General features: G+C 38.7%; 1 protein-coding gene across 1 annotated transcript; it reads right to left on the bottom strand.

The window, feature by feature from the left end:
- Nucleotides 1-18,983: 18,983 nt before the first annotated feature.
- Nucleotides 18,984-48,166, bottom strand: LOC108777713 (homeobox protein BarH2). Its single transcript, XM_018544669.1, has 3 exons — nt 47,719-48,166; nt 33,582-33,804; nt 18,984-19,848 (listed from the first exon to the last, which is right to left on the bottom strand). Exons 1-3 carry the CDS (start codon nt 48,164-48,166, stop codon nt 18,984-18,986), a joined length of 1,536 nt encoding a protein of 511 aa, XP_018400171.1.
- Nucleotides 48,167-72,089: the final 23,923 nt, after the last annotated feature.

The raw sequence follows: 72,089 nt of genomic DNA, 5'->3' as shown, positions 1-72,089 counted from the left end.
ATAGGAAAAAATATATAATATATATCTATACTTATAAATACCCTTTAAAAGATATCTCAAAAAATATTTGCATATGTTAATCTTAAATTTAAGACTTTGTAACAAAAAAATTGGTTCTTGATAAATATCACTCGTTTTCATCATCCTTACAAGAAGCCGTTACTGTGTATAAAATTAAAACGTCCATCCTGAGGTTTCAAAGTGGTGTTACGAGTTGAATATAATTGATGCAGCTGCTGGCGCATCTTATCAGCGAGCAAATGCACTCCTGCTGATAAATGCGACGAATTCGATGCTTCCGCGATTTTTCAATGAGAGGGGAGATTGTGATGGACTCGTAAAAAATGTAGATAATCCCGTCAATTAGCGGCGAATTATCACTGTATCAGCTTATTGGTATTCTGGAATTAATTAAATTGATCATCGGCTACGCTAAACTTTATGATACGAAAAAAAGAATTAGTGTCGACAGAAGTAGTTTGCATCGCGTGATATGCATCAGTGAATGAACAAAATAATATCTAATAACGCCTACTTTCGAAAACTTTTAGAGTGAATCTTGTTCTAAAGAATGAAGTCTTCTTCTTAAAAATTGAAAACTGATCCACTCTTTTTTAGATTATTAAAAAAAGTTTCAATCTTTACTTTGTAGAATAAGATTCCACTCCAAAAAATTTAGGAGAGAGAGTAAATTTTATTAATTCTAATATCCATGTTCGAAAAAAATTCTTCATTCTTTCTAATTTCTTATATATATGTATAAATAATGTATATTATAATTATATTTTTTTTTCATAATCTAACTCTAATTGATATTTGACGGGATCAGTGAACCCGGACACTTTTTTTAATTATGCGTTAAATATTGTGAAAAATTATTTATAACAAATGTTTTTCACAAACTTATTTTATTATAAGTTACACAACTTAATTTTTTGGATTTTTCTTTTTTAAAATAAACAAAACCTTCAAGTGTGTATTAAATTTAAACAAAGATATATATATTAATTTAAAGTTTTGTGTCAAATACGCTGAACTCGTGAATATTAATTATGAAAGTTTTAGAGAGAATGCCAATTAGGGTTAATCACATTTTATGGTGCCCTTGAATTTTCTCACATTAATGAGGAGCATTAATTAAACGGCCGACTCGTGCGGTGTTCTTGATGCGAATTTAATGGACTGACGTCCGCAAGGAATTTACATGCTGCTCCAGATCTGAACAGAATCTAAGAGGAACTCATTTCTTGCGAGGAAGAAGGCGACGATCGTTGCGTTCAGGAGCGAATCGAGAGCGCCGTATTAGCGACGCTGTCCGCAGGACCCGACGAGCTCGATCTTCGTAGACGATCGTTGAAATGATTCCACTTATCCGCTACGGGGAGTCTCCGAAGAATCCGACGTCGGTACAAAAGCCGGTGGAAGCGAACTCGATCGCCGCGGGACGCCCAGCTACCGAAGATATTTCATTTACCGGACAAAAACTGCCCCTCTCCTGCGCCTCTCTCCTCCGTCTCTTCTACTCACCTGGTCCGGTCACGGCAGTCCGGAGGCCGAGACAGGAATTCGAATTAATATTCGGCGCTGACGTACAAAATTACAGGCAGTCTTGTCGGCCGCTGGTGTACGCTGCCCGTCCATCCGTCCGTCCGTCCATCGCGTTGTTGTTGCTGCTGCTGCTGCTGCTGCTGCCGTTGTTGCCGCGCGTCGAGACGCGCCCCGCCAGGAAACAAATGAGCGACGATCATCTTGTCCACTCGGGGCACAATGGAAACGACGACCTGAAACCATCGCGGTCGCCGTCACGGCGTCCTGGATATTGGATAACTGGCCGTTACTCCACTCCTGTACCTGTATGCGTGCACATCCAATTTAGCTACCGAGTTTGGTGTAATTGACGTAATTGTGCATCGGCGCGTATTGTGCGCCTCCTGAAAATAGCGGGATGGTCGATGGACGCGAGAGACACGGTCCCGGTAATTGATTTTCGGAAGCTAAAAGACGTCGAAGTGAAGGAGAGAAACGAGATGTCGACGAATTAATTTTTTAGACGGTCACAATGGAACGAAATACGGTCATTTGGAAAAACAGCAGTATAAGAGCCAATAAAGATGAAATTTTGACGTGTAAAAGCCTGAGATACAATTGAAAAGTAATAGAAGCAGGTAGAAGCAGGGAATAACAGATTTCAATTTATCAAAAACCGTATAGTATCAAAATACACAATTTCTAATATAAATCTGTTTATTATTATCTGTTCCTATTATATGTGTTTTTCCATTGTGTTTCAGACTTTAACATTTTCTGTGCATAATTATTTTTGCGACTCTATTACAGAACTCTCTGAAACTCCTTTTAGATTAAATATCACTTTACGCTGGTTTAGTTCCGATTTCTTTTTAAATAAATTTTAAATTGAGTTTTTACAAGAATATTTTTCAAGACTGGCACAATTTTCACCTTTTATAATGAAATTATTTTATCCTATAAATTTAGAGAGAATCGTTTTAGATTCCTATTTTTTTTTTTTAAAGAAATTGTAAAATATGAACGCGCCAACAGAAATATTTAATATTTCAAGGAGAATATCGGAAAGTGACAAATTTACTGGTATAACCAGAGATCCTCCCTAATAGAGATTGGTCGTTCCGGGGCGGAAAATTCGCATTGTGTCGCGATTCCAAAGTTGATTTGCATTCTCTTTCTGCGACGCGTCACGAGAGGGCAACGATCTTCTTCCGAATCAGAAACACGAAGCAAAAGAAGACTTCTCACCTGTTGGGCCCATTGTTCGCGAGATAATTTGGTTAAAGTAACTAATCGCTCGCCCCTTTTCGGGGCCCCGCCGCTTATATGCTCGATGCCGAACCGCGGTCCCTTTTGTCATAATTAATAGTTCCTTCCCGCGCGCGGAGTCCTTACCACTCTTCTTTCCTAAATGATTCTTCATCCATCATCGTGGGTCCGAGTCTTCGAGGGACTTCTCTCTCTCTCTCTCTCTCTCTCTCTCTCTCTCTCTCTCTCTTCGGCGCTCGATTTCCTAGAATTCACTTCCCATCGCTCGGCGATACGTGGCCTCGTTGCGATCCCGGTCGGTCGAATCATCATCCATCTGGATGTAGTAGCAATTGTTCCGGATGGAAGAAATGATTTTTCCCGTGTCAATTTTCCATCTGAGTGAAATTTCAATTGTCCTTGCAGCGCTATTTTCGATCTGTTCTCGCTTTTCATCGAACATCCTTTTAAAACCGCCGACCTGATCGCGCCGCTGACGAAAGCTGTTTCGACGATTAGTACACGCACGTGATGCCCTCGGATTCGGATGCGCAGTCATCTCGCAACGAAGTTGACGGTAATTGTTAGTTAATTCGAATGGTAGCAGCGGCACCTTTCTTTCTATCGCATACAAAAGTGCGGAAATGGTATCACGATCTCTCGTAGCAGGTTTCGAAGCGCGCACACCTGCTAAGTTTCAAGATATCTTCTTTTTTTTTTTACAAGAAAGAGGAACTTTCCGTGTTGTTTTCATAACGAATTCGTTACATTGTTCTTGATATTACTTTTATAATTAAAATATATTGCTTGATCTTCTGATAATAGCACGGCGAATCTTCTTGTAATTGGAAAAATAATTTCACAGTCCCAAAGAGCGTCACGTGGCGCTTCAAAAACCCGCCACTGTCGTGAGATTCACGCGCCTAATCCTCGCAATCGTTTCCTCGGATCTTGTCAGAACTTCCGCTTCTTTTACGCGCACTGCTTACGTTCTGATGATCGAGATTAGGATCTGAATTCGTTGAGAACGACCGCGTGGTGAAAGAGAAAGTGCAGCGCGCGCGGCTGGTGTCAGAATTAGCGTAAGTTGTTGAACGTTGGGGAGGCTAGAAATGAATACGGTAGACCCTGTTTAGAGAGACTATACCACGCCAATTGCGACGTTCGCACCAGGAAGGCCACTATAAGTAAAACAATCCCCGAGTTCTCAGTGGCTCTCACCCAATTTCGACCTGCATTCACACACAACGCCCAATTTCTGTTTTCATGGGAACACGCATGGCGTATCGCGAGTCGTGTAAATGTAAAATTTTCATTCTTCCGCGCTTTTCCTTTTCCACGCCTTGAATGGAATCGGCGAGAGCAGCCCGGAAAATGTGCCACGAAAAATAAAGTAATCGTATTTCCGTGCAGAAAAGAAGCAATTTACAAAAATTAACGAATTAAAACCAATCGCATGACGTTATACTGACTTCGCGCCTCATTTCTGTGTAGGAGAGAACAATGCATGTGGGTTTAAGTTCGTTTCTTCCTCGTAATTTCATTCGAGTCTGAATCGCGAATTGTTACAACGGTAATAGAGTAACTTTTCCAAATAAATTAAGCACTAATTATTACCAAGAGCAACGGAATAAGAATTAATTGCGATATCTTTTTAATGTTCCCATTCCACATTTATCTGCCTGAACGGCTGACGAAATCTCATGTTTTTATCTTTTTACTTTTACTCCCCTCGCTCTTTCAGACACTCGCTCTCAGATTGTCGCGTACACGCGAAAGTGCCACTGCGCATGCAATCGCATCTCGATGACCGTTCCCGCAGGTGATTTAACGACTTGTCACTCACTTTATCAATTTGCCGCCGCTGGAAATCACGGTTTCACGTAGGTGCCAATGAGCGATACCTACCACATAGCATATCGAATTATAAATAATAAATCTGTTTTTGTATTCTGATGCATTCATCAAATGTACATGATTCTTCATTATCCGCTTTTGATACAAAAGATATTTTATATCTGAGATTTTTTTCATCGTTTTGTCGCGCATTTTATCTTACGTTGAAAGCGTTATTGATAAATCAGACGGCTGCGTTCAGCAAAGAAGGCAGCTTTGCAACTGTTGTAAAATTCTTTAATATGATTGGACTTGCCCTTACTTCCTTATTACATCTAAATGTATAAGCCAATCATATTCAAGAATTTTACAACAGTTGCAAAGCTGCTTTTTCTGTTGAGCGCAGCCATATGCGTAACTAAAAGACCCTGTAAAGACGATATTTTTTATATATACTGAAAATAATAAACAACAGTTCTCTGTATGTCTCAAAGTTTATATTGATCCGATTCATCATGTAATTTAGTTTCGTCTCTTGTATTCTAAGAAAATATCATAAGTAAAGATTTTTCGTAAAATGTCTACAAAAATATTATTAGGCACCAAGATTCGCCTCGATCTCGAATATGGCCTTCTTCACTGCCGTTTGTGTTGAAAAAGTACTAATTAAAATTTGTATTAATTAATTTCAGATCTTGAAAGAGAAATAAAATGTATCTTCTATTATTAATAATATATAAATTAAATTAGTAATTGCTAATTTTTTCGTAGTAAATACAGTTTATTGTCATCTTATTCCGATTTTACTTTTTATAGCAAGCTTCTGCTCGTTCGTGATTACAAGATATAATGTACGCACAGTGCCGTGCAACATCGCGATTTAGGGTTTCCGGGAGATACGTTACACGTAACAAAGGGCAAACGCGATGTCCTCAGCCTGACGACTTTTTCAACGGACGATGAGACCGAAAATGGCCGGGATCATGAACGCAGATAAGAGTCGTGCTTGCCCATGTCCCCCAGTGTTTTTCAGAGTTTCGCGCCGGTAATTGTCCGGCCATATGCTTGCCTCGGACTCGCCCACCGAAACACATCGGTAGTAAAACTTCTCGATGTTCGGCCCGTCTCATCCCGATCGCCCCGCGATTACGCGCTCTCGTTCTAATTACAATATTTAAATTCCACCCGACATGTGCTCAGCCAATTCGGCTGAACGCTGAATGGCCGCGTTATCGCCGTCGACACGCTCGCTTGCACGCGTGAACGTGACGTACGCGTGTGGTTTACACACGAGAGTTGTATCGGGGCCTCGCGGAAGAGACTGTTGGCTAAACATTCGACGGCTATCGCGATCGACCACGCCGATAATTCATTACTCGACCGGATCAGACACGCGTCAGTTGCGCGAGTACCGGACACCCCGGATCATTTCTGATCGCCAACGCGAGTTCAAGATCAGCTTTAAAGCTGATAAATTAAGGCGTAGGCGAGAACCGAGAAAGCAGTAAGCAGTAAGCGAACGTTGACGAGTCTATTTTTATGATCGTATTTTTGGCTGAATTTAAACCGCGTCAGATCAATTAAATATCGTCGAACAAATTATTTCAAATGCTTTGATCTCTTGAATACGATGAAATTATTGAAAAGTTCGTACCGTTTATATTACATGGACAATCTACTTCTTATCGAAATCAGTTGAAATAAGTATCGACATATTTTTACTTCGTAGAATATTCAAAAGTAACGAAATTAATTAAAAAGTTGACGGCGGCGTCCTGTATTGTCATTCGCCCGACGAGTCTCGAGCGGCACGCTCCGCGGCGTGTGTCATGTGTTATCCATCGAAACACGACCACGTCGTGTACTAGAAGATATCAAGCTCTATCGTACGATTATTACGATTAGCTCGCTCGATTAATTAACTATCGCGATTAACAACTGCGCGGCGTACACACATTGGCTGCTTATCAAAACGAGTATCTCGCGCGATTTGCTCATTCGCGCAGCGATGGAAACGAGCGAATGGAAATTATAAATTATTTCTTTATCGCGGTATTTACACGAGGGATAATGACTCTTTCAACACTTAGATTCGAAAGTATCTCTTACATCGCGCTTTGGATTCTTCGCTGTGTTAAACGTAACATGCTCGTTACTTTCAGATGGAGAGCGCGGAGTGATACATGAAGGGCTGGCGATCAGATGATTTAAAAAAATAGAGATTCATTGATCGGGGTTTACGAATAATATATGTGTATATACATGTATATATATATTTCATTAATACTTATTAATTAATTATTTATGTTTAAAGATCTTTACCGTTTGAAATTTTGTTTTATTAATTTGATTCGTCCAGTTGAACGAATAACAGAATTTCGTATTTTATGCCCTTTCATAATAGTAAAATTTGCGTCACGCGTATGATTAATGTCGGGAATGCCACATATGATTATTCTATTTTAATGATTAATATGCGCGATCGTAATTACCCGTGTTTTCGCGAACGTTGTGTTGGGCAAGTGCAATGAAGGAGTCGAAGAGGAGGAGGAGGCCTGGGAAGCGTTGAGAGCCAGCGAAACAATCATGAGATAAATAACATTATTTTATATTATTTTTATTTTATTTGTTACTTGCAAAAGTAATCATTTTATGTACAGGCTATAACTACTTTTTTATTTATTAATTATTATTTTTACTTAATATTACTGTAATTTACATGTATTTCAGTTTTATAGTTCAACATAGTTTTTTCGACATATAAATTACAACTCCGCTGCTGTGGATCGTATTGATGAATGATATACATATTAGGTTCTATTTTAATAAGATAATTGATCTACGTGAAAATTTTTTACAGAAAATGTACATACAGCAAAAAGTACTAATACAAATAAATCAGACAAAAGATTTTGTCTTAAAGATAAATTATTAAAGATAAAACTTAAAGATCTATTATCTTAATTAGAAAGAACAGGTGAGCAGATTATACTAATTCGCTTATCTGTTCTAATTAAATATTAAATCTTGGAATAACCGTTCAATTTATTTAACGTTTTGGACACATTGTGTCCAGTATAATTTGTTAAAAAATCAAAAACAAAACATAAGGACAATACAGCTATATTTATTACTTTTATGGTCAATTTTTGGAACTTTTAGATCAAATAAATTATAATAAATTAAATTTTTAAGTTTATAAAGATAATTACAAGTAACAAAAAAGAAATAAATAAAATAATAACTAAAGTATGACATAAGCATTAATATTTTCAGGGTGTACATTTTTTTTATAATTTCTTCTAATATTAATGTCAATGAAGATTAAAAAAAAATGTTTAAATACCTTTTGTGAAATAAAAATAAATTATTTATAGTATGTAGCAGGAAAAAAATTATTAGTCTAATATGTTAATTAAGTTTCTTCTTTTAAAATATTTTCTAAATAATAACATTTAAAATTTACATTTAGTCTTATTTATTTTCTAGATTAAATATACATATATACATATATGTATAATATAAGAAAAAAAACTATTTTAACATTTTTTTATGCGTTTTACAAACATAACTAAAATATTTTATTAATATATTAATATAAGGTGTAAGACCCAATAATTATTTTTTCGCGATATTGCAGTGTATTTCACATAATCGTACAATATTTTAATGACGTTGAGTTATACGAAAGTAATTGGTTCTCTTTTTATAATCAACTAAGTATATATTGTCGGTAAATTTCTAATCAAATGATCATTAATCTGGCAGTATCTTAAGAAATAAAACTTCATTTTACGTTTCTCATTTAATACGCTTTTTTTTTTATATATGATTCATATATAATAATAACTATAAATATGAGTTTAAATGATTAATCGAATTGCTTACAGCTTACATTGCTATTTAATTTTTTGCACGCCTCCGACTTTATTTCGGTATTCAAACGTTACAAAATAAGAAACATCGTTCAAAAATTAACTATATACAAAACATCTTACTCTTTTTAAAGAGTAAAGAAACACAATTTTAAATCAAGTAATACGTTGTAGCTGCAGAATGGATTTTTTTCATTACATTTTGTTTCTTGGAAGCCAAATTCATTTTTTATTAATTATTCCATGGGTCAATGTATTGCGCCGATGATTTAAACCTTCGTCCGTAATTGGAACAAGTTCTTCTGAAAGTCGGGTGATAAATTAGTTGAAAGAGCAGAATTGATTGGGCTGCAATGTTAATCGCGAAGTAAATCAAAGATTGTTAAGATTATCAGCTATAAAGCGCTCACTTTACGTGGGTCCTATAAATTTCATTTAAAGACATCTTGCTGATGCGGAGAGAGTGGATACATGTATCGAGCAATTGATCGATGTAAGTTTTACGGGCCAGAAGCGCACCCGTTAAAATGATGCCATTAACGCGGTCATATTGAAACGGTCCAGCCACGTCGATGATGATTTGTCGCCATGAGGGCAACCATGCGAGCGACAAATCTCGCTCGTGTGGCACATTGACGAGCATCGATAATACGATACTCGATAATGACGGAGCATCCCCGTCCCCGATTATATCGGCCTCGTTAACGCACCTGCGTAATTTCCCCCTCCCCCTGTAATTGATGCGCCAAGTAAGATGGTCGATTAATAACAAATTACGGATGATGTCATTTTAATGCTTGTCCGCAAAACTCTTCGCCTGCGGCCAGTCAGCCTGTCACATGTACACACGCGACACAACTGTACCTTTAACGAGACGTGTTGCGTGAGAAACGATATAAGGGAAGTTATCTCTGAAAGATGTCACGATAATTTTAAACAATTAACGGCAAAAAAGAAAATAATTACGTTAATTATTTGCTATGTAAAATGTCAATCAAAGATTCTCGCGATAATGAATAAATACAGAGATAAATACAGCGTAAAGGAATCTTTGATGCTGAAAACGCCGAGAGGAAATTGTTCATTCTCGTGTATATACCTAATTAAATAATGAGATGGTGTTAATTCTATTTCTATATAATTATTATTGCTGTAATATCAGTAATAAATTATATTTATACTCTACCAAAAATTATATATAGTTAAAATTATTATAACCATCTCTTTTTGCCACAGTGTTGAAGAAAAAAGTAACATTTGATATGACAAGCAAAATAAAAAAATGGCATGCGACATTATCCAGTCTCTTCCACGAGAGACTATCACTCGTGACAATCGTTTTATTATCTAAATAAAAAAAAATAGCGGGCACGAACCGAGGACTATACGCTCACGCATTTGCGTGTTTGCACCGTGAGCGCGATTATACTCGTGAAACCGAGCTACTCCTCACCTCTTCTCTCTTCTCTCTTTTCCACGTTCACTTTCCTGCTCCGCGAGTCGACGGACTGGTTTCGTCTTAATCTTCTTCGACAAATCTTTCTCGCTCTCCTTCTTCCTTCCTACGGGTAAAAAAAAAAAAAAATAAGGGACGCAGTACCTCGTAACAGTCGTAACTCGAGGAATGCCTCTAACACGCAATTTTAATGCACGACTTGCGTTTATGCATAGCGGAACACGTGCAGTCGTCATATGTGCAATTACTGTAATATTCTGAAATGAAATATACTGTAATGCTTTCAATATGATGGAACATATGTGGAGAATGTACCATTCTTTTTCGATGCTATTATACGAGTAAACTCCTTAAACTTTAAATTGGAATTTTAGAAAGTATCTTAAACGTTACGTTGTGCTTATACATTTTTAGAACACGTAATTTCAGAAAACGTATAATTTAATTCTAAATTGAATAATCAGGATATAATGTTATTTGTATGGATGGAAACGCTGTGCTACAAACGTGCTTTTTCATTTTCTCTCATTTGACACACGAACATATATAGGAAGCATAAAAAGATTATTTCAGATAACTGGACGATCGATAATTAGATTGGATTTCATTTCTTGTTCCGACGCCTAAGGTTGGGTCGATAAAATTAGCGATTTCCTTGCCGCGAGACGCGCTATTATTTTATCCTATGATTTCGCGTGTCGTGTTGATTGGGTGAATAATAATTTAACGTTTAAAAGAGTATACGCGTAATTATGATGTATGATATGCATGTTATTGCCACTTGTCATTCATAAAATTCATTTTATATTCTGTCACATGTCATCTATAAAATTTATGTCAGCGGTACGATATTGTATAATTAGCCATAATTACGTTATTACGCGTAATCCGCTGCATAATGGTATTAATAATATAATACTGCAAGATTACATTGTTAATGTAAATAATATTTTGAACTGCCTAATTATCTATGCAACACACCAAGCTAAATTTTTGTTCTTCGCGCCGACGCGACGTGGCACGACCCGCGTATGGATATTTCAATACAAAGCCCATAACTGCGGGGATTCGCGCCCGCGAGACGCCATCAGGCGATTAGGAGGCAATTTTCACGCTTCCGTCTTCGCGCTAAATTAAAAACATCAAGTTTGCCCCTAAACGAAGTACAATAACTGAGACGTCGGCCGTTTAAACACTGATGTTTGCTCTTCCTGGGCGTCCACTTAGGTGAGAGATCGCTTAAAAGGGCATAAAACTACCGCGCGCTCGCGAAAGTCGCCCCGGAGCGTAATGCGTGCTCTTTACACGCACACGTTACTCACCGGATGGTTACGGAGAGGCGGAGAAGAGAGGTGAGGCGAGACGAGGCGAGGCGCGGTAGACCGGAAGTGGGAGCAATTAACGATATAAGTGGTTCGCTGGTCTCGGCGCGAGATAAGATCGGCTAACTCGAGTCTAGCTGCTTTTCTTGCGACCGCTCGATGGGAAGATAACAAGCTCGAAAGAGGCAGGTGCCTTTTCGACACATTATACGTTCTTGCTCGTCCTGATCCTCCTTTTTCTTCCTCGTTGCCTTCACGTCGTTTCCTCGGTTCGCGCGTCCCGCTGCGCGCGCGTCCTTCCGCGCGGCCGGCTTTTCTGCGCGCGCGATCCGCGTGTATCTACGAAATAACTTTATTTGCCGCGGCGAACGTGAGGTGAGGCTCGTTTGCATTTTATCAAACAGCGTGATAATCATGCCCGAGGACCCGCGGCCATTTTTCGAGCGAACAGCCGGCTTTTAATATTAAGCAGGCGTCCACGTAATTGGGATCGCGTGTGGTCGTGCCGATGATCGATGCGCGCGAACACTCGATCCGATCGATCATATTTATTCATGCACGAATTATTTAGCGCGTTACAATATTCGTCCGCCGGCGTAATTTATAGGCATGTGATACAATCGTTTATCGACGCTGTTAACATCGTTAATTTCTTCATTATGAAAGCGATAATGGACATTTTCACGGAACTTTCTCTCGCGTTAAAATATAAGATTCTATCCAGTTTTTCAAACACGTTTCGTCGTAAAATGTGTAATATAATTGCTCACTCTTGTGAGAAACGTTCGTAAACTTTGTCCAAACTCGTTCTTTCTCGTTCCTATACGCACGATTATTTTCTCATTCATTCTAATTGTTAAAAGAGAGACAAGTATAGATAAACGGTTGTTCAATAATGTAGCGTGCGAAATTCTCCATTGGAAAAAGAAACAGAATTCTTTCGTTATGATTTTTAAAAATCGTATAAAGCCTTCAAGTTAAACACGAAAGTTCCTTTCTCGACCAAAATGTCTTTTTTGTCGATTTCTCTTGCTTATACTTGTAAGTTAAACGATGCATCATCGAACGGTCAAAGAAATAAAATCACAAAGCGGTGCGGCAACTGAAGAAGAAACAGCATGACTTGGACAAGATGCCCACGTACTTCTGTTCCGGCGATTCTCTTTTGTCGCCACATTTCAGGATGCAGAAACCCGGCAAAAGCTCGATTTGACCGTGGGGTTAACCACATCCTTTCACGCCGGGCCCTTCTTCCTTTCTTCTTCGGTTTCCATCGGGCCGCCACCTTCGGGAAGCGAGCCGCGTGGAACTTTAACGGACACTTGAGGGAAAAAAGGAGAATAATAAAACTGTGATTTCCTCCCGCTTTTAGCTAATAAGTGCATCCGCTGGTCGGTGCAACCTACAATTATACAAAGTGCGTCGATTGCCGCACCGAGGAAAGTCACCCTCATTTGTGACGTTATATATGTATTGGGGGAATATTGCCGTAATTTTGCACTTAGTGTCATCCGTTTAAGTACAGCTGTCTCTGGAATAAAGTTCAAGAGTAACGAAAAAATCTCGTGATAAAATGATACGATAATACTTATTATTACATACACCTTTTTCGATGACAAACGCGGCGACTACTTAGAATCTTCTCGTTTCCGGAGTTTATTATACGGAGTTTATTATTTTGCACACAAACGTGCAAAAATCGCGATTACATCGAAATATTTAAAAATCCTTGCGTGGCGCGAAGGTTAGGTATTTTAGCGATACGCTGCGTGCTTACTCACAATATAATATAACCTTTAACTTTCACGTTAATCACTTGACTCTTCCCGTAATAAATTTAAAAGGAGAGAACGTTTATCAAATTATAATTGGCCTTTGATTTAATTATGACTTAATTTATCACGAGCTTTGTTCACAATAGCGCAGCTCGCGTTGCATGGTGAAAAGAATATGTTAAGGGATGGATAATTTTTACAGAGCTTATACGTGTAAATTTGCATTAATCAAAAAGCAACAAGTACAGTTTATACTCGGTTAACTATAATTTATGGCCTCTTAAGGAAAATAATTGCACGCCTCGGCATTCATGATTGCGGCGACGAGCTGCGTAAGTAGCAGTAACATTAGTATCGCGGTGGATATCGTAACTTAACGACGTTGACGCGCGATTAAAGATTTCCATATGTCTCTCGTCCTGGGCAAAAAAAAAAAAAAAAAAAAATACGGCGCATACGCGTAACATATACGTGCTCGAATATGTACAATAGTATTTGCGACACCGCGCGTCTCGTTCGACCGTGTCCGCCGCTGGGGAAAATCGTTAGTGGCCGGCAGTGGCGCGGCCGACCGCTAATGGGGCCCAAATTAATTTCACGTAATTGTGGGTACACGGTAGTGTGCGTCCCGTCCGTCCCGGCTACCCGTTTTACCCTAATAGGAATAAAATAAGCCCTTATGCGCAGGGAGGCGAGAGTGCGAGAGCGTGCGCGCGCGTTCTCCACAACATAATTGCACCGTCCAACGGCGGAAATAAGCAAACGCGATTAAGCCCCGTGCACACTGTCACGCTCGCCGGGTTTCGCCTTCGACTACGACGACGACGACGATGTTATAAGGGTTTCGCCAAATTACACGTCGCTGAACCGCGCCGAAATTTCGACTTAATGGGACACGCGCGGGAAGAAGGACCGACCATAGTACGTCGCATAATGACGCCACATACGTTGGATTCTCTCGGCCTTCCGTGAAATTTGTCATTGGGATGTGATTCCGGAAATGAATACGCGAAAATATCCTTTCTCTCTCTCTTGTTGGCATTTCATCGCAGAATCGTGATATTTTAGAAAGTTTACTCGGAAATTGCTAGACAATCCGAGATTTATACACAATTCAAGAATATAATACATTTTTAACGATGTGTTTTCAAGCTCAAAAGATGATGACTGATGTTCGAATAAATATCTAAAAATCCGAAATTCATTGTTCACATCTCACATTATTTAGGCTAATTAACTTTAATATTACATTCATATAATGTAGTTCGATAATTAAATTTTGAAGTTAAGCGCGTACACACGTATCCTGAAAATTTCGTTTATCCTCTCTATAGCTATAAACTCTACCGTGTTTATGCTCGGCGGAAATTGTAAAGCGAGAATAACGATGTAGCAAAACGATACGCAAAACTCACCGAGGCCTGGCAGAGATATACGTAATGCCGTAGAAAGTAAAGCTTTAATTGCTTCGAAGTTTCTACTTCGTGGCGCAAAATCATCATCATGTCATTAATGAAATTAGCTGTTATTAAGAAATATTTCGAGTAATGACTGTTTTGAGTTCTCTGCTATCACCAAAAAGATCAGAAAAGGCGTGTGAAAAGTTACTGACTCGACTAATTAATCATGTTAATTGATGAGTCTAGATGATATGAAAGAATAAGAAAGATAAACTCTGCAATAAGTCAGATAATGATTTGATGTTTTATTCAAAAAAGACTTGAGATTATTTAATTATTATGCTTGACGGAGAAGAAAAAAAAAAGGTAAATTAGTAAAAACCACTTATTGCTCACGAGAAGTTCGAAATTATTTTTGAACGACGATTATGTGTTTAACCTCGGTTTTCAAGAATATATAACTTTCACTTTCGAATCTCCGAGCTTCTTGAATAAAATGCGAGTTGCGTAAAATAGTTTGATGAGTGCAATTTTATCCTAATAGTCGTAAAATGAGTGCATCAAGCGTGCATTTACTTAATCACGGATGTTACAATATGCATCATCGCGTGAAAATGTCCCGGGAGCCTCGGGCAGTTCGTCTAAACGCCAATCTAGGCAGCTTACATTATGCACAAAGTTGCAAATTGAACGTTAAACGAAAAGGGTCGGCGCTTTCGTGACAGCGATCTCGACTTCGACGGCCGGAACGTCCCTTCGGAAAGTTGGAACAAAACACTGGATTTTTTCTCACGTAAACTAATCCAATTGCCATTTTTTATTACGTCTTCATACACAAATCGCTCGATAAATCTATCATATAATTTTGTAATTTATTGTAATTAAAGAAGTTGAACACACATCTGATATTACATTGCAAATCCAAGTGTATACCTAAGAACGGTGTTACTTCTACGCGAAATCTAAATCACAAACGTATATAAAAGCTTTTATTACACACTTGAATTTATAGAAAAAAGAAATTCGAGGAGTTCAGATTTCGAATTGTGGAACAATTCATTAAATGCGAGACACGTTGAGATTTTGGAAAATTTCAGAGAAGATTCGTAAAACTGTAGACTGATACGAAGAATTGTTAACGTCAGTAAAAATAAATATAAAAAAAAAAGTAGAATTCGTTTACGGTGAATTGGGGTTATCACGAGGGAATGCATTCGGCGTGATGGCTCTGAAAGAAGAACGCAAAACGTGTTAAATTCAGTATAATATATTTTCCATATAATATAATAATTCTCGCTATACAGACATTATTTTACAAAGCATGGTTTTCATATACTAAGTACTTCTTGCTGCGTTACTTAACTACTAAACGCGTCGTGCGGGTCGACGTCCGCCGGCGTACCGCCCGACGACGCATCTGCAATTTCCGCACGGGAGACCCTCTCTCGCACGTTGTACAGCCTAATTTTATACATTCATAATACTGGTATGTTCTTATCGAACGCGCCGCGTGTCGCGTCGTCGAAATATCGAAACGCCGGTTTCTCGCTGGGGTGGAAGTTAAGAAAGGAAAACGTCGCGCGGCGCTCGATCTCTCGAGAACGCGACTCGCGTTCCGCTACGTATACTGAAATCTGAAAAATACTTTGAAATATCTCGTATCTCGTATATCTTGGCTCAAGTCCTACGGACTCGTTCCATCCTCTCGCGTGTCTTCAACGTCCTACAAGCCTCCATCTCCGTATATATATTTACAGCTTTCGTATATCTTCATCTACGCGCGGATGGTATTATCCGTTTTATTTACAAAGTGGATGGCGCAGCTCTCTCATCTTTGCGAGACCAAAGTTAGACAATCGTTCGTGTCGAACGAACCGACTCTATGGAAATTCTGCAGACGAAAACGCGTTCGAGCGTAAAGAAAAACAAAAGAACTAAAGTTTTCCGGTCATAAGAAATATTTATAGCGTTCTGTGAACGTTCTTTCTCTCTCTGTTAGAGAAAATCACTGGCCGATTTAATCTCTCGATCGTACCAACGCGAGAATTGTCATCTAATTGGGTAGACTGCTTCTCAAATACTGACTTTACCACTTATTAATGTATAATTCGTTCGTGTCAGTTTGCGTCCAGTCTCGTCATAGTTTCTAGAAAAATCTCAGCAATAATCAGCGCAAGATTTGATATAATTTCGGTCTTAAGAGAACGGAACACGTTTCGCGCGATTGTTTCGCGAGGAAACATGCAATCATCGTTTGAGGCAGACGTCGCATCGTCATCGTCGTTTATCGCGCGAATTGCGTATCACTGTATCGTTCAACGACAACAAGGACTCATACCGATGGTATGACGAGGATTCTCTATACCACACGTAATTCGCATTTAACTTTACTTTTACAACCACGGCACTTGTTTCCACGATCAAGAGAACTATCGATCTTATCTTTTTTTTTTCTTTTCTAGAAAAGAAGAAAATACGTGAATCCGCCCCCATTGTCGTTCGCAAATTACCGGTCGCCAATGTCGTGCAATTTTCGGGACCATCGCCGTCACTCGGAGATCTCGTCAATATTAATTAAGTCGACCGATTCGTTCGTCTTCTCGAGGAAGAACGGCAGGTAAAGTGCCGGTTTCGCTTCGCCGACACGAGAACGCAGTTATTTGAATAGTCGAGCCCCCTTCTTCACGTCCGATGCCCCGATGCCGCCCTCTCTCCCGCACGGTCCTTCTTTGTCGTTCGTGGTGACCACCACGTAATTTCGTGTCATTTTAGATTTCTTCCCCCGCGGCTAGGTCCCCTCTAATGTCATATTAATTGTACATCCACGTTCGTCCGCGATTGGCCCGTCTTCTGTTGGCGCGACTGTGGTAACCGTCCTCGACATACAAAACCGTCTATCCTAGCCGGGTTCCCTAATTTAGTACGATGGTGCCTCATACCGTTGCCATATACGAACGAATCGCGTTGGTTCGCGTGCTGCGATGAATTGAATGCATGTGATAAATTTTGAAAGCCAAAAATTGCTGCGGTCATGAATATTGATTGATTTCGTTGCAGATGAGCGAGTTCATTCATTCTCAGCGTCAGAGAGGCGAGAATTTATAAAATTTTATGTAAAATTGTAAGATTAAAAGAATTGAATATAAAACCTTTGGCACAGCGAAATAGTTACTCGTTGATGATGTAATATTATTCGCTCGTATAAACCTCTTGTATCATTCTGCAAGGAAATCACCTACCGATGTTTAAAAAATGTGCACGTATTATAGTTACTTCGCGCGGTGAAGGTATAATTTAATTTATAAATATTAAAGAGAGCAATAAAATTTCGCAATAAAATTAATCAATATTTAAATTTAAATTAAATAATTATCTCACAGTGTAATTACCGATAACTGTGATCAAAATAAAACTGGAACGTGAATAATTTTGCTTCCGTAAATTGTAAAAATATTGAAAAACAAGTACCTTTCAAGCGACGGACCAATCACATGCGGAGTAGTGGAAAATGAAATAATGAATGGACAATGAATGTGTAATAATGAGTCTCCGTTTGTCCGAGGGATAATGTTTCGGTGAGGCACGCGGGATTTTTACTTTCGTCCGCTCTCTACACGCCCGATCGTATCAACATTGAATATATTGTTTCACCGTAACCCGCCATTCACTGAACGCTCAAATCACGAAGTTCGGTTAACCGCACGATATTTCCTGTTCGCTCTCATTATCTACAAAATCCCGGACGTCCCGTGCTATGTCACTTCCTGTTCTACCTCACGAAATCGGCCGCCGTGCCGTTCCGTTCGCATCTCATTTCGCTGACTCCGCTTCAAACCTCGCGAATCTCTTCTCACTTTGCTCTCTCCACATTTTAAAATAACCGCGACAAAATAATCTCTACTTAGTCTCTCTCCTTGATGCTTGCGTATACACCTGGATATATAGCTTCTTTAAGCAGTCTCGTTATACATCAGCTGCGTTCGTTTCTTCGTTTGGATTCGTGATAGCTGCGTGGATCGATACAAGTTCTCAAGGATATATATATATATGTATATATACAGCGTTCCTTTTCAGGATTATATAAATTTTATCGATCAATCTCCCAACAAATTCTCCATATGGATATCGATTTGTTTATTTATGAACTGTTAATGCAATAGCTGCTGAAATTTGAGCGACTTCGTTATCTCGTTCGAAATTGCCTGATTAATGCTAGTTAAGTGAATTCGATTTTAATTATTCGTATCAGTGTCTCGTAATGAGTTATCGCATCAATCAGTATTCTCAAGCTTGCCCATATGTTTCAATAGCTGCTCGATTCACACGATACAATTTTCAAAAGGATCATCCATCCCTTGATAGTTGCCCTTATCTTCTGATGTTAACTCTTCGCGTTCGCCATTAGTTCATTTATTCCGAGGTGACGTGATGTCGTGAGGAAATTAATCCATTCCACACGTTTCCTAATTATCCTGCACGACATACTGGTCTTCCTCGTGCAATACACCCGACGTGCCACCGTCGGTACCGGGAATCTCCATGTCCTAGATATCGTGTATGCTTTCTTCATCGCTGTCAGCCCTTACACTTCGAGGACTGTCCTCTCTCTGCACAGGTGATCTGTCCCGGCTTTGACTTCTGTCACGTTGTCGCGTTCGGTTCATACCTTCTCGTCCATCCATTATCTCCGGACTGTCTCTGTAATAATTGTTCAGATTCGAGGTGGGTGCGAGGGGCCCGAGAGGATTGCTAGGACCTGCCTGAATCATCGTCGAGGGATATGATCTAACGTCTTTCCTCAAGGGTGATCTGTCCCTGGAGTCCGGACTCTTACTGCTCCTTTCTTGCTTCCTCGACCTGTCCATATTCTCCCTACCTTCCATCAACTCCGGACTACCTCTGTAATAGTTATTCATATTGGTGAGATTGGAGGTGGTCAGTGTGCCAAGAGGATTGCTAGGACCCGCCTGCATCATTTGCAGCGGGTACAGTCTTGCCGGTTTTCTAGTTGGCGATCTGTCTCTCGATTCCGGGCTCTTGCTCCTGTCCCTTTTCCTCGAGGAATCCCGACCGTCGGCCATCTCCGGGCTGTCCCTGTAATAGTTGCTCAGGGTCGACAGACTGGAGCTCGCGGTCAAAGAGCCAAGAGGATTACTTGGCCCCGCTAGAATCATAGGCGGATATAGACGATAGGGAAGTGGTTTCTGCAGAGGCGCCGCCGTCGATGATGGCTGATAGAAGAATCCGTTTGCGGGTAACGCGTGCGCGCTGGGATACTGCCAGTAGCGTCCTGCGGCAGGATGTGCGGGGACGGTACTGCCGCTGTATAGATGCTGGAAGGCGGCGACAGCGAAATTATTTTCGGCCATGATCTCGAAGCCCACGATCGTTTGTCGCTTCCATTTCGTTCTGAAAGTACAAAGGAAGCAAGCACATGAGCAACAATTTCGTAGTAAAAGTTTTTGCAATTTATTTACATTAAAGTTTTCGTTCAAAGAATGAAGAATTTCTTTGAAGATAAGAGAAGATTATTACGTTGACATATTACTTTAGTATTGAATACAAAATTCGACAAAATTTAAATTACATTACAGAAATGTATCAGTCATGTGATATGAAAATTTTGTAACGATAAGATAATGTGAGAGTAAAATATCTATAGAATAAATTTACGACTTTGATATTTTTAAACTAATTCAGTATACATACTCGCGTAAGAATGCTGTACATCGGCACTAAAAAAGAATCATAAAATCCACTGACGTGTTCAGTATTTTGATGAAGGCTATACGTCAGTAATGACCAGCGATGAAAAACGACTCGGCTATTCAAGACATTTACATCAGGGCGATCGTTATTCTTATAACGTAATATCGGCCAAATAGATCTAAGTTAGGCCTACCAATGTCAAACGGCGGGCCCGTGCAAGCTGCGATATCGCGATGTGAGGTTTGATCGCCGGAAGCACATGCGAGCATAGCGTAGTTCCACGGTAGTTTTCCAGATTCTAATAGCGAACGATAAGATCCGTTCCAAGTATTTCAGCTGTTCGTTCCTCCGTTTGTAGCGCCAAGTTTCGTCGGCATAAGGATCGACTATATAGTGGCTTTCGAGGCCACCGCCACCCGAAGCAATCACGAGCTTTCTGCAATTTCTCCCTGGGACCGGCCCCTTCCCTCCCTCGCAGTGCCTCTCTTCACCCTCCTCACGTATGTAAATCTCGATCTGGGACAATTACGCTAAAACGGGGTGGCGTGCCGCCAAGTGGTTACGTTGGCCACACTACCGGGAGCTTATTATACTAACAAATAGCCCGTGGAGTTTCAGTGCCTAATCATCGCGTATCATGGCACGCACACACATACACACACACACACACACATACGTGCATGCATGGATATATATACAGATACATATACCTGAACCGCACCTGCGAACGTAAAAGCGCCCTTAGAGCGCGCGCGAGACAGAGATATATCAACAGGCCGTGGTCTGGGGGGTTGATATCGTGTAACGGGGACGAAACGAACGCTATGAAACATGAAGGGAGACAGAAGGTGAAATTCTTTGCCGAAGGCCATATTAACCGGACATTATTGCTCGGTAACATTGCAAATCATACCGCGAAAATCACGATACTTTTCACAGAAGCAAAACGCGAATTACATTCGCGCGATCGGTCGTACAGTAAAACCGATTACGCCCAACGGAATCTTCGAATGGCGTGCATGGAGCACATGCATGTGCGATTTGGATACTAAAAACAGAATTGTAATGTGTGTGTGTCAGAAAATGGAATAGAAAGAAAATAACATACATCATGCGAGCATACGGAGAGCGAAATATTTATTCGAGTTATTACGAAGACATGGATAGAGAATCTTCCATTAATTTTAAGTCAATTTTTGAAAATAAATGAAATATGAGAATTATGTACTCGAATATCGATATTTGCACTTATTGAAAATGTATCAATCATGAAAGCTATGCTTATACTTTAATAATTCGTTTTAAATTGATAGTGAAGAATTCCCCCCCTTTCCCTCATTGTATATTTTTAAAGAAGAGACATGTTGTATTATATTTTTATTGTGGAAAGACGACAATAAAAATGATTTTTATGTTTTCATAACAAAAATTGTAAAATTATTCTTTGCCTATAAGATTTATTAATAAGATGACAAAAGTGGAAAAAAAAATGTAGAATCTAAAAAGTAGCAGCATTTTACGAATTATCGGACTTGTAACCTTCGTATAATAATCGAAAACGTTATGAACTTTTTTTCGTTTGATAAACACGATATAAGAGCGCGTGCTCACGCGATTAGGGGAACTCGCCCTTTATAAGAGAAATATATTAAAGTGCCGCGTCGAGCGGCTTAATACGAAATGAGGCGAATAAGACAGAGAAAAATGTACGTAAAGAGAAAACGACTGTGAAGGGCTATTATATTACATGAGCCAACCTGCCATAACGTTCATGAATAATATCAAGAAAATTACAACCCTTTCGTGGCGGCGAGGCGTGAATTACATCCGACGTTCTTGCTCGATAAGTGCAAGTAGTTTTTGCCACCCCTGCTACTATCGCCCTTCGAAAAAAGTTATATATATATACACATATATATGTGTATACATACTACGTATCTAAATGCTATATTGTTATTTGTAACTATAACTAATTAAATCATAAATATGATATATATAATTGTGGTTACACCAAATATTTTAATTTAGAACATCAATCAGGACGTCCATAAACGTCGTAAAATCAATTGTATTGTGATCACAAATAGTTAAAGAGAGACAGATTGTACAATTTCGATCAGAGATGCAAAATTTAATTGAGATAATTAAATATATAATTAAACAGAAACTATCGGTAATCATATATTGATAGCTTCTATTTAATTATCTCGTTTCATTGGTGTAACGTCTAATTAAATTTTAGAAATTCAGTCGACGAATTGCACTCCCCTCGAGACCTTTGAAGGTCGTTTTTATTCACAATGATAAATCAAACTAACTTTGTCTCTTAACTCAATAAAAATTCAACGATTCGCATAAAATTCCGACGATAATTAACGGGCACCAACACAATGTGTACATTTGTTACAGTTTTTTTTTTGTTAAAATTGCGGCCGCAATAAAAAAAAGATCGTATACCTTCGAAACATAACTGGAAATGTTACAGAGTAATAGTTACGAGGAGAGGAGGGTAGAGTGGGGTGTACTTGGTGGTCCGAGTAATTAATAATCAAGAGATCCGCGCCTGGCAAGGGACAAAGCGGCTCTAACGGATATGCAGCTCGCACGGAAAATTCGGCAATTAATATATTTCGTGGGGTGCGAGCCCTCCCCTCTCTCCTTCTCTCTCTCTCTCTTTCTCTCGCGATTTGTTCTGATGTATAGTCGCGAATGTGGGCCACTATCTCACTGTCTCTCTCTCTCTTTATTTCTCCCTTCCCCCTCTCTCGATATGGCTCTGCTCGCCCTTTTGTGACGGGTTGCGATAGGGGAGGTTGCAGTAAAATCGTTCATGAATTTTAAACAGGCACCTCTGAATCGAGCCACGATCATTTCTCATTTTTCTGCCGGCACGTCGGAGGCGCAAGAAGGACGAGCGTGTCCGAGCGCGAGAATCAAAGAGAAAGAGAGAAGGATAGGAAAACGGGGAGAGAGGAGAGAGAGAAAGAGAGAGAGAGAGGGCGACGGTGACAGACAGCGCCGAGAATCGCTCGTGCGATTATATGATGAGTAATGTTTTTTAATTCCCCCACTTTCGACTGGGGTTGGCCGGCGATTTTCGAGTGCAGCCACTCTAAAACACCCTTAATTGCCCGTTGGCTTTTTATAGTCGTCCGCTAGGAGCTAGGGAGGCCGGAAGTAACGGGGGATTCGAAGAGGGAGGGACGGGGAAGGAAGACGGAGAGACGAGAAGAGTCATTGATTTATCGCTTCTGAGGTGCTCGAGGGGCTGCTTGATCTCGCTCGACTGAAACGAGAAAAGAGGATGAGAGAGAAGGGTTGGAGATTGGCGAAGAAAGTGTAACGATCGCTTCCATCACGCTTCTATCCTTAATGATCGTGCAGTTCTTCGAATCGTGACAGCGTTGGAAAAAATTCCCGTTCTTTCTTACGGCGACAAACTCCCGAAAATCGATCGCATCGCTCTGCGAGTGGCGCATTCCCTGCCGTCATTGTCGAGTATCAGAGTGACGTGTTGCTTAGAAAGTTTGGGGTGACTTACGCGATGCCCTTCGAGAGACTTGAAACGCATCCGAGTGATTACGAAAAATGTCAATCGACTCGAAAATTACTGTCACTGTGCTTAACAAATTATTATTCCTTTCACCTTTCTCGTATTTTCTTACTCGATCATATGTTAATATTTACAAGAATTAATGATGATAAAATAACGAAGATTTTATATCATTCTATAAAGCCTGTTCTACAATGTGCATTTTGTTTCCTGTTTCTGGCTCTTTGCTATTTTTTTTACATCTTGCTATCGTGTTTTTCGTTTTGTATTGCTCGAGATAAAAATTAATAAACTTCGGAAGAAAAAAACAAGAAATACGGAATATAGTTGCCAATAGAATGGTTGTAAACAGGAAAGAAATCAAGAGATAAAATGCAATAAACAGGAAACAAAGAGCGCATTGTAAAATAGGCTTACTATACTTATTGTTATTACGGTCTATTCTTCATTTTTGCCTTCAGTGGGAAATGTTCTAGAAATGTTAAATCCGAAATTCAATTAATTTACTGACATGTTTCAAGCACGCAACGAAGTAAGCTCCGACGATTAGAGAGATGAAAGCGATAAACGTGATTCGCCAAAGACGAAGACTCACGAATGTTCAACTGTAACAGCCAAAAGTGCAAAAATGGCACATAGAAGGAGAGGGCGAAAACTAAGGGGAGAGTTAATGCATTTATAATGGTAGCTGGGTCTATTCGCTACTTTTGCGGTTACAGGCCTGTGCGACACTAATGTCCTGAAGCCGCTAGGGCGCTTTGTGGTAATAATGGTGACAGCGAGACCGAGAGAAAGAGAGAGAAAGAAAGAAAGATATGATAAAGAGAGAAAGGATAATATATTTTCAAATTATTCGCCTCAATGATTACGAGACACATGTTTCATAATGTAAAGCTTGTCCGAAATCGCATTGATATTCAGAGAAAGATAGAATGATTATATTATATGAACACATGGTACGATCATTATTACTAATATAATGCTTTTTATAATGCTTTTTAATAATGAATTTTGAGATACGTACTTAAATAATAATAAATTCTGCAAAAGAGCATACAATCTACATTTTTTGCGATCGTTCGGGGATCATTTTAATTCTATTATATATTTTCCTTCACACACATAACATTTAAATAATTTCTCATAAAGGAAAATAAAATGTAAACATAAAACGGTCCTAATATGTACGAAAATTAGGAACTTTCTTTTGAACGTTCAATTCTAATCTTTGCAAACAAAATTCAGACCTGTTTTTAAACAATTTTAGAATCTCGTAAAACTTAAATAGAGATTCATTTAATATTAATTTAGAAATGTATTAGTCTTTAGAGTACTTTTTGCATTTTTTGTCTTTCTTTAAATCAAATTTTAAGTAAATAGATTGTATTATACGTAAGTATACATACGATAAAGGTTGCGGAACGTCGCAAATTACGATTTCTAACAGAACTACAAAAAAAATGTACGCGACCTTGTTTTGGACAAGAACTCGTAGTGACGTTAATTAAACCCACCGATTGAGCGTCCTGTAGGGTAAAAAAAAGTTAATCAGGTGATTATATCCAAGCTAAGAGGAGAGCCGACAAATTCGCATGCAAATACGTCGTTACCAGGTATGCCCAACTGTTATCGCGCGCCATCCGATTAGCCCCGTTTTTCTAGCTATTTCGTGAAATTCCACGGCGACCCAGAGGGGCACGGAATCGCGCACGAAATCGCGCGGCTGCCGTGACGTAAATCGCGATCGAAACGAGCGTATTCGACATAAGTATCCGCGAAATCAAGGCGACCCGTTATGAAGCGGTTTACCGGAGGCGTGGGAAGCCCGCGTTGTTCTTCCGGTGCTCCACGGCGGCAGAAGGAGAAGAGTCCCCCTCCGAGAGAAGCGAATTCTCACGATCGCGACGTATGTAATGCGCTGGTGATGTCGTCACATCGTGACGACGCAATGTCATAATGCCGTCGCCGCGAAGTAATATCGTCGAAGTCATATTCGGATGTGCTCCGAGCATTAGGAAGACGTCATCTTACAAGATTGCATCAGATCGTGTCTATTAATTATCTCTTCCAAGTAAAATACTAAAAAATTATCCAAGTTTTCCACGTGGAAAAATGTACTCTGATTGAGAAAATTATATTCGAAAGAAACGTCAAGTCGACGTATCTGACTGTGAAGAACATTATCATGTATAGTGCCACGATTTTTCGTGTACGAGTCGAAGAGAAATTCACGTTCGTCGCGTCAGATTTATCGCTCGTATGTCACTATTAATTTCAAGCGTGAATGTCAGCCGAGCGTAAAACATAAAAATAAATTCTCCTTTATTTTCAGTTTTTAATTCGCGAGCGCTATCACGGCCAATGTACTCCCCACGATCGTTCGTCATTTCTCTATTCGCGAAATGCATTTCGGCGCCGTTATAGAGGTGACCCCATGCATTTGCATTCTTGGCGAATGCGGATTATCGTTTCTCCAGCCAAGCGCGTAGCAAAATACGCGCGCGTTCACGGTGTAGGACATGATTGCGTGTAACGAGCGCAAAACCGTGTGAAGGATTTAGCCTTCGCATCCCTCTTCGCCGTCGCGATCAAGTCCACGCGAGGCAGTTTCTTCGGTTTGCGTATAGTTTGCGTCTCGTTGAAGTCGCGCTGGTCTCTCTGGAGGATTCTCAGAGAACGCGCGCGAGAGTCTCTCTGCGGGATAATAGCCACGTCGCCAACCAAATTTCTTTCACACGTTCGAGGGGAGCATTAACGCGGTTACGCTCGTGCTCGAAACTCGTGCCCGGCAAATAAATCACCGTTAAGCTATGCAGTTACGTCGGACACGATAGAGCGTAATTTTAAGCTCAAATGAGTTTTCTCTTACTAGACTGTTTGGATTTAATGGAATCACGTTTGCTTATTATGTCACGAAAAAATATCGAGCGACGAATATCTCATTATAACTCGCAAGAGTATATAATGACGTTACCATACAAACGTATTAAATGCAAACTTTTGGAATTATTCCTTTCTTTTCTCTTCGTGTTTTTTTTTCCTCGCGGTTTACATATTTTTTCATGGCGTGGCGTGCGCATCTGTTAATTGCAAGAGCGTACATTGAATTACGCGATAGCGCGAAAAATGCGAGCGACGTAGGTGTGCGGTTGTCGTTTCATAAAAAAAAGGAAGAAACAAAATTCGAGCTACCGCATAAGTTTAGAATTACGAGTCACGTTCCGAGGGCAGGATCCTCTCTCGCGCAGGACGTGCAAAAGATAGAACGGAGGTCATGAGTGCAACAAGGTGATGATGTAATGCAAAATACGACTAACTAAAATTCGCTTTTACTTTGAAACCGCGCCGGACTGAAAAGATTCCCTAGATATCTCTTAATCGTAACATTTTATCGTTAATATCATATCTTAATGTTTTATCTTTAACATAAAAAGATAAAATCGTGTTTCCAATTTGAGGCTTTATCATTGATAATAAAATCATAAAAATGAACAAACACGTTTAAAAGAATAATCTTTTTTCAATCAAAATATCAAGGATGAATGCTCGAAACACCAGACATTAAGGAATGTAAAAGTTCCAAATGATGTACATATAATATTTATTAATAGAGAGAGAGAAAGTGATAAGTAAGAAAAAAAGTATTGAAAAGACATTATTGAAAGATATCGAATGAGATCTGTGCTATACATCGCCACGTATAAAATAGCAGAACTTTTATTGGCTATCGCTCGTGTGTCGCTCATCATCATCCAACGCGTCCAGTGTGAAATAAGCATAAGATGTCATAAATCAATTACAAAGTCGTATTAGTGTCTTAAGACATTGCTTAAGACGGTTTTGAAATAATAACCGATTATACTGAAAAAAATTTCATAAATCTGAATAATTTTTTTTTTGGAATAGTACTAAGTAAACATTTCTCTGCCGTAAATTAATATTTATTAAAAAAAGAAAGTAATACTACTTAAATCAAATAATATATGTTTACATTTAATAAATATTTATTTGCAATAAAAAAAATGTATATTTAGCACTATTCAAGAAAATATATTACTTAGATCTAGAAAATTTTTTCTTTAGTACATAAATGCTTTCCTGTATAGAATTTCTGACATTGTCTAGAACAATTTTAAACGCATTTAGCTTTGTGATGACTCTTAAACATGCATATTGTCTGTATAAGATCATTTTATATATTTAGTTTTAAATTAAAATTTAGTGCCGAATTAAAACAATTGCAGGAATTATTCTTTTCCTTTTATTTACAAAAATTGTAATTTTTCCGAAAAAAAAAAAAAAAATGAGTTTTATAATGACGACAGTTAAACATATGTTTCGCTAATTCTCATATTGAAAAGCAAGAAATATTTGTTAGAATGTAATTATATAGCCAGAAGAAACCAACGCGTATTAAAGTAACGGATTAAAGTCGCTAATCACGCAAGTTGACAGTGATACTCGCTGCTAATCTTCCGTAGACACACAAAAAACACAGTCTCCGAGCGTATAAAATCCGACGTAAATAAACGCGCGGGTCCCATGACGTTTCATTAAAATACACTTTCCGCGCTGAGCTCGGCGCGTCGATATTAAAGATCGGAGAGGGGCGAATGCTTCGTCAACGTTAGTACATACGTACTGCACGCTACTTGCATGGCTCGCTTATGACCAGGCACGTAATTAGTCGATAAGTAGAGACGATTTGCCGCGAATAACGTAACGAGTCCTAATGACTTCTAAACAACTAAACGACCAAGCGGCGCCGTGAGTGCGCGAGCGTGTACGCAGCGTGCCGCGGAAAAGCGAGGAGCGTATCGCTTATCGCTCGAAAAGCGCGCTTTACAGTCGAACCACAATCTCCGCGCGTTTAGTTTCTCAGCGTCGATTTCACGGAAAGTTTCGTGCGGAAAAGCATTGCGGTCAATCGTGACTACCGTTCGTACGTGTGTGATTGTGTGTGTCAGTCGGCGCGTATGTCGTGCAATCGTTCAGATGACTCATTGTTGAACGTAATTTGCGTGTACGCGTGTTGGTTGATCACTCGATGAATGAGACGTCTATTAAGAGAAGTATGGAAGTAACGTAACGCTTTCAAATTATTCAATGCGCGTAGTCCACGGCTAAGTTTTCTTCAAGGAGATCGGTTCTTACTCGGTTTGATAAATCTCGCTTCTTGAAGACCTATCTGATAGTTATGAGGAAAAAGGAAGATATCGCGCGTGAGTCCGAGCAGTTGTTCGGATAATACATCGTGGAGCATAATTAACGTACAATTGATGGCGATTAAATAAGACGTTTGTAAGGAATGTAATAGGAAAAAAACATAGGGAAGAACGGTTGTTAGATAAATCCATGTGTTTCCGAAGCGATTACTATAATTGTTAATTATGACGACTGCGCATTATACGTCGTTGATAGACCGCATTTATTTATCTTCCGTCGCAAATTATTTTCCCAAAATCCAATAAGGATGCTCGAAGTGCAATGTCAATTTGTGATCCAAAAACAAGCTAACCTTTCCCAAAAATTGATCTTTTGATAAGAATCAAAATAACTTGCTACTTTTTTATTATACAACAAGTGGGAACAGTGTTAAATATACATTTACATAATGTCTTTGAAAATTCACACGTTATTATATAATATTTCTCTATTTTGCATTGCAATTTCGAACTAGGAAATTAATATTATAGTTATTTTTTAATCAAAAAATTGAATTACCATTGCTTTTTCATGTAACAGTATTTCTTTTTTCTTTCGATTATTATTTTTCTTTCTATCCTGTTATTGTAGGTATTTATTCGAACTTTACAAGGGGGATACTTTCTTTATTTTACATTTGATTAACACACAGACAATTCAAATTCTTCCGTCATACAGAGAGACGCTTCTTCCAAGTCCACAACTAAGGTTCGTCGGATCCATTTAAGATGATCCTTGAACTGGACACGCGAAGCGGCATCTGTCAGCGTATCCTCGCGCGCGGGATCGATTGAAATTGCGCCTTTAAGTATCAGAGCGTGGCTGCGCGCGACTTTTGTGCGAATTTCATTCCGAGGATCTGGTTTTCGATGAGCGTTCAAGCTCTCGGGACGGCGCAGAAAAAGGGGAGCAGAAGTCCGCGTCGCCGTGGCGCCCGAGGTGTGGCCGGCGCCTCCGCGAAGAAGCGCCGAGTCACACCTCATCGGGGCGTGCACGAAGCAACAAAACTTTAAGCGGGCACTTAAGAAGCCGCCCGTCAGTCAGGAGCGTCACTAATTTTCCCGGCTTTTTGCCGCAGCGGCCTCCACCACTCCGCGCGCGTCCTCGCGCGACGATACGTGCTGCCGCGCACACGTGCCCCCTCACGGTACGCGACTTCGGTCGCGGTTTCCTCATTTTCGTCCTAATTAAGCGCGGCTGAGTGTCAACGTGGCGAAAATTAATTAGCGCTACTCCACAGCTATACGCCGGGCTATGGAACACGGGCAGATTGCATTGAGGGAAGAAGGGAGGAACTTCACGGCTCCGAGTATTGCGCGAGACATGTACAAAGATTATTAAAGCGCACGTCATGCTGATCTGTAATTTATGCCGCGCGCGATATACGGTACTTCGCACTTTGACGGTATTTGATGAAACGTGTAGCGATTAATACAGGTTCCACGAACATACCAGGTTTGATTCCGTTGACACAGGTATACTTATTACATCACGAGAGAGTCGCGTTATTCCTTCCAAGTATCGTCGATCAAAAATCTCTCACTCTTCCCAAGCTGCGGTCCATTCTGAAGTGAGAAAATCGAAGCGGAAAGCGCCTCTGTTTTCCTTGGGGCTGAACTATATTTATTTGTACGAATATTCAAAATTCGATCGATCATCCGCGCGCAGCTCGCTCGTGCCGGAAACGTTCACGTTTTCAATTCGACACGCATGAACTAACAGACAAAACCCGAGTTTATTTCTCTGATCGGCATGACGGCGTGCGAAACGCAAACGAGATATACCCGCGATGTAGCAGAGTAATTCGCGCGCGCTCTACGCAAGTTCTGTATCAAAAGCGATCCTTAATCACCGTTGTCCATTACGCCGATCCGGCGTAATGAGCGAGCAAACTGCCGACTGTAGAAATAAATAGCCGTAACGATTACGCCGTGTACAATTGCGACGTGCGTGGAACCGCCGCGCCGCGCCGCGCCGCGTCGCGCCGATGTGATATGGGAAAACGAGCGACGTCTTTGAAAATCGCGGACTTGGCGGCACGCAATTACGCGTAGGAAAAAAATTGAACGGCCGCCGAAATGCAAGGCGCCCTTTCACGATCGGAGCGGCACGGTGCAACGCTTGGCAGCGCTCGCTGCCTGTCATTACGCCATTCGCTCCACCGGTAATTGACAGTCTAATGACACAGTCTAGAGTCTGGCGCTCGCTTCGTCCAGCCTCTACCTTTTCGTACGTCATACATCACGATCTACGAGGATCCTCATTAACGATTCGCCTTCTTTGTGCGCGATCGGCCGCTTGTCTAAACTAAACGGCCGCCAGCCGAAGTCGCGCAGTCATGACTTGTGGGGTGTTCCCTGCTAATCACCGTACGTTCATCGCGACCGGAGGAACAAGAGAATAATGATAATTAAGTGCGTAATGAGATCAATATAGCTGTGTGGATTTTGCATATCGGGCACTTTAAATCGGTATTTTAATCGACTGATCAAAATTTTAGTTTATTATAGTCCGTATCTGTAAGAACGTAAGGATGTAAAGAAAAAAAGGAATCGACTTTTTAAAGAAAATATTGGAATACAGGTTTTTAAACTTCTCTCTCTCTCTCTTTTACAAATAAATTATGCGTTATCTGTTATTATTATTGTAATAAAAAATAGGTATTATATAAAAAAAAGAGGTTATAAATTAACATTTCATTCTTAAGTTATTATATTGTCACGAGTGAAATAGGAAAAAAATTTAAGCGATTACATAAAACATTTACATAATACTTAACAAATAATATTAAAACTAATTTTGGTATATTATTTGCTGCCTGCAGTTGATCAAGAATTGTAAAGAACTTTCCCCGCCGATGTTACACTCGTTTATCCGGGACGAAGCGTGTCAAAATGATTCCGCGGAATCATCCATGGTATACGATTTTAATTTCGTTCGCTTTTTAGCGCGGGACTTGCAAGCCGACCAACAAGCCTGCTGATTAGATTGGAAAGAGGTGATTGGCCCAGAAGTCATCTACCAAAAATTACGAATCTGCAGGCGCCACTGGATGACTTTACAAAAGCATGTTCACAAAGGATGCCGCGGAGAATTTTGAAACCGATTCCAACCGTCTGTGTGTGCGTGTGCGTGATTTTACTTTTGTAAAGAAACCGACAACGGCGGATCTGAACCTTGAAACAATTCAATATTTTCAAAACAAACCCTTTCATTCGATACGACTTTCATAATGCCTTACTTAATGGTCAAAGTTTAACTTATGTTTAACTTATGTTTTAACTCTGCATTCTTTATGATATTTCTCCGAAAGTTTCCTAAATTTGTATCTCTGGAAATATTTGTCGGATCTATTTAAAACTTTCAGGAAATATTCTTCTAAATACCTATTTTTAGAAAATATCATTTTTGGAAAATCGATTTTTTGAAAATTTTAAACGTATATAACCCCTTAATTATTTTTCCCACGCGTTGTTAGACCAGCGTATACCACATTAAATTAAAGTGATATCCGCTCAAATAAATTTCAAATTAAACTTAATATACCTCCCAGGTCAAAAACTAATTGAGCTATACTAGTTGTTAGAAATATATATAAATTTATTAATTAATAATTACATCGGTATATACGGAAAAGTTTCGACTCCACAGAGACCTCAACAATCGCTAACCGAATTCTTAAAAATTAATTAATTTTTTTTTTCTTTTTATATTATCTTTTTTAAATTTTTTTGGTATATTGTGAAGAATATCACAAGTCGGCGTTTCGTCCAAGCCTCCACTGCTAGACTCATCAGTAAGGTAATGTAGTGGAAGCCTACCTTAGACGCCGGTGCAAATTATTAAATCAAGACTCTACATAAAGCAATATATGTATATTTCAACAATTTCGAATTTAGGATCATAGAATTAAAGTGTTGACGAGTAAGATATGCTTAGGGCCGCAAAACCGGTAACGGAGGCGCATGACTCTCGAGATACTTGTTCGGGTTCTGACCAACGATCCTCGCGTTTAACCACGTAAACAACGCCTTTGTTGGCCGCCGCGATTTCCATTTACGGATTCGACACGCGCTGGCACAAAGAACCACGCCGCTATGCTTCCGAGACCGGAGGATCGTGATGAGGACCTTTCTATCCGATATTCAACAATGTATAACGCGAGCATCGAAAGGTCTGTCGATCGTCATGGTTCCATCTTTGTCTCTTTAGAGTCAAACTTTTAACGGCTATTCAACGGTTTTTTACGTACAGCCTCATCATGTAGTCCAACTGCGCTCGCTAAAAAGGCTAATACTTCTAGTAATTGCTTTTCAATAAAAATTTTCTTACTATCTTATAATAAGAAACTTGATCGAAAAATTATATATACTGAACGGTATATATGATGTTTAAGAAAATTATTTTTAACTTTTTGATTGCTTCAGAGAAAGAGAAACTGCGTCGTTTTTATAATGACAAATAGTTATAATTGAACATGATATATATAATACTAACCAGTATCATTGATATATTTAATTAATTTGCATAGGCTAGTTCTGAACAAGTTTTTATATGTAAAAAAAACTAGCGATTGTTTGCATCCTGATGGCGACCATAAAATTAATTATCGTCCGCATATGTCGCGCGTTGCGTCTCATTTAGAAATTAGTAACGCGTTTTTCGTTTCGCTTACCTTCTGTTTTGGTACCACGTTTTCACTTGCGTGTCCGTCAGCTGCAGTTTTGCCGCCAGCTCCATCCTGTCCTGCACACTGAGATACTTTTGCCGCTCGAAGCTCTTCTCAAGGGTCTGAAGCTGGTGATCCGTGAAAGCTGTACGAGCTTTACGCTGCTTCTTACTTTGCGCGGAACCCAAGGAACTCGAAGACGAGCTTTTAGGATCATCCTCTTTGCCACCTGAAATTGCAAAACTATTGATATTGAACGTCTCTTTGCTTTCCTTCCGTTTCTAATCGTGCAATTTAGCTACAAAATTATCTCTAAAGAAGAGAGCAACAATTCTAGATTAAGCATGTGGTCATAAAAGTTACTATAGACCGCTTAATGAATAACGTGTAATTTTATTATTATTATCCTTATTATTATTGGAAATTATATAACATAAATTACATAAGATTTATTTGTTGTTTAATTTCAAAGGACTTTATTTGAATTCAAATGGTTTATCTAAGATTTATTTACTTTTGGCCTATGTATTTCACGATATTCGTATAACACATAGCTGTTTTGCCAAAGAGATTCCTGTAAAGAATCGTCAATCTATCAGGAATTGCGAAGTGCCGGAGTGCTAAGCTTTTGTTTTCGTGGAGGGTGGAATCAATGCCGCGCGCGTGGATTATACGCGGTAGTCGTTTTTGTCGTTGCTTGCATGGCGATTGCAGCCGCCTCTCTATCGATGAAACAGAAAGCGCGAGAGAGAGAGAGAGAGAGAGAGGGGGGGGGGAAAGAGAGAGAGAGAAAGTGGAATCCTTTTGTTCTCAGTTAGACTCCCCGCGTAGCCGAGAGCCGATTGGCTGGTATCGCGGATTGGACCACGCAGCCGCGTCGAGACTCGAGACGCCGCAAATTATCCCCCCGATTCGTCGCCATATCCGGAGAGAGATAGGGAAAAGAGAGGGTAGGATTCCCCGAGGAAACCGATTACACCCGATACGAGTCACACTCACACGCGACACACATGTGACGATTACCGTGTTTATTTCATCCCCCTCGAAACTCATTACGTTTTTCTTATCTCTGTTGCAGAAAAACAGCCCTAAGGAACAGGTGATTTGCTATTTTTAACAGATCAAGGAATCGAGAGCACTTATTATCGGAAAGTAAATATAATGATGACGAATAATAATAATAATGAAAAAAGTGAGATAGTCACTTTAAATATTTTTATACTTATAATAATTTGAAATAATAACATGTATTATTTGTTGCTTGAATTAAAGTTAAAAAAATTTTGAAAAAAGTATTATGCTCTGCCTTTTTCATTATATTATTTCAAAAGAAAAAGAAAACAGAGAAGAGATGCGCACGCCGCACAGAAAGAACGGTTTTGTTGAAGTATCTAAAAATTTAGATAAAAATATTTTATTGAACTATGCAATAATTATGCAATTATTTTCATCAAAGAAAATTATTTAGATTTGTGTCTAAATTTTTCAAAATTACTCTTTCCATTTCTACAAATATTATTTCTGATTAATTTCTGTAAAAATCATAACTTCCGTTTGTGATGTAAACTTTTCAGAGCAATTTTTTTAATGTAGAAAAACCCTTTGCGCTTCGTCAGATAAATTATCCAACCCTCCTCGAATTACCTCGCAGTGGGGGACGTGTCTTGTCGCGAGTAAACCGAGCAACCTCCCGAGAAGTCCCGATCAGAAAACCATCGAGACTTAACCTCCTAGGGGAATAGAAGCCCGCACAGACTTCTAAAAGTATCTAAAGGCCCGTTGTCGCGAGCTCATCGATTGGAACGGTCGTGCATGGCGCGGGAGAAGCACCCTGACAGGAGGTGGAACCAGAGGGGGGAATGCAGCCAGGAATAACATAGCGCCGGAAGGGAAGTGACGGAGAGAGAGAGAGAGAGAGAGAGAGAGAGGAGGAGGAGGAGGTCGGGAAGATAGAAAGCTCGTGGATTGAGTTAACCCGGACGAAAGCGTGGCTCTTAGCCCCCGTTTGATCGGCCAGATTCGCTCGAACGGGTCCAGAGTCTGTACCGCGCCATGTTGGCTACCACGACATGCGTGCGCGCGCGCAAACGTCCCTGATTCTCTCCCTGGAAAAGGCTTGGAGAAACCCCGTCCTGGCTGCATCGGCACCACCACGGCTCGATTCGAGCTCAACTCCCAAGACTTGTCCGCGAAACGCAGAGAAAGGGGTGGACGCGAAAAAGGAGCGAGGGGGAAGGAACGGGAGAATATAAGAGTGGAACGGTGGAAACGGAGGTTGGAAAACTAAATTTACTATGTGATACACTTAGAGCCCGGGTCCCGACCGACGTCGGAGTTCTCTTTTTGAGACACTTTCAAGACGTTAGGCGGAACTTTTTCCACCCCCAGGCTCTCCCTGTCCTTCCCTTTGCACATAGTAACTCGAGAACCATCGCGAAACATCCATCCCTCTTTTTTCCCAGCCGCTCCGTCCGCCCGCGCTGTTCGTCTGCGAGGCACGTAACCTGAGGCTCGGGGCTTATCTGTGTCCGCCTCGTCCTTACGAGCGTGTTCATGCGCTACTCTTAACTTCAGCGTTTTCACTTTGATGGCGAAACGGCGACGCCCGTGATCATCTTTGCGCAAAGTGATCCCCATTTCCGGATTGAAATCACAATTCGCGATCATATGTCTCTTGCGTCGATTATGTCAGTGCAAAATGAATCAATGAGCGAAATAATAGTTAAATCGTATATTTCAATCGTCTGCTAATAACACGTGTCACAAATGATAAATGCACGTTCTTCGAAACATTACACAATAGCTATTATGTTTTTCATTGGCAGCAAAAATAGAAAATTCTTGAAACATAAAAAAAAAAGATACTTCCAAGTTATTCAGTTAGCGACTCGCTCTTTATAACGCCGCTTCTCTTACTCCGCTTTGTAACCTAATGATTCATTTCAACGTGAAAGGTAATCGATATTTTTTTCTTCACTTATAACAATAATGCGACTTTCAAATTCTGCACATTATTCATTACACCATAAAGCCATCCAATTATCCATCCGATAAGAAGAGTTGCAATATTATCTAGTCCCATCAATATAATGACGCAGCAACGCGTTACACATTGAAATAAACTCATGAATATTAATTTTCTTCGCGAGTAAAAAGTGCAAATACTCGTTGCTCATGATGAAACGCGCGTCACTTATCAAACAAAACATGTGCGTTAAATCGCGCGCTTGTAAAGTGCGAATCAAACGAAACTTTAGCGTTAAAATGCATCAATTTCGTATAAGACAGTGTGGTCTGAATTCACCCAGCGGACTTTCCTCTCTCTCTCTCTCTCTCTCTCTCTCTCTCTCTCTCTCTCTCTCTCTCTCTCTCGCGTAGAATATTTCAGCGCAAAGTTCTCAAAATACTCTCAAGATGTTTTACCGGGAACTTCGTCTAGCCGCTAAAGTAACTCGAGCACCTTCTTTCCTTTTGGGGACTAGAACAGTTTTCCTTTATCTTTCCACATCTTTTGCCGACACGACACGTAGTCACCGGGTTTTATGTAGACTTGTCTATGGTTATAAAACGTGTTACGGCGACTTTTTACTCTGCATGTAATTCTAAGTCCACATGAAACACAAGTAAGCGAGCTCCCGAAGAGATTTTCGAGTAACGTGAGCGATATCTTTGAATGCTACCGTTATTGTTTTTCGAAAAGATAAAAATTTCAGAGTGTGTGGCTCTAAAAACGTTTGAAAAGTCTCTAGTTTCTCCGGCGGAACTAATCATCTTTTTTATTCACATTTAACAAATATTTATGAATCTACAAGTACCGTAACGTTTTGCATGAATAAGTTGTCCAAAACATTATTGCCATTGTCAATTATTGTCGATATCTTTGGGGTATACTTTCCATCAATTTTTCAACATAGTTCGTCTAATAAAAGAGCGTGACTAAACAAACTCGTATTTAGAAATGGCTACATTAAATATTTTTGGACAAGCAGGTAAAAGAGTTCTTTCCTTGTATGACACATTATGTAGAAAATCTTAGTTATTATCCGATTTTATAAAGGATGACATATTTGACAATGAATGTCACGTGAATAAAAGATTCCTTTACACACGTATTTAAAAGGAGAAAATATCGTAAAAAACGGGTGATAAAACACAAAGTTATGTCAGTCACACTTTTATTGAACAGATTATTAGTAAATAAAAAAAAGAAGAAGAGTAATGTAAGATGTGATCATAAATAAAACTAGCCAAAGCGATCAGGTTTAGGTCTTTATTTAACTTCTGTTAATATTTCTTTTCTTATACGAAACACTAATATTTATTTTTTCCATTTTAAAATTCTCATAGAACACTAGGAGAATTTTAGAAAAAGAAAGTTCAAGCAGATTTAAAAAAACCAGTATGATTTCAAAGAAATTTAAGTTTTAATAGTAAATCACAAAAATAAACCTTTAGTCTCATTTTTTAATGTAAGTATATGTATATTTTTTATAACAGTATAGAAATACAATGAAACAGGATATATCTTTCCATATCCGTAGCATCGAAAAGCAAATTTACCGTGATTATAATGATTTCCATCCCCAAGAGTCGAGCGAGAAATAATATTTTAGACGCGCGTTTTCCCAACGCGCTTTCCTTACTGCGTGACGTGCGACAACAGCTTCACGTTAATTAACGTTAACGCTCGCGAGGTATTCGTGTTCCATAAGTCACGACGGTAAACGTCATTTCCACTGTCAAGCGGCGAAATGTATTTTAAAGAGGTTCTCGCAAACATGGCGCCCGTAACGGATGTGCCGCGCCAGTGAAAATCATGACGTGTTTCTCAAGTCGCATTACATGAAAGAGAAAGAGTAAGGGAGAAGGACAGGGAAGAACGGAGGAAACGAGGGGAACTTGCGTGCCAAGCATCGCTGCGATACAATGTATGGCGCATAAAAGTGAGATTAACAGGATGTTTATCGAGCAATTATGCACCGCTGCAATTAGTGCCAGCATGTTGCCGTCGTCGTCCACGTCGCGGTCAAATCGTTCACGTCATCATTGTAGTTTATGCACCAATAGTGATTGCAATTTTCAAACGCACATGAATTTTAGTAACATCATTCAAGCAAAATAGGATTGCCTTTAACAATATAGGCATCATGTATAGGTACACTGAGAAAAATAGTCTGATTGGATTAAATAGTAATTTTGATGGAAAATGAACGAATCAGAAGATTTTCTGGTTAAATCTATTGGAATTCTAGTTATCTCAACTAGAATTCCAATAGATTTAACCAGAAAATTCCAATTCGTTCATTTTCAACCAGAAATTTTTTCAAATAAATAACATTTATTACGCACTCTAGAAACGCATTCTTTCAAACGTTAAAAAAAATTATTAATAAAGTAAAACACGGAATTACGAAGAAATAAGTAACCAAATGAGTAGTAGAAAAAAAATAATAACAACAAATTAAATGAAGCATGATAAATATAATAAACATCACGTATTTGTAAACAAAAAAAAAGAGAAAGAGGGGAACAGACGAATGTAGATCTTTTAGAAAAAATTATATTAGAGCTATTAAACGTAGCGGCAAGCTATTTCCCGAGCAATCGAGCACTTCGACATCGTTACTGGGCCAAGGACTGCATGCGAAAACTTGCAGACACTGTGACGAATGCGCAGGATGTACAGAGTGCAGTGTAAGTATAGTTGTAACCGAGGGAGTCAGCCGGACGGATCGTAAAAATGAGAATAATAAAACTTTCGCAAAGCGTTGCCTCGCACTTTATGATCTTAGCGGATGAGGATGGGATGGAAGGGTTGCTAAGGCGAAGAGTGGGAAAGAGAGGAGGAAAAGCCGGAGTTTCCATTGTGCCGCGCACCCGCGATTTTATTTGCTTATTGCTTTATTTCGCGCTGAGTGCATCGCGTAAGTAATCCGTACAAGAGCGACAAGGAGAGGCACAGAGACAGAGAGAGAGAGAGAGAGAGAAGAGGAATTGTGAATCTATATGTATTTTTGCATATAAAGTTTACTCTTTGCAAATATAAAAAGTATAAATATAGAGTGTACAGATAATCATTCACACGATAAAAAAGGAATAATAATGACCGATCAGCGCTGCAGATAGGAATAAACATGGAGATTTCCAACGGACTTTCTTCCGTTCAAGAAACGAGCATCTAATGGCGCTTTTTATCGAATGTTAACCGCAATATTCTCTGGAATTAGATTATAATTTAGGAAGTATAAAATAGCTTATCTACTTTTTATCCCGAAGTATAATAGTTAATCAAATGCACATAAGCTTATATACATATACATGTGAGTTACCTATCAGAAATGTTTTGTATAATAACGACGAATTAGTAACAAAATTTGTTTTATATAGAATCATTATCTCAGTCGAGATATCGTATATACATCTTAACTTTATGCATGAATTAACTATTCTGTCAATATATTATTTTTCAGCTTCTCACTATTATTTTTTACTTTCCAGCAAAAAATGTAAAAGCAGAAATGAGATAAAAAATCTGTACGGAAAACTGTTCTTTGTTATTTGAAAAATAGGATTTTTTAGGTGTAACGAAATCCGCGTAAAAATGTAAAAACTATTTAAAATTTAATATGCTTTATTATCAACCCTTCTATATATCAATGCATATAGATATTCATATACCTATCTGTGCATTGACAAAAGCGTTAACAATAGAACTAATTTTGTAAATAAAATGTCTAACAAATATAAAAGAGTAATTTTTCCATGAAAGCCCCAGGGAAGCTGTAGTGGAATTTTGCTTACAAATTTGAGTCACACCTTTTCACTTGGCCCCGTGTCGTACGCGGTGCTCTCTTACCGTCGCGTCGCCACCTACAACCCTTCGTATCGTATACAAAGGCGGTGGCCCTCGACGAGGCAGAATCTGACCCCTCTTCTGTATTGTGTTACCGCGTCGCCACCTTTGGGGGAGAAAACACTGGGAATAATGTTATGGGGCAACGTTTTATTGCCTGCCCACTCTATTTGCAGCGATCCCACGGGGGACAAAAACTGTCGGCAACAATTTCAAAAACAAACTACTGGGTTAAGCCAAATTAATGTCCTATACCGTCAATTTTTCATGATAAAATTCTAATATTGTATATTTTTATCGTCCTAATCTTTAATCTTCAAGTATTCACAGAAAAAAAATATATATATACATATATAAACATGAGAAAAATATTAATAAAGGAATTATACAAAAATAATTAAATATACAAGAAAATTGTAATTATAAATAAGAGTCAATATTATATATATATATATTTACACAAATAAATAGTGGTACTGATGTAACAATAATATCGTATTATCGCACATTAATGACATAATTCTTGTCATAATATCGCATTAGTATCTGCGGCATTTTGCGTAATCATAACAGCTCTTCAACAGCTATCGTTTCATAATTTATTTAAGGATATCATAGCAGTATAAGGACTGCGAGGTGTCGTATAACAGTTTGCACGGTGATCTGTTGCCGCATAGAAATATTATAGGGAAAAATACAATCGAGTGTTACTGTCAGATCGTATTATATGAGCCTAAGGTTTCCACGGGTAATGCTTGTATGTTTCTCGAATTTCACGAAGCGCATTCCGCGCAGGCGGTGAGCAGAAATGCGACGATTGTATCAAGCTACAACCGTTCGTATAAAATAATTGAAAAAAAAAATAAATTTTTTACTTCACATAACAATCGATTCGCTTAAAATTATACTATAAATATTTACACTTCTCTTTTTAGTGTCCTTTTCTATCACAATGTATAGATTAACTTTAATCTTGAGATTTAACTTACATTTTATTTTTCTCTACTTCTAAAAATTAGAAAAAAATATAAAACAAATAAACCAGAATTAGAGTTAATTTATATTGATATGTTGAAAAAAATTTCTTAATTTCAGAGAAAATTTCATTGATGGAAAAAAAATTCTTTAAACGTGCAAAGAAATAGTTTTTTTTAATTAAGAAATGTTTCTTGGTGTAGAAATAAAACTTAAATAATCTCTTGTTAAATTTAGGTAATTTTGGTTAAAAAATTAAATATATATCTTTGCCTATTTCTAAAATTTTTATTTCTCTACATTTCTTACACTGATCCTAAAGACCGCATTTTTATCCTCGAATCCGAGGATGCTGGCAATTATGTCGTTGGAAGCATAATTCAAAAGTTTTTAAACTACCACGGTACATATCAGCGCTAATTACCCCGTTATTTTGAGCGAGCGCGCGTCTCGAGTCGCTTACGTACACATTATACGGCCGGACTTCGCTAAAGACTTCCTCGCGTATGCCGCCGACAGGTGTTTACCGTCGTTGTCGGGATTCGCGCGGTTGGTTTCCACGGCGTTTGCTTAACAAGATTCTCAAATCCTCTTAAGCGCTCGGCATCCGCGTTGACAAACTTGACCTCGCTTTCTCGAAATCGATACCGACCACAGAATCACCATCGTCTCGAGAGGGTAATCGCCGAATTACGGAGAATAATTTAGTTAATTAAAACGTCCGATTGAATTATGAGACTTGAATGACTTCGGAGTCATTTTAGGAAGTTTCATTCGCGAGTTACTGCAAGACAATGCGCAGAAGCGCATTGTTACCCTACGTAAACGTCTGCCTCCGACGTAATAATTAATCACTCGCGCATAATCTAAGATCACCCGCTTTGTAAACACGATACCCTCCCTCTGCGCGCGATCACTCGTTACGATTAGATCCATCATGATATCCTGCGCAACCAAATTGTGACGATTGCCAAACCTCGAGTATGCTAAAACGCGACGTTAAGCATCGGTTTTTATATACTCTGATGAAATGATTAGATCCTCTGTGACTTAAGGCACCATACATTTAGGTCACTTTTCGAAAAATCGCACTTTAATGAATTATTACATTAATGAATATTTTCCTACTTTTCAAGGTTACAAAATAATTTTATCCAACATTTGATTCCTATTTTATTTGCGCGTTATTTATTCCTTTTTATTTAATTCTTCTTATTATAAATTATACATTTAATTTGCGTTATCACTTTATCCCTATTCGATACTCAGATAATCGTTTTCAAATGTGTCATTCAAAGTCTTCACTGTCCCTGGCATTTGTGGTGACTACCAGCGGTATTCCAGTTCTCGACATTGCCGTTGAATCGCTCTCCTCACTTCTCCGATATTCAGATCGTGGATTAATCTCGCACGCAGATTGTGTCGTCAAAAATACGACAGCCGGCTTGTCGGGGCGCTCGCAAAAAGGCGCCTTCGGATACGAAATTGCTTTCGTCTCGCGAAAGTCCCTTACATAGAGCTAACTAATCCGTGCCGACTTCTAAACGGTTGCCAATCATTTCCGGTTCTCGGATTAGTCGCGCGTCGAAAAGTCAGCGAGCTCCGTCCGTAAGAGCGTAAAACGGCCCGGTCCCTGGCAGGACCTTCCGGGCCGATACGAAGGTGACAACAATGTGAATCTGGGGATGAATGTTGGCTTCCTAAGCGGCTTACAAACGACTCGCACACGCGCCCAAGAAATGATATTCCGCGCTGAGAAAGATCGGTTTTTTCACGCCTTTCTCAACCAGCTAGAATGGAGTGCATTGATCCGATATTAAAACCGTACTAAAAGAAATGTGTATAAAAGAAGGTAGAGACTAAGGTACTTATTATACTCTGACATATATGCTTTATACTCGTGTGAATTTGATGCACGTTACAGTGACGCAATCGTTATTATTTTATTAAATTATATTTTTCAAAAAACATTGGAAATTTTAGCCTCTCAGATTTCTACTCTTCTATAATCTCTAATCTATTTATTCTTAAATATATTGCGATTGCATTATGTATGTACAGTATGTTTTCTAATTTAATCTTTTTGCAACGTTCATTTTTATTCTTTTCGTTCCAGAAATTGGAAAAGAAAAGAGATCACACGAACAGTGCAGAAATTTAACTGAAAAAAACATACTTGATTGTTAGCTTTCAATTTTTGTTAACACTCAGTATAAATAAATACTTTGCGCGTTATAATAAATACATAGATAATATTATAAATGACTAATGCTCGTTTCCATTAACGTAGATTAACTTTAATTTCAGTTCAACTTACTTTCAGTTCTAATATAATAATTTGAAAAAGAGCAGATTAAACCGAGATTATAATTAATCTACATTGATGAAAAGGGGCATAAAGCAATCGACAAAATACTACGTCCGAAAGGACAATTTCACCATGACATTGTGAAACACATACAACGATCTAGAAGCAGATCAAATTAAGCATATATTATTCACTTCCTCGCATGTGTTCCGCTTCACGATTAGATTAGTGTCGCTACCTTAAATTGCACTTCGCTGATAATTTCCCGCTCATCAGCCTGACGCAAACGAAACGCGTGTAATTGTCGCATAAGGACATAACCGGGATGATAATTAGGAGCTCGCGATCCTCCATAGCGAGAAGTAAACAGGTAACGAGCGATCAGCGGTGCGACGTATGATCGATGCGTGAATCCGTCAGCAATTACATCTGGCTGTTAGTCCGACGTTAATAATTTTCTAATCAACGCCGCGTGAAAGATCGATCGTATTTGTACCGTGACGAGCCGTGGCGTCGCACGGTCCCGCGCCGTTGCGCTATGGCGGAATGTAATAATCGAGACGGGAAATTGGAATGGTCGAACGACGGCTTTAACAGCCGGCGGGGGTTGGGGGTGGAAGGGAGGGTCACCCCGTAAAAAAAAAATCGCCTGGGCCAATCTACGTGAAAGCGTGCGGCGCGGCAATTATATCGGCGTTACTCCTCCTAATTGTCTTTCATTAATAATTCTGCGACCGCCGCGCGGACGGCGTACCACGGAAGGTAGATACGCTACTTACGCATTGACGATTATGGTACGAGACGATTATAGGCGCGAGACCGACCGCAACTGATAACGTCAATAACGAATGCGCGGACATTATTTCAAAAAAAAAAAAAAAGAAAAAAGAAAAAAGCGCCTTTTAATGCTCGGTTTGTGCTCCGTTATTCGTGAGAACGAGGTCTTTGCGATGACACGATATAGATTAGGACGTTGTTCGTTGTAAGGAGTTAGCTCGTGACTGCAATAAACAGCTTCATATATTCGTTTATTTATTCATAAACCTATAGCAGACTTCTTGATACTTGTAACGTATAGATATTACTAAAAATTGCAAATCATGTAACTAGATGACTTTCTACTGGATTTTATTATACTTCATGCCGTAAGTACATTATGATTCTTTTATCGATATTTGTTATAAAGTAATCATTATTTGCTATATGCAGTGTTGTATATATATATATATATATATATATATGGATTTATTATATATATCTATGAATTTGATTAAAGCTGAATGTAATGTATTAATAATATACTAGTACGTGTCAATAATTGATTAGCTCAGTTAATATCATTTTATTATACTTGAAGAATTATATGTCAACTACAAAAATTATTATTGTAAAAAACATGTAGGGTCAAGAGGATATAAAAAATGAACGTTATGTGAGAATGTTTGTTGTCATGTGATAATATTCACGTCGCATTATACGCATTTTGATCATCGTGACATGAAATGGTTACAAAATATTTGTTTTTACAGATCCCGCTGAATATATATAGAGAAAACGTTAATTTAGTATTATATAAAGATTTAATATGAGCTTTTTTTTATGTTTTGTCTGTTGAAGATGGAGGTTTTCAGTTATCTCGGAATGACGTTTTCTCTCCCAGCTAATACACCTCTGGTGATTTATCATATATTGAGTCCAAGTATAATAAAAACATAAGACAGCACGTGTACATAAGAACGCACGGACGTGTCGCACGACTCGAGCTCAACACGATTCTCAGCGGTGTAACCCTTATCGCGGGCACTTTTCCCTATATTCCCTCGTGTCACCGTAGCTAGGCAAGGACGACGATTATCGATTACCATGACGTGACTCTCGAGATTTCGAAACGTCGTGCCGGGGCTGGTCATTGGTCTTGTCCGTGAAACACTTAAGGGGAGTTATAAATAGCGACGCGGTGCAAGGTGCGAGCCGTCGTGGCGAGTCAATGTCGTGGAAAAATTGGCGCCTTAATAGCCCGCTGATGTTTTCACAAGGAAGGAGCGCCGGATTTAGTGCCGCGGAAGCAGTATTAGTGTTACCCGCCGTTGCCCGTCGCCGCTTCTAATCACATCGCCGTGCGTCGTCCGCGTAATTGTCGCTAATGCGCTTCTTTGAGGAAATAAGCCGATTACCGACAACAAACAGCCGCAGCTTTAGTCGTTGTAGCGAGTGGAGCTTCGTTGGAGCGTCTCGCGTTTAAAAACAAGCAGCCCGGAGAGAAAAGGAGGACGATCGGTCGGGAGAAGAAGCTGGCGAATTAACGGAAATCGTGCCGATACGCTCGGCACAGGTCACCTTAATAGCCCTCCTCCTCCCCCCCCCCTCTCTTCCGACGAGTTCCGAGAGAAAATGCGATCCACGGTTTCTGCGATCGCCGTGCGGTTTGTAGCGACGCGAATGCTTATTATCGCGGTAGAAATCGAGTAGCGAGTAACACTTTTCAAACAAGCATTATATCTACATTTATATACTCGCAACTTTGCGCGAGTCACGGAGTTAATAATTTGCACGCGTATACCCCGCGGGTTTTACAATTAGGATAATTAACGTGAAAGTTTCACCGTAATTAAAAATCGATTCTCTAACGTTTCACTCGCATCTCCGTTGTGCGTATGCGAGATATGAACTTTTGCGTAATACTGGTGGCTCGAATGTTACGAAATTCGGCGTTGCCCGATCAAAAAAGTTATGACAACTTAGCCCGAGGGATTGAACTCCGGAGGACAAAACGGAGCACAGGTAGAAGACGATGAATGAAATAAATGAGGGTAACATAATTAAAGCTTTCGAATGCCGAGCTCCAATTTAGAACCATTAGAATTCCTAAACGTTGTCGGTCGGTTGGGCACAGCAACCCACAGAGAGAGAGAGAGAGAGAGAGAGAGAGAGAAGCGGAGAAAAAAGATGTACGTTTATCTTAGGAGATGTATCTGATTCTCGAAAGAGAGGTGTTCTTTATGCGCGTAACTAGCGACGGCCATCGTGATCTCACCGATTGGAACATCCGGTCGGACCATGTCCCGTAAATGTCCTTGACACCTCCGAGAAAGTTCACGTGGACGATCAGGTGAATAAACGAAATCACAATACTTCCACGTTTCGTAACTTTAGATCGTTCGACTATTATACCTTTCGATTAAGTTGAAGTTTCGACTATTGATAGATAAAAAAACGACGCACATATTCCTTTTATATGTATATATGGCTCTGTTTATCTCTATTGTACATTTGAAAAATGCCTTAATTGTGCAGAGTAAATTATATATGCCATTTATATATATGGTAAATATACGTGTATAATGTGAAAAAGTAGAGCAAAACCAAGTATTATCTGCTTTTGAGAAAAAGAAATAATAAGACTAACAATAAAAAAACTTAATTATTTAGATTTAACAAAATTTGAAAGCAAATGAATGTTTCTAATTTTAATCTCTGAATTGATGAAGATATACAACTCTATACGATTCGTCTATCGTTATCCATTTTTCTACAGTATATCTGTCAAAAATCTAACTACCTCGCTACTCCGTTTTAATGACATGACTACGCCATATATTTCTTTTTTCTCTCTGTTTATAAGAGAAACTAAAAACTCTCATAAAAAATCAAATAAGAGGAGATTCTACTTATTCGAGTAAAGACGATCTTGATGCTTCATACGCAAAGTACAGATACACTTTTAATTAATGTTAATATATAAAAATTTCTAAACCGCGTGCTGGAGATATTATCACAAATACATTAATTGTCTTTAACGATAATAACGCTATAAAGCACTTTAAAACATTACAGAGACCGAACTAATTGCGAAAAATATCTTCTCAGTCAAGATTCGAACTTGGATCTCTTCCGTAGATGTATACTTAGATAAAGAAAGTCACGTCCTATTCTAATATCGGCTTCATCACGTCGTTATATCGAGCGACGAGCACTGTTTCGAAAGCGTGTAATAAAGTGTCATTTACCATTGGACGTAACGGAAGCGCCGTCGTGGTGGCTGGCGTCGCTGTCCTCGTCTAGATTGCTGTTGCTCAAGGACGTTCTGGATTGATGCCTGACACTGAGGTCTCGCGGTGTCGAGGGTGGACTTCCGGGTGGCTCCTGGCTGGGCAGCCCGGATGGGTGCATCTTGCTGGACGCGCCGCCTAAGATGTCGGTGATCATGAACCTCGATCTCTGCGGCATCGTCGTCGAGGCATCGCCCCTTTCCAAGCCGTTGTTATTATTCAAATTGTTACTCCGTGAGTCTATCCCGTTGGACAGACGTTCCACCGCCACGCCATTTCGATCGACAATGTTCTCAAGCCGATGTGCCTCCAGGCCTGACATCCTGCTGAGATTCAAACCGTTATTGGCCACGGCAACGCCACTGAGAGCGGCCACGTGGTGGTTCTGCTGATGATGGACCGTCATCACGGTAGACGCAGGTGGTTCCTTCGGGCTACGGGCACCTGCAGGTGCCTCTGTCGCCACCCCAGGACTCGCCCGGTACCTGGGAGACAGAATCTTGCCGACGGTGACGACGTAGCCTATCCCAGGAAGTGATCGTGCCCTCTCACTCTATTTCAACTGCACTTCACTGTATCCTTGGTTAGACCCAATTTCATTCACTCCTCTTCCCCTCTTGCGCGTACGATTGGCGCGTTGTTCGGCATTATTTGACGTTCAATCTCTTTCGCGATCGCGAAGGATCGATTTTCCAGCAAGTGGGTCAAGAAACCTCCTTCGTGACAAACATTCGTGTCGGGAACGTAAATATCCAGGGAGTCCCGATAAAGTTCGATCTTGAACGATTTGTGTTTGGCGTCGGGACTTTTAAATCGGCAAAATCCTGAAGACGAGATTCGATAGATAAATCGAGAGGAAAATCTTACAGAAAAATCTGGAACAAATGACGCGTAAGACAGATATTCGCGTCACAATGTGTATGCACCTTGCACACTTCCTCCCGCTCGCTCGATCGCTCCACCTCCGCTACCACCTTCTTCCCAGACGCAATTAAGGGACCGCTCGGCTCGGCTCCCTGGTTAATTGCTAATTGGCCACTTAACATAATTGCCGCGCATAAGAGCGGAGCCGCCGGCCATTTCCGCTTTTCTTTTTCTTCTGCTCGCTCGTCATCAATTATTAATTATTTTTATATAAGACTTTTGTGGCGCGTATTCTCCTCTCACTTTTGCACGATTCGGCGCGTGTATCTTGTCAACGAAAGTAAAAATAAGTTCGAGACCGCGTTTGCCAGCCAAATCGTTTAACCATGAAATAGATGCAATACTTAAAAAGAAAAATTTCTATAAACATTAGCACATCCTCCGCACTAGATCACAATTGTGTCCGATGATGAACGATCACGAGCAATCACTTCTATCAATCAGTCCAATCAGTCCAGCAACCATCACTCCGATTTCATCTATCTCGATCGTATCCTTTCGAGAATTTATGTTTAGCCGGCTTATCGCGCTCGCCCGTCACGGGTACCAGGATTGATCATCCTACGGCGAAACTCTCATTACCGATTTCAAACCGGCAATATTTACATTACAGTCCATCGACACTGTTCCCTCCTCTTTGGATTGCACTATCACCTGACTTTCCGTTCACGTTTCGTTGCGTTATTCGACCATCCGGGGATCACTTTATTAACAGAGGACCGAGTGAAACTTTGACAAATGTTTGCGAATTAAATATCCGTCGCGACGAAGATTTCTCGAACACCGTCGACACCTTCCGGTTGGCGAATCAGACAACGATATCACGAGCGTGCGATTCCGGGTTAAAGATCGACCTGATGCGAAGAAGATCGCTCCGATCGGCCAGTCCAGGACTGAGAACGTAGTCGTGCACGCGAAACGTGCATGTGCATCGAGTTGCCACGACTGGTCTGCCTGTACTGAGAACGGCAAGCACCTCCGCTCGTTGCTGGGCGGCCATATCGGGAGTCTGACACGCCTCCAGGTTGCCCTACCACTGATACCTCCAGGCCAATCCCGCTCGCTGCTGTTAAGCATCCCGCCAATCCCGACTGAAGCAACCTCGGCGCCTCCGCTATGTGCCACGGCTACGCCCAAGTAATTTGAAATGTGTTTCAGCGGTAATTCGATATAAAATTGTAGTTAATATCTTTCATTATAGTCCGGACGGGGGGAAAGGGGGCGCCCAAGCTCCTCGCGCGGAAGACGACGATGGTGGGAGGCATGGGAGCAGCGACAGGGGACTGTACGGGGAAAGGGGAGAGGCAGGGTGGAGCGGGCGGTGATACTAGCCTCCCACTTTCAGCTCGTTCTCCTCGAGATGGAACAGCGAAGCGGATCGTCGAGAGAACGACGGAGGGAGAGGGAAGGGAGAAGGAGAGGGTCCAGCGAGACCTGGCTGGAAGGGGTGAAGTGCCATCGAAACGGAGAAGGGTGGTCCCAGCTCCGCGAACTTACTCCGCGAATTTACGAATTCACGAGGACGAGCGGGCGAGCGAACGAGCGAACTTAGGAGTCCGGGTGAGCGAGCGTCGCGTTTTTTGCTACGTGAACTTTTATTTTTTTTGCGTCCCCCTGTCGTCGAAGCTCAAGAAAAGGCTCGTTAAGCATATCAAAGAAGCGCGTTGATTAACCTGGACTGTGTTACTGATATCGCAGAGTGACGTTGAGCGTTAAATTGTAAAATAATACAGCCGATTGGAATAGTAATGTTGATATATGTACATACCACATTATAAATGGTGAACCAAATTACGTAAATTATACTGGTAAGATGATGACTATTCCTGTAAAAGATATCGCGGAATCTTTAAAAGTGATGTGACTCATGCATCTCATTGCAATTATTGGTAATTTGTCATCGCGAATGAATTTATGTGATATACGTATAAATGTATGATGGGTGCATTTTTAAATCTTTTATAAAAACGAATTCGGATAAAAACGGACACGGTAATTGTTTAAAACCATCTCTCTGTTCGCAACTTACACGGAGAAAGGAATAAATATAAATTTGTGTATAAAAAGAACGTTTAATAATATTATTGTGATATTATTTGTATATAAATGATGCAATTAAGAACATCATCGTTTGTCAGTCTTTTTTCAAAATATTAAAGAATAACAATCAAATGCTTTTCAACCTCTGATTCACTTAAATTAATCCACTCCGATGAATATATATATATATATAAGTATATATAGATAGATATCTGACTCGAGTGTCCCAATAAAACACTATAAAAATATGAAATGCCTAGAAATGTCCGTGTGACACGAAAATACAATTCATGACAATTATACGAATATATTGGAGCAATTATTTTGACATTAGTAGAATCGAATCGAAATGGAATTAAATTCGGTAAAGTTGCAGGAATGATAGAAGTATAGAAATTAGGGATGTAACGTTATTTAATTATGAGGATCATGCTTATACACATAATATACGATCCCATAGGATGTATCATAAAACACGCAAACATAAAAAAATAATTACCCCTAAATAATAGACTGTTGAAAATCTTCCAACATTTTTCTTATTATTAATTAAATTACATAATTGAAATAAAATAAAATTGATTTAATACACAATAATTATTATAAACAATTGTTACTACATTGTTGTGTAACGTAAACACAAATTTGTGAATTTACAATTAAATGCTCGCACTTGTCTTTTCAATTTTATATTACATATACCATACATATAATCATGTATATATGTAACTTAATTTAAATTTGTTTAACTTACGTTAACTCTGTTTCGCTTTAATTTCGAATTATCGTATATCGATTCCATGACAATTTTACATCGGAAATAAAAAAATCGTTTCCGTAGAGTCGCGGTTTGTGGGACAGCTCATTTCTGTGAAAGAAATTAACGGAGCCTGTAATGCGATCGTCAAAGCGTGACTCAACACGAAAGCCGGTGACTCGTAAGAAAATGCGCGCGGCTAATTTTTTCACCTTTTATTTTACATACACCTTTACACGCGTTGCCCCCTTCGCGGGTAACGACGAACAAGCGTGTTCGTGTTACACGGGTCGCGCCTGAGAGGTGATGCGTTCGTACATACACGTCTCATTAATTAAACATGAGAATTAGCCACAAGTGTCGCACCCGCGGTGCAACGAAATGAAAAGTTAACGTCATTAAAGGGCACACTTATCGCTCTGTAATTGGCTCACTGAAGTTTCTATGAAAAGATACGAGGATGTAACACAAATGTGTAAGAAAACCCGACGCTAATTACCTCAAAAAGAAAAAACAACTTTTGTATTAATAGGTACATCTGCAACGGTTAAATATTCTTGACGTGAGCTTATGAATACATAACACGAAGTAAGGTCGATTTATGATAAAATTATGACAATCTTGATCGAAGGAATTAACATAAATATTAGCGTCGGATGCACGCAATTCTGAATTATGTATATGTCGAAACACAATCTCCTGCAATTCAGATTTATTATATGTTTATTTTTTCTTTTAAAAGAAGCGTAGCATAAAATCTTTTTTGAATTAAATGCAACTTATTAAAGCACAGGCTCACTTCTGCACAGAACGGATATTATTATCAATAATCTTTCTTATTTATTTTTTAATCACCAATACCACACAACATTTTTTTTTTATTTCTAAAAATGCATTTAGAAACAATGTTTCGTGCAAAATATTTTAGTTATAATATCTACGTCAGATGTATAAAATAGAGGAAAATATAAAATTGCGAGGCAAGATGATTTATACGGAATAATGTACCGTTTAATGAAAATGAGAAGTTAATGTCGTTGAAAGGCATCATTCCGACATTTCCGACCTCAGCCGGAAATCTCGAGGAAAATTTCTTTGAGGCTCTTTGACACTTTTTAACACGGAAAGCAGCCCGAAGACATTAATATGGATATATCGCTCTAATACCCGGACAAGTAATATCCACGTGTACGTCATTAAATTTACATGAGGATGTGACTTGAGTCTTGCGATCCGGTCAGGAACACGAAGTGAAAAGTTAAGAGCGTTAAAATGCTCCTATCAACGTGCCAATTAAGCCTCATAAATCCGAGACCTCTGGCTGGACCGTAATGACATTTTTCAGTCACTTTGAAACAATGTATAACTTAAGCTCAACATATTCAGGGAGAATTTCCGTAATCTAAACACTATCTTATTCATTTTTCCCTCATTTTCAAAGCTTTATTAAATTCTTACAGTAAATTATGCCTTTTTCATTAAAAATAATCACGCCATTTAATATTTTTGCAATTATTTTATTATACATATAGGTATTATGTATTCGATATTAAAGTAGATATAATTTTTAGTTAATTGGTTTTTTTATGCTTTTTTAATATAAGAAGTCGACCTTGCGGATATTTATTCTAATTTCAAGTTTAACTATACATTTTCGCTGAAAAAAACCAATTAATTAAAAATATATATTATTGTTATGCAAAATATTCGCGAACTACTTTCTCAGTTAAGATCGGAGAATAAATATTGTAAAGAACGGAAATAGAACACGAATAAATTTGTTTATCGGCTATCTTTAATCAACCGGTCCTTAACGCTTCGATGAATTAAAGTCGCTAATGCAACGAGACAGCGCAACATCGATGCTCAACTTACTTTACAATCCAGCTTTTAGCAGCTGCCGTTAGAAGCGGACATTCGTACGATCGAAGCCCGAGGCAAATATACACCTGAGGCAATAAAAGACCTGAAATTAACGACCCTTTAAAACGCTCGTAAAATTCGACCAGATAAGAATCCTTCCACTTGCTCCGACGTCTCCACGCCGTGGATCGTCTGCTACGCACGACACACACTCGCGACACACAAATTACTCCCACACACAGTCGTGAAAGTAACGCAACCTGCTTTCATTCGTTAACCGACGTCAACGAACGAAACGCCCGAGCTATTTTTTTTTTTTCCATATCGCATCGTACTTTTTGCTTATCGAATAAATTCTTCGTACGATTGAAGCGATGAGAACTACGTAGATTTAAGGATAAAAGTAATTATAGAAGAGAACGACAAAAAAAATGGAAAATTTTATATGTCAAACGACAATAGTCATTAAAGAGCTTCATCTTTGGCGATAATTATACATGTTATATGTGTATGTGTATATAATATTTGCTAATAGAGTATTAAAGAACACACCTAAATGCAATAAGATAATTTTCTTTATGTAAACGTTTATGCGGCTCTCTACGCAAGTTTGTCTCGATGGATCCTTTATCATATACAGTTATGACTAAAATTGATTGGTACGTGTGATGGGACCTTAAGAATCAAGGAATTATTTTACGTCACAAAGGTCGAATTGAAAATCAATTAATGCGATCGAACTTCTTGCGCACGCAACAGCGACAATAGCATCGAATCGTGCGTACGCATCACGACGAATACGAGAATGGATTGTCGGTCGTGTGTGCCCGACAAAGTGAGCGTGGGCAAACACACGTCAACGGGGCGCGCTCGCGCGCGTACGCGCTCGGCACACGCACGCGGTAGACCTCATACCGTGTCCAATGCATATTCATACGGCCATACATTATACCGCGCGGTGCACAGCTCGGGGGCCGTAGCTGATCTTAGATTAAGGTAAACGCCGGTTAAGTTAACGGCTAAACTTCCATAAGTCGGGAGCCACTCGCATGCGCATCGCGTCGCGAAACCCTGTGAGGCCGTCTGCCTCATCCCGCTTCCCGGTCTTCTCCGTCGATTATTTCCTCAACGATTGTCTGTGAAGACGTAGGTATGTAATCCATCGCCGCACACGTCGCGAAAATATACAATTGATCCTTATAATCGGGTAAAACGGAAAGGATCCGCGCGTGCGCGCGTTAAAATCAACCGAGATTGAAATTAAACCAGTTAGTAGAAATGGGCAACAGTCACGAAACTGATGCCTATTTCTATTAATATAATTTATAAGTAAAAAAAAATTCGCGTACTTTTATAGAATTTTTACTCATTGTTGCTGAATGATTTTTTGAACATCCTATATATAATGACACACTGTTCAAACAATTAATTTTATAATATATGGATCCAAATAGTCGCCTTTCAGACCAAAAAATGTCTCTAATTATATTTACTTAAAGATATACATATAATATACTACGTGTATCAAAAATAATCTTTTTCAAATAACATAAAGTCTAAAATCGGAACCTAGAATATCTTTAAGGTCAGTATCCTTTCATAATTGATTCTTATATAAATAATATATCTTGAGATGTTAATACTACTTTGTTATTGGCTCACGATATCTTAAAACTATATGACATCAAATATAAAATAAGATTATGAATATCAGCATAAGATATCTTTTAAACATATTTTAAATGGTTCTAGCAAATATATTTTTATAAAATGTCTTATGTTCCGATTTTGGATTTTATGTTGTCTGGGTTACGCTGTTCGCAGATATTTCAATGAACTTTCAAGATATATCTACTTTGTATGTAATCAAATACGATTATATACACACAAATGCTTTAATAGTCATCTTATTTTCTAGGCAACAATGAATCCATCTGATCCTTGATAGCGCGAGACCATCGTTTTCTACGTACAGAAAACTTTACACTCTAAATACGTACTTACGAAGACTGTATTCGTACTTGTGTATGCCCAACACCTTTAAGCTTAGACGTGTTGAGAAGTTCGCGTACGTGCAATGTACTTATATCTTTGTGTACCAGCCGCGCATAAGAAGCTTATACACATGAGATCGTTGCACAAGTGAGACCAGTGAGACCGTTGCGTTTACGAGGCCTGAGGTGATCGCCTAGTTTCCCTCGAGGCAAAGCCGCCCGATGCGCTCGCGCGCATTCTTGCTCATCGTCGGTGCGTGCGCGGCTCCGCTTAGCAACCCGATCCGATCTTGCGTTTGTTATGCTAAGTGCTCATTAAGATCGTAATGCGTTCTCACGGACAGGACAGCGGAAATTTGGCGCACGAGAAAGGAACCGTAACGTTCCGGTCGTAGGTTAATCGAGAAGTCTTAGCGGCGTCCACCGGAAACGAGAATCTGAAAATAGAAAATCCTGTCGCCGATATCAATGCTTATAGTTTAATCCTTAATTTAAATTATAATAGTTATTGTCATTACACAAGTTAATATTAACAGAGTTAATAAATAATAGTTACTAACTTCTAGATATATTAATTACTAGTTACTAATAGAATAATTGAATCATAATAACTCTCTAATGAGAGAATTATAATTAGAGAAAGAATAAATATTAGTAAATGAAAAAATAATTTTCAGTAATATTGCATATTTGTAATGCAAATTAATGTAAATAAGTTCGAGATATAGATGATTGGAGTGCTATTTTATACCTTCGTAATTAAGTAGGATCCCGTAATTAGCAATTCCGTAAGGAACGAATTATCGAATGGAAAGTCAACGACCAATTAAGAAGTGCATAGCTGGTCGATTTGTTAATATCTTTTGCGTCAACTCATTATGCACGGGATCGCGCAAGACATTCAAGTTTCTATGAAGCGGCGTGCATGAGAAATTAATTAAGTCCTGTATAAAAAGGATGGATGGTAAAAAGAACTTCCAAAGCGGACGTTGCTCAAAGCATATTTCTAAATCGACAATTTGCGGTCGTGGTTGACGAAATAGATTTGTTAACATTCTATCTACATTCAAATATACCAAGAAATTATGAAATATATTAGCGTATTATCAAAAAGAGTCAGCTATTAACAAAATGATGGATATATTATTGTAACTAAAATTTTATTACATTTTCCATTACAACGATATTATATGTATAAGACAATAATGTTTATTATTAATATAATAATCAATATTGACACATTTAATTTGACATTACTTTAACAAAAATGTATATTTACAATATTTTATATTTAGTATAACATTAAAACGGTTTGAAAAAATGCAATTGCAAAAGTTAAAAATTAGTACGTGTAAAATACACTTTTTTAGGAAACTGGTATGAAATTTTATAAATAATAACATTAATTTGATTAAAAATTCTCTGCCCTAATTAAGTTGCATTGAAATACTTTATTTGAATTTGTTTTATTTCCAATACAATTTGTCGTTTCAGTGCTTCAGTACTAAAGATCATAAGTATTTCTTTCTCGGTTTGTCACGACGCGATTTGCAACAGTTACCGCAGGGTGACACTCGCGAATTATCCATTCCCGAAGAGATCGGATTTCGTCTAAAAGCCTCCATTACGGGCAATTTGCATTGATAGCGAGCAAGTGCCTTGAAACCCAGCTAAAGGCCACTTTGCGACATTACGTTTTCAGTTTCGCAGACAGAAACTTTATCATCAATTACCATCCTTTAAAGAATTCTAACATACGAGTAAAATGTCTATGAATGAATAGATAAAATTTTTGATTGTATTAAAAAGAATTCTTTAGTAGTTTTAGTTCTACAGTACACGAATCATAATCAAAGTAATAATTTTACCAAATCGATAAGTGCTTCCTATCAGAATGTAATTATAATTATCATATTAAGACCACGGAGAAAAAAGTAATAATCACACATACCAAGATATAAAATAAAAATAAATTATTGATTATCTAAATATATTTTAGATGATTACGTGTAAAATGGTGAAGTTTAAGAAACGAGTTTTATTCATTCATTGAGTCAGAGTTGCCGTTCATGCAATCAAATTTTTCCACGACAGAATTTATAATTGATTACTTCACATGTTGGTTCTGTGCCAAAGTTGACCATCGAACGGTCTTTGTCGAGAATGATGTTCTTACCCCCCGTCCCCGCTTCAATCACAACGCGTCGTACTCGTTAGTGTGGTAGTAGAACGTGTAGAGGTGGTAGAAAAAAAGCGTTTCCGCGTAATGGCGGCAGTTTTCTATAGCAATTAAGATAATATTTGCATTCGAGGGTTGTGATTTCCTGCAGGTGTTTCGATCGCTGAGGGTTGCAGGCCTCGTTAGATATAGCGTGTGTCCTGTCCGTTACATACACTAGCATTCTCTCGTGTTGATTGTCAAGCCTCACATAAGCGTAGATTAAATTAGCATTATCCGATTTTTGTAAATTCATGAATTTCAAATTATCATTTCAGCAATGACTTGAGACCTGGAGTATTAATTCGCAAAAATTATGTCGTACACATAAGAAGTAAATTTTTAATAATAGTTTTATTCTTAAAACGTTATTAAATGATATTGGTAATTTAAAAAATTTATTTACACTATTTTTATAATAATTTTTACATTTTTAATGCCATATGAGTTATATTATACATGTAAATAGAAATGACAATAACCTTTAAAAATAATATGTCGATAAAAGTTAGAAAAAAAATTTATATTAAAAAAATTAGTAAGATGCTAAATGCCGTAATCTATTTAAACGAGAGAAAACAGATTATTAAATTTACTTAGAATTCAAAAGTCATACGCCATTGTATATTATTCACACATCCACATGCTGCCCTGCTCTCTCTCGCTCTTTCGTCTTGTATTATGGAACGTTCGACACAGAGAGACATGCGAGTATAAGCGGCACGTATGACACATCGAGGGGGTTCCTATGCATCTACGTGGAGGGTGCTCTCCTGAGGGGTGAGAATTAGTGCGGCGAAAGGCCAAGCGGAGGGAAGTGGACAATGGTAGGGATGAAGGTGCCGCTATTAGATCTTTCTCATGCTGATAAAACTGTATAATGGACTTAATCGCTTTGCGCCTAGCCCCCGGCTAAATTTTCGTTATTTTTCATGGGTCTCCGACCACAGCCCGCACTCCGGTTATCACCATGGCGGATCTACTCCCGTTTTTCGCTCTCTTTCCCTCTGTCTCGCGTCCGCCTCCGCTCCGCTCTGTCTCATTCGCGGCCCTTTGTTCTTCGCCCACAAATCCATTGATCCTGCGGGACGTGGAACACGCACATCCGGCTGATACCGGTGCCGAACTCGTCGACAAGTATTTGCAAGCGTACTTTTGTCAGCGTAGCGACCTTACATTTCACTACTCGAAGCTCTACCATCGGAACATTTTATCCTACCTCGTTCCGGTATAAAAATTCTTAATCGTAAACGTGATGTTAGAGAGAGAATATTTTTTAATGTGATTCTAAAATAACGTGAATTTGATAACGTTTTACAGTAATTATTATATACATATAATATATATATATATGAAGTTATACTACAAAATCATTTAAAAGATCATTTATTAAGAAAAAAAACAACATACTGAGACTAACCATATGCTAATTGAAAATACTGTATAAATATTACTGAATGTACTATAATTTTTAATAATTAAACAAATGATTCAAAAGTTTTCTTTTGAGAGGCTTCCATAGCCTTTCGAATTCCAAGCGAGCATTCTGTGCGATAATTCGCCGCTGACCTTTAATAGCTCAGTTCAACTGGAAGAAACGAAAATAGAAAGGTATACGTTGTACTTCTAGATGTGGCGATAACCGGCGAAGCGAGCACGATGTTATACTTCTGAAAACCTTGATCTGTTCGAACGCGCGGGTAGATTCCCTGAATTCGACGATCATTTCCCGGTGCACGATCGTGTACAATTTCCTGTGGTTTCACGGATCGTCCGAGTAACTCCTTCCGCCCCTATCCCTGTCGTTTCTACGCCCGGGCAAAATATACGGAACGGCGCGGTGTGCTCGAATAGCCAATCGAGAAATCCCGAGTTTCCCTCCTGGATCGAACAACCGGCAATTTGCATGTTATACCATTCGATGGCGCCCGAGACCGCTTTTTAAGGCAGTTACGACCATTACTGTAATGCTCGAGGTCGTGCGAGTCAATGCCAAGAAATCGGCGTATACGAATCTACATCCGAGGGATCACTACGGTCGGGATCGATCGTAAAGTCCGATTCGGTTCTGGAATTAGAACGTACAAAGCGGCGGTTGATCGTGCCGCGTTTAAGTTAAATAAAAACGCGAGAACCTGGTAATCGGACGGCCCGCGAAGAGAAAATCAAGGGATCGCAGAACCGGTATTGCGTACTTCGGGGATACTTTTATCATCGAAGCATTAAAATCTCCATGATAATAACGACACATCAGGGCGTGACGAAGAAGATAACTTCAACATTCAGCGCGGAGAGAGATATGAAATAAGTATATCTAACGATGTGTTGCTTAAACGAATCACGCGGATGTGTTCGTTCACCCTATTTATGCGTTGCGAGAGGTATATTCGCCACGTCCGAAGAGAAAAAGCGAAGAAGTTCCGTTAAAAACACCAGCCCAAGTCGTTATCCTCTCGTGGTGCACGCGATTGCGCTTCCGAGTATACGGCTATATACACGCGCCGACGGATCATGATGACGAGGCGCGACAGCTCAATCCCACATATCCAGGGACAAAGTGTGAGTTTTGGCGTTACGCACCGAACCTGGGCGAGTATTTCCCAAGGGCTTGTCTTACTAGCGAGTTACCTCACGTAAGCAGCCCCCCGGAGTCTCGGTACCTGGCTTTAGTTACCCGGCATTACTTGTCTCGCTCTCGTAGGTATTAGATTACTTTATAGGCGTATCACTGCACGCACCTATGCGGCACATATATCGGTATGCACGAGCAGCGAGCTAGATACGTGTAAACCAGTTACGTGCGCGCATTTCCCAAGCGCTCGTTTTGCTACTAGTTACAACGGGTAAGCAGCCACCGTGTACGCCTCTATATTAGTTTTAGTCATCCGAAATTGCCTGCGCCGTTCTTGTACCAGCGATATATATACATATATTGTGCACGCGTGTGCGTTAATCCTCCACGGAGTAAAGGTGCTTTCGAGTTAAGTTCTCTCTCTCTCTCTCATACATTATCCCAATATAACTTCTAGCAGTGTCAAGAATATGAACAGGTATCATTTTTTAACACCAATATATACACTATCGGAAATAGAAACATGTAGGTATGCGTAATTCGTAATCATCTCAAGCGATATTAATTCCGCGCATAAAAGGAATTATACGTAAATTATATCTATATAAATAGTGTCAATTATCATGTCATACACGACTTTGTCCATTTTTATATACGAGCGATTACATATCAGATATATCTACTATATTATATATACGTAGAGATATCGAAAGAAGTTTTTCCTGAAGTATATAAAATGTAGCTAGGTATACAGATCTGAAAATAAATTTTTGTTGGTCTGTCAAAATATAATTTGTGTAGGACATTCAAACTCCTTACTAGAACGTCAAAATTGTTTGTAGTATCACTCATCATGCTTGAGTTTCCTACATGATGATGGTCCAACAAAATTATTTCCAAATCTACTTAAATTTTTAGACAATTTGGATTTTCCATGGAAAAATGTCTATGTTTATCAGACACATTCATTGTTAACGTAAATTCCTATCTTCGCCCGTAGATTAACTCATTAACATGCTCGTTACTGTAAAAAGACCAAATCCACAGACAAGTCTCAACGTCTTTATCTAAAAGACGAAGCAGAAGAGCGAGACGACGAGGTGCTAAGTGTACCTGAGAAGTTCCTTTGCGAACGCCAAACGTACGAGATGCATGCACTTACCAAGAGCCCGTTTTGCCGGGAGTTGCTCTCCGCATAAACAGAACCAAGTTTCAGCTATTACAGCCGAGCCGTTTGAGGTTCCGTAGAAGACCCGTTCTCCTTCTACTTCGGATAGACCCTCTCGTGCTCTCGTCTTCTGGGCTCCGTCTTTGCGTCGCTATGGCTGCGGCCTCGAGCTCATTAGCATAGAAACAGCGGTAAACTCGCGGCTAGCTTACCGACCTAACAGCGTGTAAAATAACCGCTAAGTTGTCAAGACAATGCTCCTACTACGCTGGCAAACACCCCAAGTCTAAACAGCACCGCGGACTAAGTCCTCCGGCGAATTACTTCCTCCGGCGCGCCATTGTCCGCCGAGGAGTGAAACGTCATCGTATTTCCGGCGCGTCGCTCCTTCTTTGGCTGTTTTCTTCTCCTTAGAAGGAGAAATTAAGATGATGTTTCAAACACGCTTAATCACGTCAATAATATACTTGGCGTTAAATTGGTTCTTTATGTTTCATCTTATCCAATAAAATAGAATATTTCTGTTCTCATGAAGTGATTCTTTATCACTCGAAGCATCGATGTTCTATTTTTCATTTTAAAGATATACCTTATGTTAGTTATTTAAAGCGCAATCTTTCTTGGATGAGATCTAATGATAAAATTGAAATAATGTCGCTCGTCACAAAAGGAAACCAATAGAAACACTAATAAGCTCGAAATCGGTCTTCCGACCGCTAATGGCAGTTATCCCAACCGCTGATTGTTCTGAACTGTCGAGACATAATCATTGGAAACGATTTTTCTGCCTTTTCGTTGTGAGCTAACGATTCTCTCGCAAGCATAACGTTCAATCGCAGGTACACGTCATATACATATACATTTTTGCTCGTTAACTTGCTGTAGTATGCATTAAACAATGTAAGGCAAACGCACACATACGTGCAAGATTTTTTAATAAAAATTAAATACATGATATATTTGCTATAAGCAATGCAAGATATTTTAAAAAGGGACATAAATACATTTTGTTAAAAAATTCCGCAAATAATTTTCAATAGAGAGAATGACTGTATATACTTTTTAATTTTAATCCTCCAACACACCACCCCGAAATTTTCAAACATAATTTACACCCTGGACCATTGAGGGGAAACAGCGTATATTTTTTATGGTTCCGGACTACATAAAAATGTGAAAAAATTCTTTATACACTTGCGAAACCTTCAACAATAAGTTTTTACTATAATATAAAAGCTAAACTACATTTTATTTATTTTTTACATATCGAAAACTGAAGAAAAATTTTGAAAAACGTGATATCAACCGTTTCGTAAAAGGCTCAAAGTAGTACTAGAGAGTTTTAAAAAACCTAGGAAAGTTATGCTTTCTGACTGTACGCTTATGATTCGTATACGTGGTCACCAGGGATTGGGAGATTCTTTTTATTATAATGTTCGAAAAATCACCACATTGTGATTAATATTATCTAATCTATCTTAGATGAATTAAAAAATACGTCTTAGAAGTATACGGAAATAACAGTTTTACTGAGGTGTATCTAAAAATTCAATTAATTATGTCTATAAAAATAATTTTGTTCGGATCATTAAAATAATTGTGCTGGATGATCAAACTGGTTGTTAAATGATAGAATGCTAAAACTTTTTGCAGCATTATCACCAACGCTTAAACGTTTTATTGTACATAATTATTTTGATGATCCAATACAATCGTTTTTAGATCTACGTCTAACTATAATATATCAAAATGTTGAGATTATCAGCAAAACTGTTCTTTCCGTATAATCTATAATTATAATAAGTACTGCAAAACACGATTCCTCTACTTACTAATTCTATCAATAACAGAGTTTTGAAACTTTACTACTCTCAAATACTCCTAAGTGCAATATGAGTATAGCTATATAGGATTAATTACAAAACTAGTATTATTATGAAGAATCTGATGTTAAAATGTGTAAAATATAAACATAACTATTCATTCATCTTGATGAACTAAATTGCGATTTAATGAACTAAAAGAGCAAAAAATTACATAAGAATTATTTCGCCTTCGTAGATTGTAATATATGTAAATGGGACCCGTGCAAATTATGACGCGTTCACATCTAGATTACGATCGAGAATTAGATCTACGTCTTTCGATACGACACTGTTCACACAAAATCAACTCCGGAATCTAGAAACTGGCAGAGCATTCGCGTGTTACCTCCAGTCTTCGAGACACCCTGTATACTCACGCATACCGCACATTGGTCGCTTTGATCGCCGGCGACCCTGGGACACGAGCGTAACACGCGATCTTCTTGTTAAGAGCGTTATACGCCGTTAAAACCGACATAATGTCGGCGTCGCCGGCGCGCGGTAGGTGTGCCGAAAATATTCGGGGGACAAGAAAAAGGTCCATGCGACGACCCGTGATTTATCGCCGGGTGGCGTTAATCGACGCCACGGGACCGTATATATGCTTAAAATTTCGATAGACGCCGCGCTAGAAACACTTTAATCAACCCCGAAGGTCGGGGGCTCGCAATGAGGACGATCGACCATATAATTGCAGCACGACATGGACAAGCATTTTTGTAAGCGTGATTTCAGAGTGCACGTTGCTATAGATACGTTCTCCGGAGCCTTTATATGTCGCCTGCGCTAAACTTTAAACGAATCGAGCATGCAAGACATTGCTTCTTATGTGTGGCAAGTTTTCAATTAATATAAAGTTATTAGGTAATAAAAATATAAATTCCCTCTCAATTGTTACTCTGTTACAGTTATTTCAGATTGTATGATTAATACAAAGCTATCGTCGAATACATTTATTTTTGTTATGTCTTATCGAATGCTATCTAATTTTTTTGCATCGGCATTAAACTGAGTCGAACGGTGTGATTATAAGCAAAAAATAACATCTTCATGATTGTGTATTTTATTGCCGTTATTATTATATGGAATATTTTCTCATACCTTATCATGGAATGTTTTTCGAGTAATTACCATCGATAATGTGCAGAATATGCGTGTCAGTTCTAACGTCGGTCGTCATTGTTGCGACTTTTCTGGTGCGCAGCATCGTTGTGCGTTTTCTTCACAGGTTACATTAATGCAGATTACGGAAGTATTATCATAACTAATGATAATTCTGCATGCGCGCTCGTTACTAACGTACGTCTTGACGAGTTTTCATGCACAACTAGGTCGCATGAGACTGTCAAAAGTCCCGTGTGCGCTTGTAAAATCGCATCCGCCGACATAACGGCAGCGTATAAATACCCGAAATCGGACGATCGCGCGATTGTTAGGATTTCGCGCTCCCGTTGCGCCGCGATTCAGGATAATGCCAGATGAACGGAAGCGCGGAATAAAAGATGAGCGAATTTAATTCTCTACACGCCAGCAAAAAAGACCGGGAGCGCATCTCGCGTGTTCTTCGTTATCTTTCCACGCGATATTTACACTGTATCAATTCTACTGATTTTATCATAGATCGTAGTTTTTCTTAAAGCCCACGCTGCACCTTTGTATTACTTACAGACGTTTCGCAAACGCTATATAAATAATTACGGCGCTGAATTCAATACAAACCGTTCTGCGCTTCTTTTTCATGCTAATTATATTCTGAAACGTTATTTAATTTTAATAATAATAATAAAATGTATTGATTAATTTTGGCACGCTTAATTACAGGGAGTTAATAATGAAAATTATAATTTTATATGACATTATATTAAAGATATTTCTCTCTCACTTAAAAAAAAGAAAAAACATTCTTTTTGAGGTGTAACAATATTGACGATTTTTTTAACGAAATTAGGGTAATTAACGATTATTTAATTTTAATGACTGACAGAGCAAAATTTATCTTTAACTTATTTATGATAATAACTCGAAAATCTTTTTTTAGTTGTGTCACTTTTGAAGTAAGAAAGAGCTATGTGAATATAAATACAATATTAAAATCTGTAATGTATAACATAATATAAAATTGGAAAAATTTCGAAAATTAATAAAAGTACATGTAATAGGATTAATCACAGTTTAGATTAGATGTAAAAGATTCTAGAAAATTAAAATAATTAAGGAGAAAAGTAGAAAAAAAGAAAGCGGGTTCTTGGAAACTCTCTTCATTCTCCAGGACAAAATATCAAGTGGAGAATTAAGGAACCTTGTAAGGTAATTAAGACGGTCTTTTTAATCGCGATTCGTCGACCTCCTTCCTCTTTTTGTATCACGCGATACTTTGTTGCGTACCTTAACATTTTTTATTACTTTCGGTCGACGGCGAAACACACTCACGACTTCCTGCGAGATAGTATCGCACTGAGTTATCATTAGGGGAGTCCTTGGTTGAGAGGAATTTTCTGTGTCCTGATGTACATGTGCGCGACTCATTTAATCGTGCCAATCATAGATCTACGTAGAATTTTTATCAAAAAGTAAGAACGTTTCCCAGGAAAGTGATTAACACGCAAATCTAGATCATTTAGAACATACATATGTATTGCTATCTGTGTAGAAACACGATACTAAAATACCTTAAACTTCTACAATTAATAAAATGTTACGAAACAGTAGATTCCGGGTTTTATTTTTTGAACTCATAAATATTGTGTGTAGAAAGTAAAAAATCAATTAAAATGCAACTAGAGAAATGTAATTCTGAGAAACGCATTAATATTTAATTTTTAAATCAGTATTTTTAATATTGTTCGCAACTTTTTTAAATTATTATAAATTAAATTTTTTAATTCGTTAAAATTTTTTATTATTGAATTAAATATGTATATATTAAAAATTTTTCATAGTGATTTTTATTATTTACGTTTCTTTATTAAATCATTGCCTACAACTTCTTGTACAATTAAGCGGAATCGTAAACAATAACATTTTATAATTTCTCCCCTCTCTCTCTCTTCCTAACGGTAGTACGGTATTCTGGCACAAACGCGCTAAAGAGAGATCTTTCTTCTGTCGCTCTCGTCAGGAAAGTCGTCACCTTTCCGTCTCGAATCCTTCCTTCTTTACGAAATGCAATTAAACCAATTACCGCGACCGCCGGAGAAATGAACGCGCGGGAGTTACGTAAAGTAATTGGACGCCTCCACCATGTATGCGCGGATTTCCTAAAACGATAATTAACGAGTTATTAAGCGTCGGCTATCTTACCGTCGACGGTACTCGTCATTATCCGCGTTTCACACGAGCGCCGAGTGAAATCTGCAGCGATGAGCCGAAGATACGAGAGCACGCACACACGAGCACACATGTTTGACGCAGCGCACACGCATGTGTAAGGTACCTTAAATACATATAGAATAACAGACAGAGGCGAACTTACGGTAATAATATGAAAAACTGTATAATGTGCTTCTCAGGATATCAATCGTTTATTAAGTGGATCGATACATATATCTTATAGAAGTATTTGACACGTCCTAAAATCATTAAAAATTTTATATTTGCGTGAATACAGAAAAAAAAAACATTTTCTAACATTTTTCTGTTTAGCTATGTTTGCATTGTTGACATCGAAAAAATATCGTTGACTGTGGACCCCGGAAGGTCATTATTCGTTCCTGCGTAAGGCGCGCGTAATGCACTTAATGGTGCGTCAGGTAGCGCACGAGAGTGCGTGAGATCCTTTGAAGCGTGAGCGACTACGTGTGGACGGGCCTTAAAGACAGGATGCAATTACACAGAGTCTTAAGTGTTATCGTTAAAGTAAAAATGCGCCTCTCATAAGTCGCGGCTCTCATTGTCAGCTTACCTCGAGACATTTTACTTTTTAAATTACAATCGCTGCACGCGCACAGTGATTCGGTCGATCGCGTAATTAAGGAAGAACTTTTGTCTCAGAATTAATAAGATATTATTACCTAATTCCTATCACGATATTCTAACGCCTTTAGCTAAATTTCTATAAAACTGTTTTGTATAATTTTGTTTCGCGATATCTTTCCTAGCAGAAGGGATCGATATTTAACCGGCTTTTACTATTTTGTGGCAATATTTATTTCTATAAATTAATACCGGAATTTGTTTTACGTAAATTTTATTTTAAAAAAATGAATTTATGAGAGAAAAGAAATAATAATTTTTTTTTAAATATTTTTATATTGCGGATTCTAGTTTATTCAATTTCCTTTTTTTACTGAAGATAAAAATAGCATATGAGAAAAATACTTTGTAAAATATTTTGATTCAAAGATATAAAAGGAATAAAGTTCTAGCAAAATTGGCGATAATATTACTTCTTCGTGCGAAATGTATTTTTTCGTTCTAAGAATTCAAATTTATCGGATTTGTAATTACGTTTAATACAATCGTGCGTTCTTTGCGGTGTATTCCTCTGTGTAATTACAAAGACGCTGATGATGTAGTTTTGTAACGCATACATCAAACGTGTGATCTTCCTAGCGAGGCTAGAAACCTCTTAACCGCCTGGAAACGCTCAATCAACGTTGTTCCGAGGTTGAGAACCCCGAAGCTGGTAATTAGCGTTATGAAGCTCGCTGCTTACCGGCGATGACTCTCAGATAAGACGGACTTGTTATATTACGTACGTTCGGCACGCCACTATGCGAGGCTACAGCACGTGAAAGCGGCCATTATCTAGTTTTACTTTTGCGCAACCACGTTACACCTTGCCAAAATGCCGCCGTTTCCATCGTTTCAATCTCATGCGTGGCGATCACGCCGTGACGTTTCCGACATGAATGCTATCGATCATCCTAATCAACGCTGATGTGTATTAGCATGGCCAATGTTTCTCGTTTCTATTTCAATAACTAAGTAACCACGTGACTTGTTCCAAATTTATATCAATCACAGACTCCTATATTGTTTAAATATATTGATTCCTCTTTACTATTTCTATTAATCTTTCAGTTGTTTTAACACAATTAAAGACGTATTTTCTAATCAAATGTAAGAATTATGTAAAAATTACACAAATTTCTATATTATGAAAATAATACAAAAAATTTGGCTGCGATTTATGTAGAATTTGAATACGAAATTATTGAAAAAAGAACTAGACATGTTCTTAAAAAAACAATCACTTAAGATAAAATAAGACGAATTTCATTTAAAATATTTAAATTATAAAATTATATATTGTTAAATATAAATATTAATCTTGTACTGAACTGTTTTATATGTAGGGGAGACCGGGGCATGAATCACAAAAATCCAAACAGTAAGAAATATGTTAAAATGTAAGATTTTTGGTCTCAATTTTTTTTATATAATTAAGAGATAATGTATATTTTAACATTTATTGAGCATTTTTCATAAATATTGATTTATATTTTAAATAAAAAAAACCTATACAACATTTATTTTTATATGAAAAATATAAATTTCCAATTCCAATTACTTTTGCATAAATAGTATTACAGATAACAAATATTCGTGATACGTTCTATTACTTCAATGTCGACACGTTAACCGCTAACGTACTTATACGCGGCGTGAACTCGTTACTTCTGCCGCAGAATCATTTGCGATTGACAACGGTTTTCAACTGCCTTATACAGGGGAATTCGATTCCTACGTGCCTATATTGATTCCGTTTCACTATGAATGCAAACCTACGAGCGCAAAAGCTCTATCAGACGTAACTATGTAGCCGTGCAAGGGAGGACGAAACCATAGCGTCTTCTCTTGGCAAAGATGCTGAAGAACCGCGTGATTGCACGTCTCCACTGGACCATGATGGCCGCTCTGAGCACGGCTATTGGTCGATGGGTAATCACACGGTTCCCCTCTCGGCCCCTCTACCGTCCACATACCCAGAGATACCCGCAGCCACTGTCCGGTGAGCCCCGGCGCTGTCATTACCCGATCATTTTTTGTTTCAGCGGCATTTAATTTGAGTCGCTCCCCCGACTTCCTTTCCCCGCCAGCGAGCAGGCTGGTTACTCCTTTCTCCATGAACAGCCCTCCTTCTCTTTCTCCCCCTGTCTCCCCCGGCTCTCCCTTTCCGTCCGATCTTTCTTCTTGGTGTACCTCGTCCGCGCCTCCTGCGTCAGCTTCATCGCGCGGGGTTAATTCGGCTGACTCATTGTAATTCGGTGTATGATCGACACGTTATCGCTCACGCATTAAGTGTTTTTCGTGGAATAATGATGTCGAAGATTCTGATAATATCCCGTGTAATAACATTGTTTGAATAGTTCTAGCACAATGGGCAGGCTAAAAACGACCGAGTCGTATACGGTAAAAGCGTGCAGTAAAAAGTAACTCTTTAGCTAAAATCTAAATATCTTTGTGGTATAATATACATTTTTTTATATCAAGATAATTTTGTTATTCACTGTGTTATATATTTATATCTACTGTTGTAAAAGTAAACTTATATCGACATGCAACAATATATGGAAAGAACGGTTTTGCTCTAAAGTATATTTACAAATTTAACTATAATAGATATACGCCTGAAAATAATATTTCCTGAATCACAGATCTGAAAATATATTATGTCGGACACATTAACATGATTAAGTAAGAAATTCAAGAATGATGACTAATGCTCCAAAAAGTCTTGATATTCTAGCAACTTTGATTATTCTAAATAATTATTTTAATGATTCAACACAGAATTATCTTCAGATCTAGCTAAATTCTTAGATATTTCAGCAAAAACCTTTCCGCATTATTTCTTTCTATTGTTATATAAGATTTTTGTTAATATCATGGAAACTTGCTGTTTTTTTTTCTTTATTATTTAATTTTTTGACGTTTATTATAGACTTGTATATGTATATGTACAAGCATCGATACTGTACTTTTTATTCAGGCGTGAGATAAACCATGGTATATAGCCATGTGTGCGGATACGAATACTTTATTATTCATCAGCACATGAACTGGTTCCACATCAACGTCGTCGTTTTTTTTTAAATCTAATTTCGCTAAAATGCATTTCATGTTTTTATTAGACCTTAAATCGAGCGTTATCGTCCATTTTTCTTATCTTAAGAGCTCGACAGGATAGGGAATGGCCGAAGATCGCACCTTGCTCGCTTTTATCTCGGGGGGAGCGTGGGCGCGGGGACCTCGCGTTTACGTACCAGTTTGGAGGACCAATTTGTTAACTCGGCCCTAATTCGTACCCACTTGGCGTCAGGTATATGTTTCTCGAATCACTGGAAAAGAAGCGAAAAAGGAAGAGAAAAAAAAAAGTAAGAGAGAGAGAGAAGGAATGCAATAAATATAAAACGTTTAATATTAATATAAATACCTTACACGAGAAACGAGTTTTATTAAAGGCTCATCGTTTGCTACACGTTGGAACTTTATCAAAAACTCGTTCTATAAATAAACTTATGTTAGCCAAATATATTTGTCGAGTAAACACTCGAAGATCGGAATATTTAAAGCCAGAGGCACACGATGTGATTTTTCATGCTAGCTTGTGATTTAGTAAATTATTAAGATTGCACCATACAGAACGCAGTATTTTTAGTAATTTATTAGATCGCGTGTTATCTAGCACGAAAAATCGCATCGTATGCTTCTGAATTTACATACAACATACATGGTTACATTATATTATACGAGAGAGTGAAGGAAAAAAAATATTAATCTCTTCTGGTATAGCGTATACGTTTGTAACAAATTATTGTACGCCTTCACGGCTTATGAATCAAAACGTTCGTGCACGCAAAGGCGCGCTAAAAGAGGCTGACCAAAATCACTACCGATAACATCACTGATTTAACGCGAACGGCCGCCCTTCTGATTGATGTAATCCGGTCGGATTATCGATCCTCATGCACTGTGACCACTCGTTATTGTCATTACGTCACGCGAACGAGATCTCCAAATAGAGGTCTGATCCTAGACAGAACTGCTTGGCGCCAGGCTTTGGAACCTGTCGTCGTCCCACGCAAAGGACGCAGCCGGACATCGAAAACAGGTACTACACCGAGCTAATTTTCAAGCTGCAACGCCAGACTGCCAGACCCATTTCTTCTAGCTCCTCCTGTCTCCTTCCGATTGACGTTGCCCGCCGGCGTGGCGTCCTCGTTCTCCAACATTTGGACCGCTTCTCCGTAGAACGACTGAATGAAAGGTTTCCCGAGGCGATAGAGATGCTTGGAGCAAGTTGAAGACAGACAGAGACACGACGAGGAGAGAACGACACACGATCCTCTTCTCAATGAAGAGTCGAATGAGAAAAAGAAAGACGCTGAAAGAACCGGCCGAAATCACTGAATGAGTATAATCTGGTGCCTTCAGGCAAGAAAGGAAGGAGTTACAAGGACAACGAAGACAGATAAACGAGAGCGAACAGGTCTGGAAAATCATGCCTGATACAAAATCCTGGTACTAAATTTAAACTCGTGATTTTCTTCTACTATAATCAAAAGTTAATAGATTAAATAAAACAAAATTTTTTCAATTAAAGAGGCACTAATAGAAAAGCAGAGAGTAATATAGAATAATTAATTATATGTTTTTAACCCCAACAGGTTTTGTAGGTATTTAATGCACTCTGATAATTATATAAATATCTACAAATTAAACAAACTAATTATATAAATATCTACAAATTAAACAAACTAATTATATAAATATCTACAAATAAATTTATTGGGTTGTCTGGAAAGTCTGTGCGAATTTTTCAGATGATATTCAAAAACCGAGGCGAAAAAGGAATTATGAATTTACCCGAAACATAGAAAAATATTGTGAAACAAAATGGTGCATATATCACGCATTAAAATTACTTGTAACTAATACAAAAAATTTTTTTAATTTGAGTTTTGCTTAAAAATCCGTATAAAT

The sequence above is a fragment of the Cyphomyrmex costatus genome, unplaced genomic scaffold, assembly GCF_001594065.2.
Source record: "Cyphomyrmex costatus isolate MS0001 unplaced genomic scaffold, Ccosl1.0 scaffold457, whole genome shotgun sequence".
NCBI lineage: Eukaryota > Metazoa > Arthropoda > Insecta > Hymenoptera > Formicidae > Cyphomyrmex > Cyphomyrmex costatus.
The sequence above is the reverse complement of the archived record's forward strand: the minus strand, read 5'-3'. Positions and strand labels throughout refer to the sequence as shown.

What these genes read in the sequence shown, in the direction of transcription:
- LOC108777713 (XM_018544669.1), bottom strand. Translation starts at nt 48,166, where the DNA reads ATGACGGTCCATCATCAGCAGAACCACCACGTGGCCGCTCTCAGTGGC. An exon ending in CGCTTCCGTTACGTCCAATG is followed by an intron (nt 33,805 to 47,718) that starts GTAAATGACACT and finishes TTGCAATTTCAG; the next exon opens with GTGGCAAAGAGGATGATCCT. An exon ending in ACGTGGTACCAAAACAGAAG is followed by an intron (nt 19,849 to 33,581) that starts GTAAGCGAAACG and finishes TTGTACTTTCAG; the next exon opens with AACGAAATGGAAGCGACAAA.